The sequence below is a fragment of the Neltuma alba genome, unplaced genomic scaffold, assembly GCF_004799145.2.
Source record: "Neltuma alba isolate B1F8T4 unplaced genomic scaffold, ASM479914v2 tig00005401_pilon, whole genome shotgun sequence".
In the NCBI taxonomy this organism is placed as follows: Eukaryota; Viridiplantae; Streptophyta; class Magnoliopsida; order Fabales; family Fabaceae; genus Neltuma; species Neltuma alba.
The window spans coordinates 43,951-98,237 of NW_021634096.1; the positions used below are offsets into that span (position 1 = coordinate 43,951).

At 37.2% G+C, this 54,287-nt stretch overlaps 7 protein-coding genes and 3 pseudogenes across 7 annotated transcripts; 6 read left to right on the forward strand and 4 right to left on the reverse strand.

Annotated features, from left to right (window-relative positions):
* Nucleotides 1-2,179: 2,179 nt before the first annotated feature.
* On the reverse strand, nt 2,180-2,647 carry LOC114747677 (indole-3-acetic acid-induced protein ARG7-like). The gene has a single exon (XM_028936026.1). The coding sequence runs from the start codon at nt 2,645-2,647 to the stop codon at nt 2,180-2,182; it is 468 nt and encodes a 155-aa protein (XP_028791859.1).
* Nucleotides 2,648-7,986: 5,339 nt separating this feature from the next.
* Nucleotides 7,987-10,543, forward strand: LOC114747673 (sodium transporter HKT1-like; annotated as a pseudogene).
* An 8,019-nt stretch (nt 10,544-18,562) lies between these two features.
* Nucleotides 18,563-20,744, forward strand: LOC114747674 (sodium transporter HKT1-like; annotated as a pseudogene).
* A 1,227-nt stretch (nt 20,745-21,971) lies between these two features.
* LOC114747678 (phospholipase A2-alpha-like) lies at nt 21,972-22,496 on the forward strand. Its single transcript, XM_028936027.1, has 3 exons — nt 21,972-22,098; nt 22,224-22,266; nt 22,369-22,496. Exons 1-3 carry the CDS (start codon nt 21,985-21,987, stop codon nt 22,494-22,496), a joined length of 285 nt encoding a protein of 94 aa, XP_028791860.1. The 5' UTR covers nt 21,972-21,984.
* A 1,990-nt stretch (nt 22,497-24,486) lies between these two features.
* Nucleotides 24,487-26,600, forward strand: LOC114747675 (venom phosphodiesterase 2-like). Its single transcript, XM_028936024.1, has one exon. It carries the CDS (start codon nt 24,732-24,734, stop codon nt 26,220-26,222), a length of 1,491 nt encoding a protein of 496 aa, XP_028791857.1. The 5' UTR covers nt 24,487-24,731; the 3' UTR covers nt 26,223-26,600.
* Nucleotides 26,601-28,156: 1,556 nt separating this feature from the next.
* On the forward strand, nt 28,157-28,950 carry LOC114747668 (PRA1 family protein F2-like). Its single transcript, XM_028936018.1, has one exon. The coding sequence runs from the start codon at nt 28,368-28,370 to the stop codon at nt 28,938-28,940; it is 573 nt and encodes a 190-aa protein (XP_028791851.1). The 5' UTR covers nt 28,157-28,367; the 3' UTR covers nt 28,941-28,950.
* A 731-nt stretch (nt 28,951-29,681) lies between these two features.
* LOC114747682 (cytidine deaminase 1) lies at nt 29,682-34,742 on the reverse strand. Its single transcript, XM_028936029.1, has 2 exons — nt 34,726-34,742; nt 29,682-30,738 (listed from the first exon to the last, which is right to left on the reverse strand). Exon 2 carries the CDS (start codon nt 30,677-30,679, stop codon nt 29,801-29,803), a length of 879 nt encoding a protein of 292 aa, XP_028791862.1. The 5' UTR covers nt 30,680-30,738; nt 34,726-34,742; the 3' UTR covers nt 29,682-29,800.
* On the reverse strand, nt 33,485-35,652 carry LOC114747680 (tetraspanin-2-like). The gene is made up of 2 exons (XM_028936028.1): nt 34,865-35,652; nt 33,485-33,992 (listed from the first exon to the last, which is right to left on the reverse strand). The coding sequence occupies exons 1-2, from the start codon at nt 35,360-35,362 to the stop codon at nt 33,681-33,683; spliced, it is 810 nt and encodes a 269-aa protein (XP_028791861.1). The 5' UTR covers nt 35,363-35,652; the 3' UTR covers nt 33,485-33,680.
* A 5,845-nt stretch (nt 35,653-41,497) lies between these two features.
* LOC114747669 (cytochrome P450 CYP73A100-like) lies at nt 41,498-43,525 on the forward strand. Its single transcript, XM_028936019.1, is given in 4 exon segments — nt 41,498-42,374; nt 42,570-42,922; nt 42,925-42,960; nt 42,963-43,525. Coding segments are annotated over 4 exon segments (1,575 nt in total). The 5' UTR covers nt 41,498-41,526; the 3' UTR covers nt 43,301-43,525.
* Nucleotides 43,526-45,461: 1,936 nt separating this feature from the next.
* LOC114747679 (1-aminocyclopropane-1-carboxylate oxidase 1-like) lies at nt 45,462-46,923 on the reverse strand (annotated as a pseudogene).
* Between the last annotated feature and the right edge of the window lie 7,364 nt (nt 46,924-54,287).

Genomic DNA, 54,287 nt, shown 5'->3' on the forward strand with positions numbered 1-54,287 from the left:
CTTGACACAAAAAATTAAAATTAAGACAAATAAATGAAGAGGAAAAAAATACTAATTTTATAATGAATAAAGAGGGTATCATACTTAAATTAACATAACACATAAGTTAGTTAATTTATCATTCTTGGAAAAAAAATTTCTTTCCTATTTTCTTTATATTTTTAAGATTTAAAAATCACATTATTTATTGATATATTATTTTAAATTATATTTTTATCTTCACTTGTCATCTAAACTTCAAAATCTAAGAAAAGATTAAGCTATTAACTATATATTAAAATTAAAAAATAAATTAAAATAGCACATTAACAATAATAGTATTAATTAATTTTTTCATATATTATAATTATAAATTCCTAACAGGCCCAGGCCGGCCTAACAGGCTTAACAGGCTTTTTAAAAAGCCTAAGCCTGGCCTCTTTAACTAAACAGGCCTTCAAACAGGCCTGAGCCTGTCTTTTTTGGGAAACGAAATAGGCCAGGCCAGGCCAGGCCAAATGAAGGCCAGGCCATAGGCCCCTGACAGGCCACCTGGTCTGTTTCCACCCCTAATGTAGCTGACCCCACCTAGTGGGATAAGGCTTGTTGTTGTTGTATTAAAATTAGTCTTATATTAAAAATTGGAGATATTCAAATGTATTAAAAATAGCTTGTGCAATTTACGTTAACTTATTATTATTTTTTGTTTGCCACCGCAATTTACCCCAACTTGGTACCAAAGATATCCCAAATTTAAAATACTCGCCGATAAACAAGACATGGGAGGCAAACTCCATTCTACGGAATATGGCAGGATAAAAAAAGGATGCGATTATTTATATAGGATATAATTATTGAGTTGATTTTAATCTAATTTATCAATTTTTTTAAAATTATCTATATAGATTTCTTTCAACTATAATCAAGTAGAAGAAGAAGAGAAGATATTAAAAATGATTATGGTGTTTTAGAAAAAATATGTTATATTTTTTATAGTCAACTAATTTATCTAAATTTTTTAATCTAATCAAATTAATTAAGTAGATTTTATATTAAGAATTACAAGGGTATGGATTTTATGTGTGGAAATGAAAAAATAATAAAAACTGAAATACGGGGAACATCCATTCCGCCCTCGGAATGCACAACAGAAGCACGAGATTCCCTTTGCATCGAAAACATCAATTGACTCAACGGGCGCCTGTACATCGGTCAAAATCTTTTGAAGCCTTAACTGAATGCAGAGGACTCAGATTGCACCAGGGGTCTAATTTCTTTTCTTTTCTTTTCTGATTGGGTTCGGACATAAAAAATGATCTCCATTCTGCTAAACTGCGAATGTTTTAATAACATTGGCCCAGATGAGAAAACACAATAATTTGAATTGCCAATAGTACTACTCCTGAAAATTTTAAAGTCGCATTTAATTGTAAATATAAATTATTTGCCAGCTAATTTTAAATATCTAGTAATTACATTTTGAAAATACTGCTTCTTTTTAATTATACCCACACTTTATTGTGATCATGAATTTTACTAAAGAATAAAATTTAAAAAATCACACGTTTTTCTAGATAATATCAAGAATATACTACTTAGTTAAGTTTGCCAGAGGGCATAAGCATAAATTGAATGCCAAAAAATGCCATTTAAAAAGGAAAGAAAGAATACGCAAATCACGCCACAGCTTAATTAAGTAAATGATTTTTTTGGTCAAAAGAGGATAATTATAAGGCTGTTATTGAAATTATTTATGTAAATCCATATAAAACTTCCCTCATAAATTACAATTAAAAGGGTCATTTCAAACGTGTAAATAATAATAGCAAAATATAGTTCAAAAATTGCAGAAGACGATGGAGAAGTAATAACATACAAAAACGCAAGGGTTGGCCCAAAACTCAGATCTAAAATCAAGAAACGTCATTAAGCATTGATCACAAAAATTTGATCGTGGTCATCAAGACGTAGATTTGGTATAACCTTACCACATACAGATTATCCGAATCTGCAGAGGCGAAAGATAAGCTCAAAAACATCTCACTGAATCCAACTCACTCAAATTATGGAATGGATTCGAGGATGATTAGAACCAAAAACCCACGCTACAGGGAGAATAAGAGCAAAAAGGAATAGAAAAAGAAGCACAATCCTGGTGCTGGACGCTACATATCGCCGGCGAAGAAAAAGCAAGCGGAAATCAGGAGTCAAACCCGGGCTTTCTGGAGGAGAGGAGTGAAAGCAAGGGCACTTTCCTTGCAAGATCAGAAGCGACGTCGGAAACGAGCTTGAGAAAGTCGTCGAGAGAGAATTTTCCGTAGCGCTCTTCGTCAGCGTGGAGGTAATGGGTGATTTGGGTGAAGAAAGAGACATCGCAGGGGAGAACCAAACCGCCAGGGTTCTGAAATCCGAACTCGTCTTCGGCGCGCTTAAGGAGAGCAAGGAAGATGGGGAGGTTGAGGAAGCGAGTGGGGATGACGAAACGCTTGCTTTCGGGTCCAATGTAGACGGCAACAAAGCCAGAGGGAGTGCGACGAAGGGGACAAGAGTGAGATTCCGAGGAGAGGAGGGTACGGCGTCCGAGGTTGAGACGTCTCCAGCGCATCAACATCTGTTTGAGTCGGACAATCTGACGAATCTTATCCCCCTTCTTCATCGCACCCGCCATTGAAGTTGCAGAGCAATAGAGGGCAGAGGCAGGGCTGGCTTCCAGGCAGATGGAGTCAGTCAAGTGGTAAACCAACTTTAAGGGCGAGAGGTAAGGGCCCTGACTCTTCGCCTAAAATAACTCAACTGGGTTTCGCTCCCTAGCTTATTATTATTATTATTAGAATTAATTAATATGCAAGTTTTATAGTTTCAATTAATTTTGAATCAGGTTTTTATAATTTTTTTTATCAAATCCTTATACTTTTATCAGTTTTTAATTAGGTCCTTGTAATTATTTTTCTTTTTATCAAATCCTTATAATTTCACTAAATTTTTAATCAGGTCTATATAGTTTTAATCTTTATTTATTAATTAAATATAAACTTAATTAAATAGATTAATACTGAAATATAAAATATTGATAATGAAATTAAATTAACAAGCATATAATAAAAATAAGTAATATAATTAATTAATTTTTTTAGAGCAATTAATATTTTCTTGCTGGCAAAAGTTAAAATTATTATAATAATTCATTATTTTTAGAATATTATAGTTCATAAACTAATATTAAATAATATATATTATTTTATGTTTAATAGAATAGTATTATTAGAATTTATAAAATAAAGAATAAAAAGTTCAAGGATTTAATTAAAAATAAGGTGAATTTATAAGAACTTCATAAAAATAAAAATAAATATAAGGACTTAATTAAAAATAGGTGAAAGTATAATGGTATGATAAAAAAGAAAAAAACTATAAGGACCTAATTCAAAATTAGTTGAAACTATAAGGATTTACAAATTAATTATCCCTTATTATTATTATTATTTTGAAATATACTCCCCCCTGAACGGATTAAAATTTACTTTGCTCTTAAGAATAAGATTTCAATCCAATTTATTTTTTAAATTTATATTTTTTTTGAAAAAATTATTTGTATTGATTATTTTATTTAAATTGAAAGAAGATTCAATATAAATAATTAAGGAGAACATTTTAGAAAAATTAACACATGCGTTGCACCGGCAGTAAATGAAAGGGAATGTGATTTTAAATGTTTTTTGTGTATAAAGAAAATGTAATGAGAGGAAGTTTTACGAAAGTTGATCCGTCCGGCAAGTGCACGGAATCGTTAGCAGCAATAAAGAAAGAACCTGAAATACTGAGGAAGGGCTGGTCAAAAAAAGAACTCAAGAGGGAAGGTACATTTCGCTTTCAATTAAACTAAACAGTATTGCAATAAAGCAAGAATAGTATTGCAATTTCCCTTGAGCAAAAAGCAAGGTACTAATGGGGAGCTTCTTCTAATTAATGAAAGCATTAGGGTTGAGGATTATTCCCCTCATGGAATAAACTTGCACTCATCCAATTGATTCTGATCATGTCTAGGACTAAGTCTTCTCTTCATCTCTAAACCCACAAACAGATTGTAGGAAAATGAAATCAAATTGGAGGTTTAAACATGGAATAATTGAAAAATAAAGAAAGTAACATATGATAACAATGGTAGAATCCGTAAACATTTAAAAAAAAAAAGAAGAAAAAAAAGATGGGAGTGGAAGAACAATGAATAGCATCAATGATAAGTAGGCTCCTCTGTCAGAGTGGCGTGGTAAAGGTTATGAATCCATCTCACATTAATAACTCGACCCCTATCACCTATAAGTAGTTTTAGGCAAGTTTCCTTTGATGTGGATACTTGAATGCCAAGTATAGCTCGTAATAATCTATCTTCGGGGGCATACGAGGATTCTTTCGCCATTTGGTGGGTTCCCATTCGGTGCTCATTAGGACTCCTGTATATGGACTGTCATCACCCCACTTTCTATTTTGCTGCTGAATCACGTCTCTTGTTCGTTTGAAAAAAGTACTAGTAACATTTTGAGGTTTAAATTAAAGGTGCAGGTATATAGTCAATATCCGCGATTGATCGTGTTTCACCAACGTGTTACGGATATGTTGTTGGCTGTTGGTTGTTGTTTTGGGGTTGGTCGACTGGATTCTCGTGGTCTTGGGCCTAATTGGAGAGTTTCGGGCATTAGGGAATGAGTGATGAGTAAGGCCGCAGTGGGCAGATGCATGGCAGAAGGAGGATGCTGTTGATTCATTCACAAAGAATTGGAGGTAAAGGGACATTAGTGTGGAGTTGGGGTGAGCGTTTGGATTTGTTGGGGCTTGTGTGGCGAAATGAGAATAGTTTCAAATTTGCAATGGCTGGTGAGATGGGGGCAGGGCAGGCGTAGTCTGGAGTGAGGCGGTGGAGAGGCAGGTACGTACGTGAGGAATCCACGCAGCTTCGCCTACATATTGGTCTCTATGTACCTGCAGCCGCATCCAACACATCCTCTCCGATTCTCGTCATGAACTCGGCACTACAGACATTCACAAATTATTACAAAAATGCGGTTCCTATTGGTGTCTGTATCACTCAACAAATGCACAAGCCTGCCTTAATCACTCTGCCTCTTATATGTTTTTATATATATCGCTTCATATTCAGAATTAAATGAATTGTTTGGGGACGCCAGATAAAAAAAAAAAAAAGAAGCATTCTGTTATTAATATCCTGATTTTTTTTTTGGATTACTCCATCCGGTGTCCCAAGGAAATAGGCGTCTTTCAGCCGTGACAACGTCCCCAGACTAATCCGGATTCGGGGGCTTGCAAGGATCCATACGGACGGCGCCCCCTGACCCCTTGGAGTGCTGCGTTCCCACGTCTCGAACCCGAGATCCGTGGTTAAGCTAGGACGACCCCAGCCAGTCGACCTAACCCCGTGGGGTTTATTAATATCCTGATTTCCCTTGTGCTGTTGTGCATATAACTATACTCTAAAACTTCATCATCAAGAATAATAAGAGTAAAATGCATCGGCATTCTTTCTATTTTATCTTACTTTACACCTACAAACATCCCTTGGCTTCTGTTTTCAAAATCCATAAACCCCTTATGAAATCACAATTTATATACTCCTCTGATATTAAATATAAGACCCCTTTCATAGTGTAAATTACACTACAAAACGGGTCTTGTATTTAGGACAAGAATTTTACACTACGAAAGAGGTCTTATATTTAGGACCGGAAAAGTAATACATATCTTCTATCTATCTTTAAGATTTCATTTTCTACCTATCTACTTCACTATTAGTTGGCCGTTAACTTATATGCTTTCCACTAAAGTAAACTTTTTTAGCAACAAAAGTTATCTTTAAAATCATGCAGGTTAAAAAATAATTTTAATGAGCATATTTTAAACTTTATCATTTATCATTTTTTTTAAAAAAAATTTAGTTATGTAACCTTATGTAGTTTGTAATTTTTTAATGTTTGAATACATAAAATGGTTAAAATAATTAATGTTATTTCAAACATATGCGTGTAAATATGGCTTAGGAATTTAATATAATGAGAGATTAATTGATTGGTCGATATAATTTTTTAGACGAGATCACAATTCAAACATTGTTAATAAAAAAATAATATTAGAAAACTTTCCTTTAATTAATTTAAACGTAACGCAAGTTGAATTTAGATTTTTTGATAATACTAAATAGGGATATCGTTTATGAGAACAATAAAATTTTACGGAAAAAGGTTGAATGGAAGGAATACCAAACGGCAAACACGTTATCAGAGGCAGTCCACAGAGCAGATGAAAATAGACAGAAAGCCACAAAATCGGATGTAGAAAGTGGAAACATCACATGCGCAATGTTATCGATCATCTATGTGTGCGCGCGATCTAACCGTTTAATGATTAATTTATAGATTTATGATAATTATAGCTATTATGCCTCTGATCAATATCTACTAATAGTGTAAGAAAATCGCTTCATTTACGTTACTATTGTATGTTACCGTATCGTATACCTTTTTGACGTGGAGGGTTATATACAGAGGATGATAGCGAAATAAAAGGCAGAAGAGGGCAAGAGGCGGAAAGAGAAGCACGTGTGAAGTGGGGGATTGTGCCAATAATGATGATGGAGCATTTTTAAATCATAATTAAAATTCAATATGCATGTATCTATGTTGGAGAAGAAGATGTTAAAATTGGAATGACCATGACGATTTGAAATGAAATAAGTAACTAGCCTGGATACGTGATGGAGACAGGATTCATAAGTTCCAAATGTTTTTGATATTGGCTAGCTAGTGACCAAAAACACAAGACACCAGTGAGAGCGTCGGTCGGTTGCTGGCTTGGCTAGTGCTCCAAATAGGAGCGGGATAAGCAATCCCACATAGAAAAAGACAAAAGTAGAAAGCAAATGATGTAGAACAGACGGACACACACGACGATTGATTGAGGTGGAGGGATAAATGAGGAAGTGGGATTTTGGGAGGATTGATTAACAAATCATAATAGAGAAAGATAGATCAATACATACGGATCACACAAATCATGCTTTACTGGGATTGCATCAGTATAATGTCATCAACATAGAGGAAAGTAACAGTGGAAGATGGCAAAGAATGACGAACCTAAACAACCACTGAACACACATACGTATAATCACCCAGCGTAATATGGTAAATACAGAAAACAAAGAGTGCATCTAATGAGAACCATATATAAAAAGTGCATGATTATATTCGCCATCCATGCCAACCAATTCAATTGTATTGTCACAATAAACCTGCACGCGACATGGCACCGATTCGGGCTCAACAACATGACGGAATAAAGCATACATAGGTAGATCATTCCGTAGAAAGAAGTTGTATTCAGAGGAAATATAATTGTGGAATTGTTCGATCTCTCAAAGTCAAGGAAGAGATCGATATTCTTGCGAAAGTTGAGGCGGAGAATTACAAAACGCGTGAAAGAAGGCAGAAGTCAGCAGGCACAAAGCTAAGTCAGGAAGGGATGGATGAAAACCTGAGAGGAAAACGAAATCCCAGGGGGTGAAAGGAAAAGCTTAAGCTGATCATAGTGATGAGCTTAATAACCCTGGCTGCCCCATCCATGAGATGAGGATAGAGGATGCTTCCTCGTGGATGGTGCGGATTTGGCCGCCTCTAATAACAACCACATGTATTTGTAATCCGTTGTCCTACTCCATCAAATATCAGACATACCTCACGCTCCAGTCCCATCGTTACTTCACCCCCCACATCCCATGGGGCACGGTGTGATCAATATGCGAATTTAAAGCTGAACGCAACCGGGAAGAGGTCAAGCTTCCAACCATGCCCCACTCTGCCTTCTGTTGCATTCTCAATCATACGCACCCAATTCTCCTATTCATTCCCTTTCTCAATCCACCCGCTTTCGCTGCAACCTCCTACTGCTCTGCCTCCCCCCATCAATAACCCAGTTCCATTCCCTTCTATCTTAGCCTTCCACGCCCACCACCTTCTTCAGAAACATGAATCATCTTCTCCCTTGGTCTCCATTAAAAAACATGCGTCGTCTATCATCTCATCTGGCTGCTCTTGTTACTTTTAGTAACACCCGCCATCTTCTTCCACTTCTTCAAAAAGTGAATCATCTTCTTTGCTCTCCTCTCAAAAACTTGCATCTCTTTGCTCATCTCCGCGCTCTCATCACTTTCTGTAAATCCCTCTATAGTCTTCTAGCCTTCCACGTTAGCCCCTTTTCTTTCCAACTCTTGTACTTCATAATCCTGTCTCTTTTTGGTTTCCTTGGTCTCAAGGTCTCCAAGCCCAGAATCCCTGTTCCCCCCAGCGACTTGGATCTCTTCTTTACCTCTGTTTCCGCATCCACCGTCTCCAGCATGACCGTGGTGGAAATGGAGGCTTTCTCCGATTCCCAGCTCGTTGTCATCTTGTTCCTCATGTTCCTTGGCGGTGAGGTTTTCTCCTCTATGCTGGACCTTCTATATTCTTCCCTCATTCTCTTCAAGAAACAGAGCCTTAAAGACAGAGAAACCCCTCTTCCGCTCAAACAGCACCCTCCAATGTCAAGTGCCCATCAAATCGAGATTAGTTTAGTGTCTATGCAAAAACAGAATGAGGCCTGTACTGTAGATTGCAGTGATCCTAGTGTGGCTAAAAATGATAATATGGGCAGACTGAGGCAAAATTCCATTAGATGTCTTGCTTTTGTGATCTTGGGTTACCTTATGGTGCTTCACGTGGCGGGTTCTGGTTTGGTCTCATCCTACATGAGAATCATGCCAAGTGCAGGACAAGTACTAAGAAACAAAGGGATCGACATATACATGTTCTCTGTGTTCACCATAGTGTCCACTTTTGCCAGTTGCGGTTTTGTCCCCACAAACGAGAACATGATTGTGTTCAGGCAGAACCCAGGTCTGCTGTTACTCATTTTGCCATTTGTTTTTCTCGGGAACACCTTATACCCGCCATTCCTGAGGCTTGTGGTTTGGGCTCTGGAGAAAGTTACCAAAAGAGAAGAGTTCTCTTATATTCAGAACAATTACGAGGAGATGGGTTATGGCCACATGCTGTCTTTTGCACATTGCGTGTGCCTTGTGGCTACTGTTTTTGGGCTGAATCTGACCCAGTTGGTGCTGTTCTGCTGCATGGAGTGGAAGTCGGACAGCATGGAGGGCCTAAATAGCTATCAGAAATTAATTTCATCGCTGTTCCAAATTTCAAATGCCAGACATGCCGGTGAATCTGTTTTCGATCTTTCTACGCTCTCTTCGGCCACTTTGGTGCTCTTCGTCGTCATGATGTAAGCACCTCATTACTATCTCTCCCTCTCCCCCTGGCCCTCCTTGCTTTCATGGAGATAAAGTATAATGGCGCATAATTAGTCACAATTTTATAAGCTCTGAACTAGTAGTCCCTTTGTTTCCTAGTGAATTTTCCACGTTTGAAGATTTTTATTTGGGTTTTGGGAGCCTGTTCTGTGCATGTTCATCGGCGCTCATATTTGATCCATCTGTTTTTGTGTTCCAGGATGTTTGGTGTAACTTTTACGCAAGTTGCCTTCAAATCTCGAAAGAACCTACAAATGTTCCTTCTTTTCGGTTGAAAAATCAAATAAAGTTATAATGGTAACCATATGGCTCCTGTAGGACTTAGCACCATAGATTTTTAATTGTTTTTTAAAACTCTTTATGCTACCACGCAGAATCTCATAAAGAGGATTAACTGAAGGTGTTTTGCATCGAAGAATAAAATTTTGGTCCATAGAAAACGAATACTATAATTATGGTGCTTGTTGACTAAAATCATGCCAAATATATACACCAGTAAGAAAGAAGTTAGTGAAGTCGGAGAAGAAATATGATGGGACATAACGTAGATATGGGCCATTTTGTATGTGGAGAACAGGTACCTGCCACCATACACGACGTTTCTACCCAGCGCGAGGGACCGTGAAAACGAGGTGAGGAAAGAGAAAAGAAGTCTGAAGGAGTGTCTGCTGTTCTCTCAGCTGTGTTACCTGGTTATCTTCGTGATTCTGATATGCATCACGGACAGGCAAAGCCTGAGAGAAGATCCCCTCAACTTCAATGTGTTGAGCATCACCCTGGAGGTGGTAAGCGCCTATGGGAATGTGGGGTTCTCGATGGGATACAGCTGCCAACGGCGTTTGAGACAGGACGCGATGCGAATTGCAGAGACGAGTGGGTTGGATTTGCAGGAAGATGGACTAACAAAGGAAAGTCGATCCTCATAGTCATCATGATCCTGGGAAGGATCAAGAAGTTCAACATAAATGGCGGCAAGGCTTGGCTTCTCTCCTAGATGGCCCCCATGCATGCAACTTCCTTCCTTCCTTTCTTTTGTAGTAAATACGGATCCATGAACATATTTAAGCTCGGCAAGTTTACCAAGGCTTGTAATCGCAATTCGGAAGCTATGCATTTGTAATTTATATCCTCATCATAATTTTGACGAAAATCGTCTCCAAAATTGAAAGCCTTGTGGTCTCAATACAATAAGTGTCTTAGTTACTGTTAATATGCACACTGTTTCCCCCCCCCCCCTTCCTCAAAAAGAAGGATTTGAGATGATGTTAAAAAGGGAATGGCGTGCTAATGGGGGAGCCGTTTAGTTAGTTGAAGAAGTAACGACTTTGGAGAGGAGGAGGGAAAAGCAGCGCAGATATGGGGGATGGTGACGGAGGAAGACACGTGTCCTGACTTCCCGAAAGGGAAAGAGAGAGTTGAAATGACGGAGATGCCATTGGCAGCATCTCTAGGTAGTCATCCAAAAGAAACATAGGAAGCAAAGGGTGAGAGGGGCACGTATTTAAGAGAGAGATAAGTTCATATATAAACAGTATATAATCCAGAAGCTGCCATGCCAGCGTGTTCATGTTCTCTGCATCTTTCAAATACCCAGGCCACCATCATACACGCACTTCACCCCTTTCACATCCCGCTGCCGATTCCGAAATGAAGATGTTGTTGGTAAGTGATATATAAGTATATCTGTAAACACTCTTTGAATCTGGAGGCATATCGAAACCCAAATCACCTAAAATTTTTGTAAACAAATGAAAAACTAAAAAGTTTTGCCAACGTAAATGCAAACATTCTAATAGTGCAATATCTACTTTTTTTTGAAAAAAAAAGAAAGAAAATTACAATCATATACTTGACATATTCGCAAAAGATAAAAAAACACACTGGAAATAAAACCACTTTCATATCCATCCATTTAAAATTCAATATTGCGTTTACGTGACACTAATCACATGTGTACATATGGTCGGCTAGGCGCAAGCCACTATGGCCAAGACGCCAATCAAAGTATCAGACTTCAACCCAAAAACAGAAACAGAACAAAACGCGCATTTATTTTATTACACGCGCCTTCCACCCATATTCGTTGATTATAATCCCACAGCCCAATCATTGCCATACAAGCTAACACGATAGGTACATAGTGATACTCTTTTTTTTTTTTTTTTTTTAATGAAGGGTACATAGTGATATTGATACATATATTTTATACTGGTATTTCTGTAATTTAAACATATGCCTTCATTTTATTTTACATATATATTTTATTCGCCCAAATACTTCTTATTTATTACACCTGTCTATCATTATATATGTATATATGGAATATGCGTAGATACACACACATTAGAAACATTTTTTAGATATATAAAAACAATTTTCTATTCAATTAACCACCATATGATAATGTATTTAAAGCAATAGATTATACTAATGAGAAATTCAATTAAAAATAAATATCATGATACTAATGACTGACTGAAGCTTATATCGAATTCGGCCCTAATCTTGTAAAGCTTGGGCGATGCAGTGTATTTGGAGGGGGGAAAAAAAGGACATCCACAAAATTTAAAAGAATATGTATAATTCACTTAGAATAAAACCGATCGAATTTCCATTTAAAATAAAACCACTTGCACGTTAAGAAACAGTAAATAAAGCAAATGCGCCAATTAACTTGTGCTTATATTGAACCGCGCATCTGCTCTCAGAATTGCTATACCCAGCAATTTTTTTTGCTTGCCATTTAGATCTGCTACTGCATTTCGACCCATTCTCCACCTGCCCCATGCAGCTGCTTCTTCAACTTTGGGGGAGTATATATTATTACTTCATGCAATTAGTTCATACATACGAGGAACACAAGTCAACATTGTCATCAGAAACTGACCCCTTTGTTTTGGGACAGTGAACTGAGGATGGTGCATCTCACTGGCATATGTTATTATATATATAACCTTAGAGTAACCTGTTTTATTTTCAAATCATTATCATATACTCTCTTAAAATTATACGAGGGAAAACCTAAACAGAATTGGCTCAAGAAGCATGTCAAATGTTGGTTGGGTCCTGGCAGTGTAAGTCATAGTTAATTTCATCTCGCATGGTTGAGCAGGGCATGGGGTAGAATAATGATCGCTTGCTGGCTGCATGCATGTTGACAAATGGCATAGACGAACGATTTCTTATTTTGGATCCGGGAATACAATCTGGCCAGGCCTGCTATATGGAAATGGGTATATTTACGGGGAGCAGAATATATCATCAAGAGAATTTATTCGATCGGGCAATATATTGATTAAAAATAACGGAAAAAAGCAAAGAAAAGAAAAGAATTTATTCGGGCCGAGCATTTTGGCAGCTTCAATGTCTGTCTGTTTAGTGTTTTCAGCAACAGGTACCTGCCACCATACACAACATTTTTGCCCATAAGCATGAGGAAGCAAGAGAATGATAAGAAGAGAGACAAAAGGAGTCTAAAGGAGTGTCTTTTGTTCTCTCAGCTGACTTACTTGGGCATGTTCATTATTCTGATTTGCATGATAGAGGGCAAAAGCTGGAGAGAAGATCCCCTCAACTTTAATGTGTTTAGCATCACTCTTGAAGTCATCAGGCAAGTAATTGATACATAAAAGATGAAATTTGATCAGCATATGTGTACACACACAAATGAAATGAAGCAAGTTGAAATACTAAATAATGAAATATACATGATGAACAATAATAAAATGTAGTGCAAATGGAAATGTGGGGTTCTCAATGGGATATAGCTGCAAATGGCAGTTGAAAGCAGATGGAAGTGTGGGGATGAGCGGGTTGGAGTTGCAGGAAAGTGGACAAACAAAGGAAAGTTGATCCTCATCCTCGTCGTGTTCTTCGGAAGGGTCAAGAAATTCAACATGAGGGGCGGCAAAGCTTGGCTTCTCTCCTAATTAATTGCCTTTACTTCCACCTACATATAAATAATTATAAATGAAGCTTTGACCAAAATCCTTTTCTACATGGGTGCAGAGCTTTAATTGGTCGCTAGGCTGAATATGCCACTGAGCAGCAAGGTACAAATTAAATGAGCAAATTGAAATCCCCTGTTGCACCCATGAAACCATGAAATTTAAGCAAACTTGACGACGATCCCAAGACAGATAACATGTCTATAAAAAATTTGGGATTTTAGGTTATTGGATCCATTATAAATATATAATGTGACTAATCAATTCTCATATTTTTCTCCTAACTTTTTTGAGTTACAGAGTTATGGACCGAAGTTTTACATACTTCATTCTTAACCGATAAGCTAAATAATCCAATCTTATGATGAGTGAGAGTTGTGATTATCTCAGGAAAGATTCCTGTCGTTTAATAACAATGTCAAGAAAATAAAATGGAGAAAGAGAGACATACCGGATTCAGGTTCAGAGCAATATGCTTTAAACACGACAAATACGAGAGAGAAGAGAGAATTTCACCCACTATATATGTTTGTGAGTGTTGTTTATAAGGTGGATAGGCGATATGTTTATAAATTGTAATAAGAAATATTTCATATCTTATTGATCATCTTTTGAATAATGGACAAGTGGTTGCGATTGATATTGGAAATACTAGTTTAATATTATTTAATATAGCTTCATTAAATATTTTGGCCAATAGAGATCGGATATGCGAACAAATAACAGCATCAACAACAAGCACTTTACCACCTTCTTTGGATGGTGAGAATCTAATCTTATGATATCAAGATCAATGCCTTTATCTTGGAATATTAACTAACTTTTTATACTAACATTTCTCTCCATATTTTCATTTATGGAATATAATAGTTTTAATAATAACAAGAGATGTCATTGGGTGTAATGCGATAAAGACCCATAGCTTAAAGAATGATCAGCAGGTCGATAAAGTCTCATGGTGCACTCGCCCGCATTCAATTCATACACATTTTGTTTTGAAGGAATCATTAGTGGCTCCATTATATTATTGTTGAGAGAGCGCGTGCAGAAATAGTAAGATTGATCGGTCCATGAGTGAATGAGGAACGCTAGCTGAAGCCCAAAAGGGAAACAGTATATGAGCCCGCTTCCATGTTATTTACAAATAATGTTCCTTGCAGGCGTTATTAACCTTTCATTGTTTAATAGGAGTTGAAAAAATGTGAATAATAGTGTTGGGAGTCCAAAGTGCCAAGACCAGTCCTCTGTTGCAGTACGTACGTAGCTAGCCCCAAACTGGCATAAGCTTTGTTTTTTTTTTTTTTTGTTGATACACCAGAAAGAAAAGACAAGGAATTGAACAAGACAAAAATAGGCAGGGGCATTTGTTTCATGTAAATGTAATAGAACTGAGTTGAGGGACAGTGTGTGTTTGTGATTAGTATAAACCTAAGAGGAGAGTCCATCCCAAAAGACTAGCCTGTTGGGAGGAAGAGTCCTTGAACTTATAAACCTCACAATACTTGTAAAATTCCCTAATGTGAGACTCATAATAGAGCACTTCTCTTGAGAGCCGACATCCCCAACAACTTCACTCTACAACACTTCATTCGACCTTCTTACCAGTTAGAAGACTCCACGGGTAGCTCTTTCACTAATGTGATGAGTATAAGTCCAAAGGGAGAACCTATCCCAAAAGACTAGCCTATTGAGAGGGAGAGCCCCTTAAACTTATAAACTCCACAATACTTGTGAGATTTCCCAATATAGGAATCATAACATAACAGTGTTACAAAAGGAGTGCATTCTTAACGGTTTCAAAGTCTAGCTAGGGACTACCATCTCAACGCTTCATAATACTAATTAATTACGAATGCTTTACAATAAAAATCAACTGTACAGATACCACTTATGTAATTTGAAAATATTATTGCAACTGCATGATTAATAACTTTTGCAAAAAGTTATATAGTTGTGCTTTATCCCTCCAAAAAAAAGGTAGTAAAGTGGAGATGATCCGCTTGTAAGAGTGGTCATCCACTACACAGATAAAGACAGAAACCACAAGATGGGAATAGGGAATTATATGCAGGGCATATGTAATAATACCCGATTATGCTTTCATTATTTAATTATTATTGTTGCAATTATGTGATGAGAAGATTTTCAAAATTGACAACTTTCACGAATTATTTGGCACGACTCTCAAAGGGATTTTGTAGAAGATGACAAGGTTCATAAATTAAACATCACAAAGTTAAGAGTTGTGTTACTGTATTCTTGTAGATATTATTTTATTTTCATTGTTCATGAAAGGCTAATGTCTACCATTAACAAATAAACTCACTTGCCTTTAATTTTGATCACACAAAATATATACACAAAAGCAAACTACATAAATATACACACTCCTTTGTAAAAATTATTGTTGTCTTATTTTGAGTTTCACGAAAACAAATCATACTTAACAGTATCTTAATGATCCTATATATAATGACATACTCCTCCGATCCTTAATATATGACTCAATTTTTAAGTTGGTTTTGGTCCTAAATATAAGACCCATTTCTCATATTTATCAATTTTCTCTAAATTACCCCTATAGATACTCTTTCAACCATAATCAAGTAGAAGAGGGAGAAAAGGGTATTAAGAAAGATGATTATGGTATTTTAAGAAAAACATGTCACATTTCTTATAATTAACTAACTTATCTAATTTCCTTAATCTAATCAAATTAGTTAAATGGGTCTTATATTAAGGACTGGATGAGTATTATCTTTCATTTCAAAATTCTTCCTTGTTTTAGCATATACCTATGAAGACAAGAGTCTGGACTCAAAAAAGGATTAAATTAACTTTATTGATATTCTCTCAGTAATAATTAAGTAGGAGAATGATGGAAAAAATTAATAAAAATGATTAGGGCGTCTTAGAAAAAGCATACTCTTCTTATCCTATTTATAAGGTACTTCTAACATATTTCATATAGACCAAGAAAAACCTTAAAATGCATTAACTCTTCATTAAAATATTATAATTTTCAACTTTACCCCTATTTAATATATATCTTTCAAAAAAGATAACTATCTACACTATAATAAATGAAGAACAAAATAGTATACATTCATACTAAAAATTTAATCAAGTAGCTTATAAATAGGATAAAAAAACATTCTCTCTCTGTCCTATAAATAGAACCAAAGGAGTATCATATTAACTAATTTAATTAGTATATTTAATCTACTCAAATTAGTTAATTAGGTCATATATTAACGACTGAATAAGTATCTAGGCAGGGTTACTTTTAAATCTTCTCGTGTGAAATAAGGATTACTGATTGACTACAAGCCTACCTTTATTTGATTACTTCCTCTTTAACATACGGAAGCAGAAGTTTAAAAAACAAAGAAAGAAAGAAATGGGTAGACAGAGAGATATCATTCCCCATAAGGCAATTAAAGTTTTATAATGCACACAGCCACTAAATATTTCTAAAGTTTATCTTTATTAAAACAACCACTTACAGTTAAGGAGCAACCTTGTTGGTTTCTGACGACAAATTATGTGATCTTTAAATATTACTTTTCACTGATATGTGATCTTTGCAATTCGTATAATAATACAAGAAAGTAAACTAAATAGTCTTTAAAAGAAAAAGGGGAATGTATTGAGGAAGATGAGGAGTTATTTGGGAGTCGATCAAAAGAACAAGGTAGGGAAATAGAAGAAGCTAGAAAAGGGAGGAAGGAGAGGTGGGGGTAAATGTGGCCAAATAATGATAAAAGAAACGAGGGAATAAGTGGGGAATGTGCCAACTCTCATATCACAATGGACTATCAACCAACAAATTTGTGAGTGAGTGGGGCAGATTGCACCGACTTAGCATTTCCTTCCCATACTTTGCTACCCATTTAATATCATATCACTTTTAGTATTTCAAATATATATCACACACGATCCTAAGAAAGCGGGACGAAGAGAGCTTGGCGCAGATTGGCAGATTTATTAGACATAGCAGTAACTAATAAGACCATAAAAAGACACAATAATGGAAAGAAAATGAAACGTACATGTGTAGATAGCTAGACGAATGTTATAGGGAGGATATATGAACATAACATTAATGCAGAAATATATATATATATATAAATGATTACCGATACAAATAGTTAGATGGCCTGAAGTGCTTCCATACTACTTCATCTCCTAATTATAAAACCTCATTTATAATTCACAAACAGGTCTTATAATTAGTCTTAATTATAATTACAAGAGTCAAAGAAAAAGGAAGCCAAAGAACGGAGACAGATCTTATACTCGCACAGATTAAGAGAGGATACCACACATAAAGAGAAAGAGAATATGTTTGATTGGACAAATAATAAATTTGCAATTTTTGTGCTCTTTTTGTTCCCCGGCCCCCACTTGTTATTGACGTGGACGATGAGGTGGGAAACAATTTGCTGACTGAATCGATGAATTAAAATAGGAGTGACAAGGGTCACAGTGAACGTATATTCTTCATGTTTTCTGGAGACCCAAATGAGACTCCATTCTCCCTCTCCCTCTCTGTCCGTCACTATTGCCCGTACGCACCACAGATTTTTTTAATTCTTCCAACATCTTTGACATGTGGTCACACTTCATATCGACGCCCATTTCTAATATTTTATGATGTCTCTCACGCTTTCAGTACGATGTTCTGTAACACAACACTAATTCGCGATATCGTTGTGTATATACGAATGCGCCTCTCGCATTCTCGAGAGTGTGAAGGCTCCAACTTGTGTTTCAGAAAAGCTGTGTGAACGCTCCAACTTCTGTATCACAGCAAAAGCTGATGCTTTTCCCGGAATCCTACCTAAAGAGACTGCACGTGGGCGCTTAAATTTTCATTCTCTTCCCATCTATCATAACATCATTGGTCTTACCCCTTTTGAACCGTTTCATCTCATCACAGCTACGTCTCAACAGTCAACAGTGCATCTTTGGTAAAAGCAACCCTCGGAAATTATAGTCGATGGCATTATATTATTGGTATTAAATTTAAAAAGGAAGGGCTAAAACAACCACGTACCGGAATTAACTTGAGGCTTGGGCCTACGTTGCACCATGCATCACTCGCTTTCAGTCCCTCGACCTCACATGCGCTCACAGCCAAGCCCACCTTCACAGTGCTTTCTTATGCCTTTTTAATGCTAACCCCTTCCCTTCCCTTGCCTTCTCACTTGTTGACGCACCACACCCACCACCTTCTTCCATTTCTTACAAACATGAAGCATCTTCTTTCTTGCTCTCCTCTCAAAAACTTGCACCGTCGATCCTCTCCTCTGGTTGCTCCTATTACTCCTACTATGTCCCTCCATCGTCTTCTTTCCATTCACCATAGTCCCATTTTCCTCCAGCTCTTGTACTTCATAATCATGTCTCTATTGGGTTTCCTTGGTCTGAAGATCTCAAACCCCAGAATCCCTGTTCCCCACAACGCCTTTGATCTCTTTTTTACCTCTGTATCTGCATCCACCGTCTCCAGCTTGTCCGTCGTAGAAATGGAGGCTTTCTCCAATTCCCAGCTCATTCTCATCATCTTCCTCATGTTCCTTGGCGGTGAGGTTTTCATCTCCATGCTCGGCCTTCTATTTTCTTCCTTCATTCTCTCGGAAACAGAGCCTTAAGGACGGACCAAATCCTCTTCACCTCAAGCAGCGCCCTCCAATTCCGAGTGCCAATCAAATCGAGATTGGTTTAGTTTCTATGCACAAGCAGAATGATGTTAGTTCTGGTGATCACGGTGATGCTAATATTGTTCAAAATGATAAGATGAACAAGCTGAAGCATCACTCTATAAAGTGTCTTGGGTTCGTGATCTTGGGTTACCTTGCGGTACTTCACATGGTTGGTTCTGGTTTGGTCTTATCCTACATAAGTATCATCCCAAGTGCAAGAAAGGTGCTAAGAAACAAAGGGATCAACATACACACATTCTCTGTGTTCACCGTAGTGTCCACTTTTGCCAGTTGTGGCTTTGTGCCGACAAACGAAAACATGTTTGTGTTCAGGCATAACCCAGGTTTGCTGTTACTTATTTTGCCGTTTGTTTTCCTCGGGAGCACCTTATACCCACCATTCTTGAGGCTTGTGATTTGGATTCTGGAGAGAGTGACATAGAGAAGAGTTTTCTTACATTCAGAGGAATTATGAGGTGCTGGGCTATGACCACATGCTGTCCCGTGTTCATTGCTTGTGCCTCGCAGCTACGGTTTTGGGGCTGAATCTGACGCAATTCGTGTTGTTCTGCTACATGGAGTGGAAATCGGAGAACATGGAGGGCCTAAATACCATTCAGAAATTAATTTCGTCTTTGTTCCAGATTTCAAATGTCAGACATGCTGGTGAATCTGTTTTTGATCTTTCTACGCTCTCTTCGGCTACCCTGGTGCTATTCGTTGTCATGATGTAAGTATTTTTCTTTACTCTCTCTGCCTATTTCCATGGAGATAGAGTGAAACATATTGTAAGCCAACTCAATATTTGGTCTTCAAATTTCCCTATTAGGACGGTTTTTCTTTCTTCTGAAACAGTACAAGTCCACAATACAAGTTTTAGCCACCACTAGCGTTATTTTTCCTTCTTGTGGTGCTATTGAAGCTCCAAACTCGTAATCCTTTTTTTTTTGGTTGAATTTTGGCAGTGAAAACATTCTTTTTATGTTATATATATCGGCGCTCATAATTGACCTTTCTCTTGTTCCACGTCGTTTGGTGTGGCTCACAATTAATTGAAGAGGAATAATATTATTACATATGAATGGTGGACTATATATAGATGTACAGATATATACATGAAAGAAGATAATCTATTTGAAGAAAGAATATCAGAATTTGAGTTGCATAAATTTGTTCCTTTACAAATAACTACTGCAGGTATCTGCCACCATACACAACATTTCTGCCCATGAGGGATCCCGAAAATGATAGACAGAAAGAAAAAATAAGCCTAAGGGAGTGTCTTGTTTCCTCTCAACTATCTTATTTGGTGATGTTTATTATACTGATTTGCATCACGGAGAGCAGAAGCTTGAGAGAAGATCCCCTCAACTTTAATGTGTTCAACATCGCCCTTGAAGTAATGAGGTAAACGGGTTGATCAGCTTAATTTTATATATATATATATATATATATATATATATAAAATGAAGGAGCGGAATGCTAAAGAAATTACATTTAACAATATATGCAGCGCGTACGGCAACGTGGGGTTCTCAATGGGATATAGCTGCAAATTGAGATTGAAAGCAGACGGGAACTGTAGAGATAAGTGGTTTGGATTTGCAGGAAGATGGAGTAACAAAGGAAAGCTGATCCTTATAGTCGTCATGGTGTTTGGCAGGGTCAAGAAATTCAACATAAATGGTGGCAAAGCTTGGCTTCTGTCCTAGTTATTCAAAACTCACACAATATACAGAGAGATGCTAAGCTTTGCCACACCTCTCATATACGAATTACCCATAAGACGCCCTTGTATAACATGCAAGACACGCTTATAAATTGCGTCTGTCCTACGCATAGCAAACTGCTATATATATATATATATATATATATATATCACCACCTTTAAATTAAGCAAGTTTTGTGATGGCATCCAGGTTGTGATTTTATACAAACACAGTCACGCGGACAAAATTTATAGAAATTCATTATTTACAGGTCACAAATAACGCAGTTAATATTAATTTTTGTGCAAAGAATGATCACAAACCAATCTAAATATGTGTTTTAAGTACTAGTACTCTTAATGATGACATCCAGCTCCTAACTTGTAAGTTTAAAATCTAGTGGCCTGTAATTATAATATTCTAATTTTTATACATAAGAATCCTAAACTTTTTATAGAAATAGTATCGATGTTAACATTAGTTTGCTCAATGGATGAAATGGATTTTCGCGTCTTTGATCTTTTTGAGATGATCTTTCTTTCTTCTTCTTCTTTTTTTTTTTGGTCCGAAATATTTTTAGATGATCTCAGTATACATTATTTAAGATAATAAGATTTCGTGAGTGCTAACCTAGCTATAAATAATTGGAGCAGAGATCACACTTCCTTGAATGAACTAGTATAAAGGCCGATCCATTGAGTCAATATCAAAATTATCCAGAAACAGAAATAAATCTGGCCAATTTAACCAAAAAAAAAAACTAGCCATATGGAAAAAGTCATTAATTAGTGATTTATCCCAATAATTATGCTCAGCTCGAATGAAAAGTTTCAACAGATATTTATACATCTGTGGGTTTAATTCCCACACTTGGCCATTTTTAGTTCCTAAACTCTGAAGATGTTTTTAGGCAGTTTTTGTGACCGGAAGGTCACTAGTACGTAGATTACAACAATCTCGGGTTCCAGGTAGGTTACTTTGCGGGGATGCTATCGCTTTTGAATAATTAATCACGGTGATATATTTTAGACGTGAGACACACAGCACACATGTTTAATTTTACTGTGTTGTACAAAGACATACAATTGGATGATAACGAGAGAATGAGCATTTTATTCCACGAGAGAACTTTATTAAGAAAGATATATAATAAAGTCACGAGACGCTAGAAAACAAAAGGGAGGCGCATTGTTTTTGAACTGATGAGCCTGTGAATCAGAGCCTGCCAGAACTAAGCTTAAAATCAAAGCCCTGAAGACGAGGGAGATGAATGAAGTGTGTGTATAAGAATGGTAGGAGGGAGCAGGTATGGAGTTGCGTTATGCTTGGCCAGCGTCGCCCTGCTCAATAGCATCCATGCCCTCAACATAGGAGCTCAAGCCACTGGAGTTGCTGTCTCCCTGGTTTGTTTGTTTCTTAGTGGTATTATATAGCCATTTATTGTAACACGCACCCGCGGTTCGATCTGCTAATAACTCATGTGCAACTCTCTCTCTCTCTCTCTCTCTCTCTGTGTCTATGCATACAGGAGAAAAACTGCAGCAGAAGTTGCGAGTCAAGCTTCTGTTCAGGTAGGTGGGTGCGACCTTCGATGATTATATGTTGTGCAGTTTTGGATTGGATTGGATGGATGGTATTGTTGATGATGAATATAATATAATGTGGAATCAAAGTCGCTCCATTTCTGAGATATGGCAAGTACTGCGGCCTCCTCTACAGCGGGTGCCCCGGAGAAAGGCCCTGCGACGGCCTGGACGCTTGTTGTATGAAGCATGACCAATGCGTAGGACACAGAGAGTAATACAATTATTAAGTTATTAACTTTCATTTTGGTAGGAATATAATGCAGCACTCACTTTGATATTCGACGGACGATGAATTTAACTAACTTGGAATAAATGATACACACACACACACACAGAAGGGTACTTGAGCCAAGAATGCAGCAAGAGGTTGATAAAGTGTATGAAGAAATACAGCAAGAGGGGAAGCAGAAGCGGGACTTTCCAGGGAAACACGTGCCAAGTGGAGGAGGTCGTTCATGTAATCCTCTGTGTCATGAAGGCAGCCCTCTTCGCCGGAAGAGTTCTTCGCAGGCCCTAACTAGCTTCCTCGCTTCCACTTCATTCTTCATACTCCTCATCTCTTCTTTTATTTGTCTAATCTCTTCATCTCTTTCATTGCTGCAACTTCATTAAATTAAATCAGTCAATTTAGTCTTAGCTTTTGTCTCAATAATTCACGTTGTTTGTTCAGAATTACACTTCACAGTTATTGCAGCCCCGCCCTCTTCATCTCTTTTCACCTAATTCATCATTCTACCTCCGCTTTTGATTTGACAACCTTGTGCAGAAATATAAATGTGGAGCAGTTATACACATTTTGTCAAACTTACATTAATAATTCATGCAATTCAGATCAGGACTTACATTAATAATTCATGCAATTAAGATCAGGAAAACTATTCCAAAACAAACGTCCCACAAAATTTACACCATTTCCCATTTCCTACGATGCAAAGAAAAATTAATATTTTGTTTGATTTAAGGAAGGGGCATGAGATCAGTAGGAGAGGAAATGGGGAATGGGAGAAGTGATATTTTGGAGAGTTCAATTCTTTCTTTTTCTTCTTCTTCTTCTTCTTCTTCTTCTTTTTTTTTAATTACAAGTGCCTTTTCATTCCACTGGAATTGTATATATATATATATATATATATATAGAAAAATATGTAAATTGATATTTTTTTGGAGATAATTTTACTAAAATTAGTAATTATAAATTAATTACAGCTGTCCTAGTTTAATTTTTTTTACCTTCTATATGTTAAATAAAAAATAATTAACTTGTTTTATTTAAAAATTATTTTATTCCGTAGATATTAAAAATATAAGCAACCAATTTTTTTATTTATTATTTGTTACTATGTGTAAATTGAAGTTACAAACAACCAGGATTATTCATAGTTGCACAACGGCCCTAAATTAAATTTATAAATTATAGATTTGACCCTCATTTTTTAGGGAATTAATTGCGAGATTAAAATTGCATTATTTTTAAGAATAAAAGGGTAAAGTTGCTACTGAACAAATATTTTAAAGTCAAAATTTTATAAAAAAAATTAATTTGATAAATATTATTTTTCTTGCCAACTAATCTAAAAAAATAAGAAGATATTTTATGATCGTACCTTAGCCGGATTAAAAAAAATAGAAAAATTGTAATAAAGTCTTATCTAAGAAAATTAAATACAAAAATATTTATTAAAATTATCAAATTATTTTGAAGTTTTAAAGGACCTCATTATAATAAATTTTATTTGTTTAATTAACAAATTACTCTTTTTTTTTTAAATATGCATTAACAACTAAACAAATAGTGGTTAACAATTTAAAGTGTAACGATTAACAACTATCGCGATAGGTATTAATAACATATTTTCTCATCTCATTACAAAAATATAATGCATGAATTATCAATTTATACCGTAATAGTTATTAATCATTACACCTTAGGTTATTAGTAACTGCTCTTTTAGTTGTCAATATATATTTTAAAAAAAAGAACAATTTGATAATTAAACAAATAATTTTTGTAATAAGATCCCTTAAAATTTTAGAATAATTTGATAATTTTAAAAAAAAAATTTTATTTAATTCTCTTGCATACGATCTTATTACACTTTTACCCAAAAAAATTAGTCCCTCTTGAAATTATAGGTGGGGAATTTTTTTGGCCAAAAGAATGTGGGACAAAGCTCTAATCCCATTGGTCAGCTTCCCTTTGACGGTCCAATTGTAATGCGACACGCGGTGGCTCCTCGTCGGGATATCCCTTTGAAGCACCGTTGTCTTCAACCTCCATCGGTTCACCCACCCTGCGCTCTGCTTCTGATAGCGATCCTCCACCTACCCGGACGCCCTCCAACCTTCAGTCTCACTCCATCCGCCTCTTTACTTTCCTCCCATCCCATCTATCGACAACAACACTGAGCCAAGACGGCATCTTCTTCAGCACCATTGCAGACTCGCTTCCCAATATGGGTTCTGATCTTTCGCCCGACGTCCTGAATTCTACCAAGCCCGTTCCTTTACCTACCGAAGAGGAAACCCCTCCTTCCACTGCTCTCCTCTCCTTCAACACCGATTCTTCTTCTTCCTCCGCCTTCAATTCTCACAAACTCTCCTATTCCGTCATCTTCATCTCTCTCACCCTCATTTCCTGCATTGCTTTCTCCGCCGCCGCCGCCTTCGCCTTCCTTTTCTTCTCCGCCGCTTCCTCCTCCTCAACCTTCACCAACCACTCCACTTCTTCCTTTGCTTCCCCGAAAGCTCGTCCCCTCCAGAAGCTCAATCACTCCGTGGTTCTCTTGATTTCTTCCGATGGTTTTCGATTCGGCTACCAATTCAAGACTTCTACGCCCAATATTCACCGTCTGATTGCCAACGGAACTGAAGCCGAAACCGGCTTGATCCCGGTGTTTCCCTCTCTAACTTTCCCCAATCACTACTCCATCGTGACGGGTCTCTACCCTGCCTATCATGGCATCATCAACAACTACTTTTTGGATCCTCAAACTGGTGAACTTTTCACCATGGCTAGCCACGAACCCAAGTGGTGGCTGGGCGAGCCCTTGTGGGAGACCGTGGTCAACAACGGGTTAAAAGCTGCAACATATTTCTGGCCTGGCGCTGAGGTAAATAAAGGTTCTTGGACTTGTCCTGCCAAATATTGCAGGCATTATAATGGTTCTGTTCCATTTGAGGAAAGAGTGGATGCAATATTGAAGTATTTTGATTTGCCTAGCGCTGAGATTCCTTCATTTATGACGCTGTACTTTGAGGACCCTGATCATCAGGGTCACAAGGTTGGTCCCGATGATCCAGAGATCACTGAAGCTGTTGCTGGGATCGATAGGATGATAGGGAGGTTAATTAGAGGGTTGGAACAAAGGGGTATTTTTGAAGATGTTCATATTATTATGGTGGGGGATCATGGGATGGTTGGTACATGTGACAGGAAGCTAATTTTCTTAGATGATTTGGCTCCCTGGATTGAGATTCCGAAGAGTTGGGTCCATTCGTACACTCCATTGCTCGCAATTCGTCCACCTCCTGGCAATGACCCGTCAGATGTTGTATCTAAGATGAATGAAGGATTGAAATCTGGGAAAGTTGAAAACGGGAAGTACTTGAAAGTGTATCTCAAGGAGGACCTGCCTGGCCGGCTTCATTATGCGGCGAGCGATAGGATTCCACCAATAATTGGTTTGATTGAAGAAAGTTTCAAGGTTGAGCAGACAAGAACAAAGCGCAAAGAGTGTGGTGGTTCACATGGCTACGACAACTCAATTTTCTCAATGAGGAGCATTTTTATTGGGCATGGTCCTCAATTTGCAAGAGGGAGGAAAATCCCATCGTTTGAGAATGTTGAGATTTATAATTTGATCACTTCTATTCTCAAGATTAAGGGTGCATCCACTAATGGTTCTGCCTCATTCGCAGAGTCAGTTCTTTTACCTGGTGCGTAAACATATACAAGTTAGCAAAAATATATGATTGAGAAGCCAAGATGCATGATTAAGTGTTTTCTTGGATGGATGGATGCTCAGAATCAGAGGTCAGAATTATAAACATGATGCGGCGTTTCCAAGGGAAGAGACATCGTATTCCTGGGCTTGAGATCCCTGAAAGAGTCTTGTACGTAGAATTTCATCAGTTCTGAGCTGCTCAAGTAGTCGCCAAGCTTGCCTATCTTCAATGCTTATGAGTATGTAACTATGCAAGTAATATGCTCACCCAAAATTTTGATTTTATTGAGACAGAATGAGATTACCACTTGGATGTCAAACTCTCTCCTCCTCCGTTGTATATGATTTTTCTTCTGTCAAAGCCCTTGTTAAATTGCATATTATGTTTTTGCCGGGCCCTGACTTTTCCAATGGTTTTTTTTTAGCGTCGATCAATCTTATCTGTTAGATGATCTTCTGTTTAAAAACTTCACCTTTACATCACTGCCGTTTTCTAAATTTAGTAAATCCTGGCTGCACAATTTTCATGTTTAATATTCTATAGAAAACGCGCCTAAGACTTGAACCCTTGGACTGATCCCAAAGGGGAAGGGGGAAAAAAAAGAAGCATAGAGGAGGCGTTATATGTAAACTTGAGATCTGGAGAAAGGAAAACTTGCTGTTATAGCTAGCGTTTTTTATCATTGACAAGACTTTATTAGGAGAAGTTGAGTTTCTTCATTTATAAAGCCTTTCTTTCTATTCTGATTTCACATAACATATAATGATCATATGAAATAATAAATGTATGCACAAGGCCCAGCGGCTAGTTCCTTATTTATTGAACCAAACGGACTGTTTTAACTCAGTGGAAAAGTAACACCATGATGAGGCGGAAGTCATCATCTGTTCAGATCCGGAGAAGAGCTTTTTCCCCTTTTCATAAAACGCCAGTATATTTGTAATTGAAAGAAAACTAATTTTTTGGTGTTTTGGATGTCAAAAGGTTTAAAAAGAAGAGTTTTAATAAGAGCAAACCCTGGGAGAAGTTAACACCTCTAACATCATCTGCAAAGACGGTAATAAGCCCGGGACAGGAAAGTCACGTGCGACAATCCCAATATGTAAAGGTTCAAGTCTTAAAACATCTCAAATTTATAGAACCAACCAGGTGGGAGGATTTTAAGCTGTGCCGTGAAGCAAGAACGCTTCAAAACGCGAATGAATCCTGGCGACGTGTAGAAATGAAATTGGTTACTTTTGTGTCTTCCGGAATCAAGAAACAGAGGATGTTATTGGGACCCGTAAGGCCGTGACACAGCTCATGCAGCCCTGTTCTGCCTAACGAATCGGTGATTTGACTTTTGGACTCAATCTTCAGCGTTGTATTTTATCCGCTCACCAGAACACCAATCAGAAAACTTCTATTTTTCGTTGTTTTTGCTTACACGGCTTGATTTGTGACCTATAGAGATGACAGCTGCTCTGAAGTATGAAATTATAAGATTTCGAAATTGTATTTATCCGCAGCTTTTCTTTACACTTAACGTCAGAAATGAAAGCTGCCTTCAATATTTTATATTACAGGGGATCTGCAGCGCCGTGATTTTGCACTTTCTGGCTGATTTAAGATGAAGTGAGGATTTATTCTATTCTATTCTATCGTGATCGCTGACTGTGCTCTTGTCTGATCTTGATTCATAGAAAAAGAGTGAGGCGAATAATTCCCTTTTTAGCGGTGCTCCATGGATGATACATCATCAAGTTGTCCTCCTGTCCTCTCACTCTTCCGGCTCCGGTTCAGATCGCATCATAAATTTTTGGCACTTATAATGATGAAGTTACAAAATTGACAAAAAAATAAAGGCCGGATTAAAATCGAGGGCGAAAACTATAATTTTGCTGAAGTCACATGATTACTAGTCAATGCCTCGTGCAACTCTGAATTCTAAAATTTAGGAGATGCTCCCTTCCAATCCCCTGCCTCTGAAAAAGTGAAGAGATCCGCAATAGTCGCCCATGTTGGTTTATTGACATGTTAGGGAGTTATGAATGGGATGACCCGAAGGAAGATGTTAGGGTTTTGAAACAGAAGATGTCAAGCACGTCATACCTCGAGATCCCATCAGGGCGCCCTTTACGTCATTGCTCTGAAGAGGAATCAAAATGAGCTCATCTGGATACGGAACGATCTCAGAAGAGGAGCCGGAAGAAGCGTCGTCGTCAAACAAAGAGTTCCTGCAGCGGGCAAAAGAGCAGCTCCAAACAATTGTGGGCACAGCAAAACCATGGAAGGACATGATGCATCCTTCTCGCCTCGCACGGCCATTCTCCTTCTTCAACTCCGTCCAGAGAATGAAGAGGAATGCGCGTGTTTTCCGCACGAACTACGTGGTGGTGATATTGTTCATGGTGTTGCTCACTTTGCTGTGGCACCCCCTCTGCGTCATCATATACTGCGCATTGATGGCGGCATGGATGGTGCTGTATTTGGTGCGAGATAACCCCCCGAGGGCTTGTGGGTATGAGATTGACGAGAGATTGGTGGCGGTGTTGCTGCTAATTGTGACAGTGGGATTGGTATGTCTGAGCAACGTGACAGATAACATATTAGTGGGAGTGGGCGTCGGGGTGTTGATTGTGTTAGTTCATGCTGTTCTGAGAGAGACAGAGGAGGATGAAGAAGATGAAGCAGGCATTCGTCTGAGACACGCTGCTTCCTCTTCTTTCACTACCTAATTGAACTCTATTTCCCTCCTCCTTCATACTAAGAGCGTGTTTGGATAGAAGCTAAACTATGGTTTCAGAAGTGCTTTTACGGATTACGAAGTAAATATGTGGAGGAGGTTACCTCGTTTTGCGGAAAAGTGATTTTGAAACTGTGGTTTTGGTTTTACCAAACACCCTCTAATTCTCATAACTAGCTAATCATTAATCCCAACCGTCTCAATTTTATATCTTCTTCCACTTCCCCATCATTCATGAAATAATCCTCCGTTACATGACATAATATCCAAATATTCAAATTGTTTTAGCCCTTTTTTAGTGATATCTGAATATTAAATGTTTTTTTATCAATTTTGTCCTAATTAATTTTATATTCTCTTTTCTCATTCTTTCTCATATTATATTCTCTTTTATATTTTTATCTTATTACTAATATTTTTCTATTTGTTTCCTCCTTATTAAATAAGGAATACTATAGAAAAATTCAATTTTTAAATATTTATTATTTTCTTAAATCACTTAATTCGGTTAAAAAAAACTTATAAACTGCACAAGAGCGGAGGGGCCCCGGCCAGGTCCTCATTCTGTTCTACTTCCAATCAAGCCACTATTTTGTTTTATTTTGCCTCGTCATGCATTAAACTATGCATATAATCCGAGTATTGTTTTTGTTTCAAAATTATACGCTAATTATAAGTTAATTCTTTTGACATCTAAAACTACCATTTTGGCCAACTTCTTATTCATTTCATGTGCCAGTACAATTAAATTTTTAGGTATAATATTGGATTTGTATTATAAACATAATAACTACTGAAATAGTGCAATGATTTTTTTTTTTTAATTAAGGGTGGATAAATAGTACAATAAAATCAGGTTGGGGTGTTGCTGCAAAGCAGCACCTTGAACTGGCACTTTGGCGCGATGGACTGAATCAGCAGCCTCCCTGTTCCCTCCTGCTTCACCGTCGCTCCCACCTTCTCCACCAACACCGCCGCCACGATTTCCTCGTATTTCCCTCCTCCACCTGCCACGAACGCCACCAACGCCGCCTGCACCGGCCCCATGCTCGGGTTAAAAGCCGCCGACTCCATGTATGACCCTTTGTATATCTTGCCGCCGCCGTCCATCAGAGCCGCCCCCGAGGGACACCCACTGTACGGTGCGTGAGACTTGTTAGCAGCTTCTAAAGCCGCTATCTTCAGTTCCTCATTCACTATGTACCCATTCGCTAAGTCATGGCTTTCCTCCGAGATGGAGAGCCCGTTGTGGCGCGGTTCTAAAAGCAGAGGAGCGTCCTCGGGGAGAAGGTCGTGGGGTCCAAATCTGTGGGATAGGAATTTCGACAAAGGGGTAAAATCTCGGGTTTCATCGGAGGCGATGAGGAGCTTGATGTTCGGGGCATCGCGAATTTCTTGGAGGAATTGGCGGCAATGGCCGCACGGGGCTGCGGAAACGACGAAGCAGTCGAGACGGGGCTCCGCATTGAGGGAGAGGTTCGTGAGGAGGAATTGCTCGGCGTGAACGGTCTGGTGGAGGGGGAGACCGGGGAACTCGAGGTTGACGCCGATGAATATGCGGCCGGAAGGGCCGAGACCGACGGCGGCGACGGGGAAGTTGGAAATGGGGTGGCGAGCGAGGGACTGAGCGGAGGAGACGAGGGAGAGGAGGAAGTGGGGGAGAGGGAGGGCGGAGGATTCCGCCAAGGATCTGGCTTCCGGTGCTTGGATGAGGAATCTGGGCGGATCCATTGGCGGATGACTTTGACCGGACGTGGCAGATGTGGCAGTCGTGAATATGGACGGGTCGTCAACAGAGAGAGCAGAAATGAATCGAGGAGGAAGCGGAAGGAAATTGAATTGATTTAAATACGCTCGCTGACCCCCTCTCGTTTCAATCTGCAGACGAAAGATCTTATTGATTAATCAATAATTAATTTGGAGATAAAACGAACCCTAAACCATATATTTAGAATTAGCTGCATGATGATTAACGTGCGTTATTAATGATACAGTGGTGTTAACGTCTTGAGGCATATAGAAGAGGACAAGGCTTGGGTGGGATGGGAACAGTGAAAGACGGACACATACTTGGGAGCCCCAGTATAACATACGTATCCGATAATGGATTGGTAAGCTCGCAAGGGTCACTTTCTGCATTACTTGCGTCTCAGCGGCACCAGACAAAAAAGATATGTGGGTGTGGGGCACAGAGAGAGAGATATATATAAACTCATCATATCACAACAAAGAGTACTATACGTGATATTATCGAAAAGACTAATTAACTAAACATGTTCAGTCACCATGCAATAATGTACATATATCATATTGTCATAGGAGGGAAGTGGTATTAAACAAAACAATTAAATGATATCGTTGGCCAAAAAAAAAAAATGATATCACATGGTTGCTGGAAATACAAAGGCGTGTGACAATTATATGTGACGGTATCATATACATACATGCGTCTGGTTGAATCCATGTGTGTGTTGGGTTCAAAATCTTAGAAGAGTTATTTGCGTTTTCAATAAGAGAAGGCTGATCTATTTGTTACCAATAATTGAGATGACGTGGCGGGGTGCTTTCCATTTCCACGGGACACATAAAAATGGATTGTAGTTGATACGAGTAGTATCCAACTTTTAATAGTGACCTCAAGCTTGCACGCACATGCATTCATTCTAATCTATGACATCAACATATATATTGTCAGTTTTCTCCGTATTTTGTCATCTAAATTGAAAATTCAAACTTCCTCGTCCACTCATCTCCATCTCATTCAGAGTAGGCCCCTCCTTACCTAATCAATCGAAATTACTCCATATTTGGTCCCACAACCTCATTTACAACTCCTTCCTCTAAAACCAAGGGCATCTGTTTATATTCATATAATAATAGTGGACCAGTACTATATTAGTTCATATTCATTTAACGGCTTTCCATACGTTATACTCCACAGCATGTTTATATATGATTTAATTATTGAGTTGATTTTGATTCTAAATATAAGATTTATTCTTTATATTTATTAATTTTTTTTTAAATTATTCTTATTGATACTCTCCTAACCATTATCAAGTAAGAGAATGGATATTGAGGAATATGATTATGGTGTTTTAGAAAAAAGCATGTTCTATTTTTTATAACTAACTAACTTATTTAACTTTTTTAATTTAATCAAATTAGTTGAATAGATTTTATATTAAGGACCATAGGAGTATTTTTAGAAAGCTCATCATCATATAGTAGTGTCGTTTGGCATAAATATCTCAGACATGGATACCTGAAAAGAAAATAATCGTAATGGAGAAAAGAGAAGATGAACATGTGCATTGCGGAATTGAAGGGAAATAAATGAAAGTTGTGTTTGGCAGAGAGAGTAGTGTTGAATTGATCATAGAGCTTTTGATTTTATGAGCTGAAGTCAAGAGCATGAGTGGCTACATATTTTTTTGGGGGTATAATTTAGGACATTCTAAAGTTATTCTAAACTTGAGAATAATTCTGATCGGATCATGAGTGTTTAAGATTAAAACTCTCTCAGTAAATATATTTTTCAGAATTTGAATTTATATTCTCTTCCTTAATCACTTATTACCTCAGCTAACAGCTAACCATTTGTGGGTGTATAAGTGGGTATTTGGTGGTGTATAATATCGGGGTGTGCAGACAAAGCTGGAACCGGAGCGGGATGGGTTCGTAAGATGGGCGGGGTCCCAGCAAGGAATGGAAAGGTCACTTCACAAACAAAAGGCGAAGAGCTGGCATTACACACGCTGACAGCGGCCTTCAGATATGGCCAACTCCCCAAAATCCGAATGGTTGTGGTTTTAGGGTTTAGTAAGGCGGCGCCATTCCAATCGGGGGCGCCGTCCCACTCAAGCGAAGTGATCAGCTGGGCCCGGGAATTACATGGCCCAGCGTTGTTAGTTTGGTGTTGGGCTTGAGGCCTGTAGGAGTAAATCCATTAAGCAGGGAAATGGCTCCATTCAAGTTGATGCTTGAGATTCTGAGTCCAAAGCCGCCACCTATTTTATTTTTATCCTTCTCCCACACATTCCCACGCGTCTCCATTCTCCCAACATCATAACACTGCTTAACATGAGTCCATACCATCCATTTGGAATACAGATAATTGATAATTAAAAATTTGAATTTTACAGCGTTCAAGCGAGAACTCATCGTCTTTGGTTCACAGTAACATGTGATGATGCAAATCAAGCGAGTGGGAAGTGCCATTAGACATGGATCAGCGCAAGCAATCCCCTCACACGAGGCTAATGCAAGTGATGGGACGTTGAAGAGTTGTACTGGATAAGATGTGAGGGAGGCACAAACATCAAATAAAAGGCATAGCTTCAATCTGATAGGGGTCGGTGCTCAGTTGCTCCCCCACCTGCCTCCCCTTCCATGTGCCCCTCCCTCCATTAATTACTTGATCATCTCCTCCTTTGTCTCCATCCCACTATTTTCCATACCTCCCTCTCTTACTGTTCATTACATACATGTCTTTCTTTCTTTCATTCATTCATTTTGTTTAGCTGATGTAATTCCTGGCCATAAGCGAGCTCGTGTGCATTAAAAATCAATAATCAATAAATGGTACAATATTTGTGAGCCGGGAATCGACAGAGTACACCTTGGTAGTAAAGTGGGAAACTTAACTACAGCAAGTGTTATTGGGAACACATTGACATGCGGATGGAAAAGAAAACATGTGAGGATGTACATGAGGGGGTGTTTGGGACAGTTAAACCCAACCCCGCTTGTAGCGGTCGAAGAGCTCCTCCGTTTGGGCGTTCTTGAAGGCGCTGCAGGCTATCACGTACACAAATATGAGCACCACCACCGCCACTATCAGTATCACGTTCGCCTTCCTCCACTCTTTCCGGAGGTTGCCCAGCAGCCCTGCCTTGCACGCGTTGCAGTTGTAACACAGCTGGTTCTGATCGTTGCTCCACATGTAGCAGTCCGGGTCCGCCGTGGGATTCGCCGGGTTCACCCACATTATGGGGCTCACGTAGCTGTACCCACATACCGATGGAGGCTTGCAACACCCTGACTGCATTATCACCAACCAACCAAGCACTCTTTAATTAGCTGGCACTAACAATTGGCCGGCTTTCTTTTATCATTTGCAATAATAACGACAAAAATATTCACTTTAACCTATTGTCAGCTAGCGTGTCTATTTTAAATCTGCATGATTTCTTTTCTGGCTAGAATCCTGTTCCGAGGAAGGGATGTCCCTAATTAATGTCGTCTTCCCATGATTCCCATTTGAGCCATCATAATCTTTTGAAAATTATCTTCTTCTGCTAGTGGAAGGTCACATTATAGCGTGTCCCGCGTCCTAAGCTCTCCATTTAACGCTAATAATAATTAAGCCCACTCTAGTTCTGGGTGTGTGGTGTGGATTGAGTTAAGACAGAAAACTAGGCCCCACTGAAACCCATCACGGGCACTAACTCAAGTGACACTCACTCACTGGGCTCTGTTGTTACGGATCAACATCCTTCCCTGCCTTTACCAAAAAAACAAAAACATCCTTGCCTGCCAATTCCATTATACTGCTTAATGTTCTTTGTCTGAGCCATATGCCAGATTCAAAATACATCACATAAATCCCAGTAAATAATATTGCAGTGCAAAAGATCGGGCTCATGTCGGCCATGATTAAGGTAGAGCCCTGTTTTAAAATTCTTCATGCTACCAAACAGATCCTGACAGGATGCAGTGTTCAGAAAAGTCAACGAAGAAACTCCTAGGCATCACCGTTTCAAAAAAAAAAAAAAGCAGAGAGAGAGAGAGAGAGAGAGAGAGAGCAAAGGACATCACTAATTCTCCTTTTCGTCAAGCCAAGCACAGAGATTCAGAGAAGAAAACAGAGTAGAAGAGAACAAGAGACGAGTGTTAATTGTGATGCGTACGGACCTGTAAAGGAGAGAGATGAGAATTGAAGAACTGGTCGGCAGTGATATATTCCTGGGCGAGCTTAATGCATGTATCCGAATCAGCCAAACAAGATCTGATCTTGGCCCAACTCCCAGAACTGGTGATATGGTCCCTCAGCCAGGCGGAGAAGCCGTCGAGCCTGGATTCTTCGTAGGCTCTGCCGGGAACGTGGTAGGTGCCGTCGGGTCGAGTGACGACGAAGGCGAAAATGAGGAGGATGAGGAGGATGACGATGAGGAGGGCCATGGAGAATAGGTATAGAGCGAGGAGGCCCTGCTTGTTCCAGTAGGCACCGACGAAGCCGGCGAGGGAAACGAGGAGGACGAGGATGCCGAGGATGACGAGGGGCCAACGGAAGTTACGGATGCACTCGTTGTCGGGGTTCTGGGCGAGCCAAATGCCGGCGGCGATGATGGGGATGGAGGCGAGGAAGGCGATGAAGTTGAGGACGGCGGTGATGTTGTTGCTCACTCCCATTTTACTTGTTTTGGAGTTTGGAGGCGGCGAATTGAGTTGGATTTGGAGCCCTTTGGGTGATATGCAGATGCAGTGGGGATGAGCGTTTCACTCCGTGTGGTTCTGTGGATGAAATAGATAGAGAGATGTGAACGGAATCTTGACTCGCTGGATGACACTGTTATTGTGTATTATTACTCGTATTTACGGGCTCCTCCCTTTCCCGTCCAGGATCTGTTTCATTATTCATTAAATGTACTTAACGCCTATCTCTTCTGATGTTCTCTTTATCATGACCATTTTGATTTTTTGGACCCACTTTTAATATCCTAGTTGAATAGCTTGAAATTCAAAGAAATTTTCCCTCATTTATTTTTACCCATTTGTACGTACAGTAGTATCATAAAGGCCAATCAAATATTTCCTTGCTGCAACTTATGGAACAAAAATACATATAATCTACGCACTTCACGATTTACTGAACTTCTTCAAGCGGCTAAATTCGTTTGATGCCCTTCGTCAAACTAATATAACTGTCTCCTCCCGGAACAGTGATATTATACTCCCTGATTTTTAATATAAAAACTAATTGACTAATTTGAGTAGATTAAAAAAGATTGTTGAGTTAGTCATTTGTAATAATTAGGTGTTGTATTCTCTAATATATCCTTATTAATCATGTATTAGTTAAAACTATCATTTGATTGAACTTTTAATATATGCAACTACTACAAGGACTATTTTGAAAAAAGTGAATAAATATGAGAAACAAAATAAATTGTTGTTAAAGGTAAAAATAGGCCAAGGCAGGCCTTACTCTTAACAGGCCAGGCCTATTTTGTAGTATATCAGCCTGAGCCTGACCTGTGGCCTGTTACAGGCTTATTCTTTAGACTGAACCTGACTTATATAAAGGCTTGGCCTAAAACCTGTTAAAAAACTTGTCTTTTGAAAAAAAAAATTCAAATTACATGGTGATACAAAAGAAGCCTACATAATACTTATATTTTTAGTCCTGCCTTTTATTTAATTATTAGTGTCACATTTTAAATCTTAATTACAATTAACAAGGATATTATTGAAAGCTAGTTGCAATTGTCTATTAAAATTGGGACAAGATTGTGTTTAAATACAAAATTAAAATTAAAATCAAGACAAATAAATAGGAAGAAAAAATGATTAATTTTACAATGAATAAAGAGGGTATCATAATTTGATTACCATAATATATATCTGTTAATTAATTTATCACTCTTGGAATAAAAATTTTCTTTCCTATTTTATCTATATTATGAAAATTTAAAGATCACATTATTTATTGATATTATTATTTTAAATTATATCGTTATTTTCACTTGTCAATTAAACTTCAAAACCCAAAAAAATATTAAGTCATTAACTATGTATTAAAATTAAAAAATAAATTAAAAGAGCATATTAACAATAATAGCATTAATTAAGTTTTTCATATATTATAATTGTAAATTGGGCCTAATAGGCTTTTCAGAGAGCCTAAACCTAATCTATTAAGCTAAAAGGGCTTTCAAAAAGGGCTAGGCCTGTTTTTTTTTAGAAACAGATTAGGCCAGGTCAAATGCAGGTCAAGCCATAGGCTTCTAACAGGCCGCTGGTCTGTTTCCACCCCTAATTGTGGTATTACATTTGGTCATAAATATAAGAGTTTGTTGACTAATTTGAATAAATTAAAGAAGTAAGCTAAATTAGTTATTTGTAATAAATAGGTGTTATCTTTTCTAAAATATCCTTGCCAATCAAGTATATTAGATAGAACTACTATTATTAGAAGGACTGCCTTAGGAAAAAATGGATAAATATGAAAGACAAAGAAGATGAAGGTCTTATATTTAGGACCAAAATAAAAGTTAAATGAGCTCTTATATTAAAAACCAGAGGTAGTATTATATTTAAGACTAAATTAAAAATCAAACTAATTCTTATATTAAAAACTAGAAGTAGTAACATCTTATCAACTTGATAACTTCGTATAGGATGATGCTACACGCAACAGTGCCATTTTGCCAAATGGACATTCTACTCTTACATATCCACAAATTATGAATTTATGAGACACAATACTATTCATGACCTGTTGTTCATCAATCATGGAGTTTGCTTGTTGAATAATTGCAGTGTAGAACTTGCTCAATCAAACCTTGTGAAACAGAGACACGAAATTCGGTACATCCTAATCCATGCCAAATGAATGGGTCATGTCACTTGTTTCATACGCGGAACGGAGAAGGATCCAGAAGATAGTAGAATGAAAAGGTGACTTTTACATGAAAATAAATTGACCTATACACGCCTAAATACAAAATAATTAAAAAAACATTCGCGTTTAGAAAATTTGGTAAAAAATTTCAGTTTGAAAATTTAATTCGCTAAAAAAATCTAAATTTAAACGATTACAATTATGATATATAAATATAACATATCTTTTGTTATGTACAACATATCATCAATTATGTGTGACAATCATTAATACGGAAGTCATTTACATACAGCGGAAGATATATTACGTACAGCGGAAGATATGCTGCACTTATATTAAACTTTTAAATAGGGATTTTTTAAAACCAATTTTCCCTTCATTCTCACATTGCTGAATAATGAACAGAGACAAAATAAATATGGTATGTCTGGTCCTTTGTGCAATAAATTTTTTTTCTCATTTTTTCCACCACCTTGCCGAACTGAACGGGGCTCAAATAAAAGTTGAACAAGAACACTGAATACAATGTAGATATACCTTCCAAGAATACAGAAGAAATTACAATTAAGCTGGAACCCGAATTGCTAATATCAGTGATGATAATTTTCATAGCAAGATGAGTAGAAATGACACCAGTAAAATAACGAAACAGAGTCTTTGGATGGATGGTGCAGAGGGATGGAATGTTGAAATGGAAGGATGATGATTGATGAGGATGGAAGATTGAAGAAGACCTGATGTGAGAAGGCGTAATATCTTTTGTTTTTCCAGATTTTCCCAATCTCAATTCTCTATCAATGATGCTCCCTTTGAGCCACAGTCATATTGGAATGCTTCTTTCGTCCTTCTCCATCTGAACGCGAAAGCATACAATCAGACATCAGTACGGTCTGCAGCAAAACACGTAGCCCATCACTCATAAACTGAAACATAGACCATATTTTGTTTATCCTGAATGTTGTTACTCCAAAAACCATTTTTTCCCCAAAAAAAAAAGTCACTCAAAATACACTTGCGTGGAAGGCACAGAAAGGAAAAGATGTAACAATAGGATAGGATATTAAGCATAGAGCAAGGATATAGACGACGATAGGATAGAATCTTCAGTAACTCATCCTGTTTCTATTTCAATACCCAGTTTTTACTCCAATTGAGTTTGCGAAAAAGAAATTTAATCCCTCCACCTGAAATCTGTGAGGAAGAAGAAAGATATTACCAAATTTGTCATGGATAATAGGAGGCGTTGAGTTGTGTGTGTGTGACCGTCAGTTCCCAACTGATGACATGGCAGGATGTTGTACGGAATTGCTGACGTGTCTAACCTGACCCTTGAGAGTGAAGTTGGAGACTTTGCGTGATTTGAATGGGTGGAGATGACAGAGTCCTATTTATCCGTGATTCCCAATACGAAGAAGGCCAAGTCGGTTAAGAAGGCGGAGGCAGCTTTGATGGGAGTCGAAGTAAAGAGTGTTTCGGGAGCAAGTTACGGCGATGGGCAAGGCTAAGAGAATGTTTGGATAAACTTATTTTATCTCGGGAAGCACAAAGGAGGTTCTTTTCAGGAGGAATTACAATCAAGTCTATAAAAAAGAAATAATTATAAAAATCTAAATACCAATCTCAACAGCTTATAATGACAAGTCTTATAGTGAGAATGACAACCTCCTAAAACTTGTGTTTTAATTATCTTCTTTATTTGGGAACTCATTGTAATTCTTTCTTCTTTTTAAATGATTATGGGCTTGACAAACAAGAATATGGTTACTTTTTTTTCCCACTCTGTCACATGGTTGGGAATATGTTGTTCACTTTTTCACCGGTCTATATTCTGAACATTGACGTGAAACACACCAGTCTCATTTTCTCATGAGATGGGAAAGTCGGGCACACAAAATGTAAAATTGGTAAGCAAGAGGAAAGCAGGAAGAGGGAGGGAGAGATGTACAACTCTCTAACGCCATGAAACTGGCAAAATTGCACCTTTTAATTTCAAGTGGCACTTCAGGTTTAGTTGCAAGTGATAAGGCAGCACATTTGGACAAAAAAGAGTTGAATCTATTGTGAGCTTTAGTTTTCTTCATTATTTACTACAACAACTTGTTATATACACGCAATTTTAAAGGTAATTTTGGCGTCAATAACTCAACTTATCACACGAGGGGAAGATAAAAGTTGAAGCTAGCGAGTTTTGAATAACTGGAATACCACTAAATTAAGCAACTTGTACCCATTCATCCAACGCGTGTAATTGTTGTGCTTCAAGAAAATCTTTGGCGAAACTGTAATTCTTGTTGAGCAAACCATTGACATAATCCTCAAACTCGCTCATTTGTTTGCTACAACTGATATTATTATATCCAACTTCTTGATGTTATAGCTTAAGACACTACCGACCCGCTTTTCCTCTGTTTTTCTTCTACAAACCATAGTGAATTACCTCTAGTCACAAGGGGAGAGCAAACGAAAGGGAACATGAAGATTTGTATGGAAAGAAAAGAAAAACAAAAACAAATTAATGTAGGCCCTTGCTTAAAAGAAGAAAGACGCTTGTGAAAAGTATTAAGATTTCCAACTATCAATCACAATTATGAACATATCTCGGAAAAGTTACATGGCTTTTCCCCCTTATTATAACGCCATTAAACTCAGCTCTTTCAAAATGTGTTGTGCCCACCATCTCGTTTCACTGAGGGCTTAGGGGACCCAGAAATTACTACATGCTTTTCTGGGGCCAAATCATTTGTAGTCCCCATATAATATGGAGAGAAAATGCAAAAGAAAAAAAACACATGCGAAGAGAATATAAGCACGTAGGTAGAAACAGTTATTATATTGTAATTAATTAGAGTATAAATGACATGATAAACTATGAGCACTTCATGATTAATTTTTCTTTTTTTTAGTCTCATATATTTTATATTGATCAAGCCACCACTATTCCTAATTGTCTTGCTGCGCGGGTGTGCTAATTGGCTTGCAAAATAGCTGGTCAAAAAAAAAAAAAGGCTTTCAAAATGAACTATATATCGATCTTTGGTTGAATGATTTATATTTGATGATTGGTTCATGAGTTCGCTAGAGGCGTCCCGCGCAAGTCTTGTGCGGATAAAGTCATAAACCTAAAAATATTCTAAAGAAGCACAAATTTTTAAAAAAATACTTCTTCCGATCTTTAATATAAAAACTAATTTAATTTTTAATTTGATTCTAAATATAATACCATAATTTACTTTATTTTTCAGATTTGTCTATTTTTTAAAATAATTCTTATAGTAATTGCACATATTAAATGTTTCATCAAATAATATTTGATTAGTTAGGGTATTTTTAAAAAAATATCTGTTTATTACAAATAACTAATTTAACTAATTATTTTAATTTATTTAAATTAATTAATTAGCTTTATATTAAGTATCGGAGCTAGAATAGATATACCCATATATAGTGTAGAAGAGCGGAGGCTTTAGCGTATATGCAGAAAGAGAGAGAGTAGAGAGAGATTTCTCATGGACAGATTATTTGCGTCAAAGTAAGGATTGACCTTTTTATTAGCTGTCTAATATCAATAGGTTATAATTTTTTTGGAAAAAACAAAGAGTAGGGATTTTAAGAAGGCTGACCGAGTGTGTGGACTGAATAAGATGAGATCATTGGGTTTATATGAGTTGGTGAGAATTACAAATATAATAAAAGCGGGGTTGGCTTGACCAGGCAGGCGAAATGGTGCAATTTGGCCTTCACCTACCAAGGAGCTCAACATTGGACTACTCCACCAGCCTTTACTCTAACCAATCCCCCTTGCCATCTCTCCTACCTTGATTTCGAATTAGAGCCCTGGATTCCTCTCAAACCATGGGCCTCCAAACCCCCCTTCCCCTCCTCATATATAACCAGTTACTCAGCGCCATCTCTCTTCATCTCCTTCCTAGTTTCCCTCCCTCCCTCCAAAAACATGGGTCATCTTCTCATCAACAAGTCATTCTCTTTCACTCTCATCACGCTGGCTCTCATCGCCATCCTCATTAAGTTCTCTCCATCTTTCCTCTCTCTCGCTGCTTTCATCTTTCCTCTCGTCCTGTTCCTCAGGCAGTCCAAAAGGCAGCCCTCCAATGTCCCTCCGGGCCCTCTCTCTGTCCCCGTCTTTGGCAATTGGCTTCAAGTTGGCAATGACCTCAACCACCGTCTTCTGGCTTCCATGTCCCAGACCTATGGCTCCGTATTCCTTCTCAAACTTGGTTCCAAGAACCTCGTGGTGGTCTCTGATCCTGAGCTGGCCACCCACGTCCTTCACTCCCAAGGTGTTGAGTTTGGTTCTCGCCCTCGAAACGTCGTGTTCGATATCTTCACGGGGAATGGCCAAGACATGGTCTTCACCGTGTATGGCGATCACTGGCGCAAAATGCGTAGGGTCATGACAGTCCCATTTTTCACCAACAAGGTTGTCCACCAATACAGTGACATGTGGGAACAAGAGATGGACTTGGTTGTGAGGGACCTCAAAACGAACGAGGCCGTGAGAAGCCGAGGGATAGTGATCAGAAAGCGTCTGCAATTGATGCTGTATAATATCATGTACAGGATGATGTTTGACGCCAAGTTTGAGTCTCAAGAGGACCCCTTGTTCATTGAGGCCACCAGATTCAACTCTGAAAGAAGCCGTTTGGCCCAGAGTTTTGAGTATAATTATGGAGACTTCATCCCTCTGCTCAGACCTTTCTTGAAGGGCTACCTCAATAAGTGCAGGGACTTGCAGACCAGGAGGCTCGCATTTTTCAACAATCACTATGTTCAGCAAAGAAGGTAACTCGCATGGAATTTACTATGTTACATATGAAATATAACATTTTTCATTATCATATACGTCTATGGAGTACAGACGCTCGACAAAATAGTCATGTCAAACAGGTCTAATAATATTCATACGTGACCAATGGAATTATTTATCCTTGTCATTTCTTATTATATGCAATGCATCTGTTGTATCCACTTTGACAGAAAAATAATGGCTGCCAATGGGGCAAAGCACAAGATAAGCTGCGCAATAGACCACATCATAGATGCACAGATGAAGGGAGAGATTAGTGAAGAAAATGTGCTATACATTGTGGAGAACATCAACGTTGCAGCAATAGAGACGACCTTATGGTCCATGGAGTGGGCAATTGCAGAGCTGGTGAACCATCCAAGGGTTCAAAGCAAGATACGTGAAGAGATCTCAAGAGTTCTTAAAGGAGAGCCAGTGACAGAGTCAAACCTGCAATTACTACCATATTTACAAGCAGTGGTGAAAGAGACACTAAGGCTGCACACCCCAATTCCTCTGTTGGTGCCACACATGAACCTCGAAGAAGCAAACTAGGAGGGTATAACATACCAAAAGAGTCGAAGTGGTGGTGAATGCTTGGTGGCTGGCAAACAACCCAGCATGGTGGGACAAGCCAGAGGAGTTCAGGCCAGAGAGGTTCATGGAAGAGGAAAGTGGGACTGATGCAGTGGCTGCAGGGAAGGTTGATTTCAGGTACTTACCATTTGGGGTGGGAAGGAGGAGTTGTCCTGGCATCATACTGGCATTGCCAATACTGGGCCTAGTAGTTGCAAAATTGGTGTCCAATTTTGAGATGGAATCTCCGCAAGGGACAAAGATAGATGTCTCTGAAAAAGGAGGACAGTTCAGTTTGCACATTGCCAACCACTCAACTGTCGTCTTCCATCCAATGAAGGCCTGATGATCATTTGCTTCAAGTTAGCCAGTGTAAACTTCAGACTCTCCCGTCCAACAGCTTTAGTCTCCTAGATGGGGTCTTTGAATCCTTCTTGTGTGCACTTCACTGTTTTGTTAATTTTTACTATTCTTGTTTTCCTTATATCTTTGTAAGAAGTTAATCACACGGCCTGCATACACAACACGCTTTAGGCACACCGTCGAACTTGAATGTGTGCCTTGTATTGAGCTAATAATCATTTGATGGAATATGGACCCTTCAAATAAATAAAGGGAACCTCACTTTTGGATTTTTTTTTTTTACAAGTATGGGCTGTTCCATTTGTTGTGGAGGTTCAATTAGTTAGAATTGGGCTCAATAGTGGCAGCCTAGCAGGCAGAGTTCTATGCCAAAACTCTTTTCCTCACCCCAAAAGGAAAAAGGTCGATGCCAAATAAGCAACACTCCTTAACAAAAATGGCTTTTAAATTACACTACCTTTGATTTTTAATATAAAATTTAGTTAACTAATTTAAAAAGATTAAAAAAATTAAGTAGTTATTTGTAATAAATAAGTTGTTTTTCTTAATTACTAATTATGTATATTAGCTAGAACTATCATTTGATGGAATCTTTAACATGTGTATTACTACAAAGGCTACTTTGTAAAAAATGGATAATATGAAAGAAAAAGTTGATTAGGGTCTTATACTTAGAATCAAATTGAAAGTAAAAAAAACTCTTATATTAAGGATGGAAAGTAGTATTATTCATAAAGGCCTGCGTTGTCCCCCCCCCCCCCCATGATTATTGTTTGACAGGAACTGACTGTAATTTGAAAAAGCTAAGGAAAGAGAAGACCAAAGAATGTTTTGGGTATCCCTATGTTTAGTTTCTTCCTCACAGGCTGCCGAAAGAGAACCCAAAAAACCTTAACATGCAAGATTGAGAGGTCAGAAGTGTTGAAACGGAGGGGAGGTGGAAGAAGGGTGGAAGATGGAGATGATGAAGCGTTGAAAGGTGGGTCAAATGTGAAAATTGGAAAATAATGAAAGTAATTAAAAGAAGAGATCACAGATAAGCAACTGAAATCTGAAAAAGATTCAGACGTAGGGAAAGGGAATGACGCGTAATTTCGGTTCGTTAGTTGAGCACATAAACATCTGTTTTTCGTTTCTAATGATCTAATCACCGCATGAGCCCTCAATAGTAATAATGAATGGGGAATATTCTCAGAGAATGGGGAATATTCTAAGCAAATAAGGATATGAGACTATTGATTAAGGAAAGCATTTGCAGCAATAATTCTTTGGACGCATTGCAGGGGTCTGGATGGTAACTCATACGCCACCTTTCAAATAGAGGATGTCGTTGGATCAAACATACTCTCCTATGGAAAAGTGTTAGGATTGGATTGACAAAAAAAAAAAAACAAAAACACAAAACAGAGGTTAGATTTAGACGGGAATTAAATAATATATAAGAAAAAAATTTCAATAATAATATACTAATCAATAATATTTATTATATTCAAGTTTGTTTTTATTCTAGAAGAATATACAAAATATTCCAATAAATTGAAAGATGAAATAGAAATATATTAAATATACTATTAAAATCAGAATATACTAATATTTATAATTTTTACATCATAATATTCAAAAGATTTTACAATATTTTATTTTTCTTTCTTTTTTTATAAATATTTTCTTTTACTTTTTTGTAGCCACTAGTGAGAATTTAGTTAGCTGCTTCGAGTTGCTTAACATAGATGATCGGGAGACGGCCGGTAAGGATTACTGGATTAGGTCAAATAAAATTAAGAGCATGCAAAAAGTGACTTATATTGATTCTTTTTTTTTTTTTTCAAGTTGTATAATTTAAAGATGTTCAGTCCCAAAATTTTTTTTTAAAGATGGTAAAGTTTAGGACAACTGATATGTGAAATAGACAAAAGTAGTTGGCTGGCGACGCTATTGATGAGAATGATGGTATATTTTTCATTCAAAAGACCAAAGTTCAGTGCGTGGATATTTTTATTCGTAGCTTATTCAGCGCTGCACGTAAATATGAAGTGTCGTCTTTACTGATTAGATTATTAGTTCTGGAAACTTTTAGAATTGTTTGTTGCCGCAAGTCTCGAAATCTTCCCTTTTGTGATTGATGACATCATTCGAGTAGGCAGTTCAAGAAATTGACTTCTTATCCCTCCATATTACTGGTATCTTACTAGCACCACGCATTCAATCAAACAACGAAGAAAGATTTTTTTTTTTGGGGGGGGGGTGTGTGGGGATATATATGTATGTGTAACAGTACATAAAATTTCTCGTTATTCATGCCAAAACGAAAGAAACAGAAAAGAAAGAAAACATGTCCTGATCCTGCAAGACATTTTTCCTTTTTCTGTTTTTTGTGGCAATATGAAACATATGATTAGTGAAACTGAATTGACAGATATAATATGATAGTATAATACTGCTTTTCTGAGGCCAGAAGGTCTTAGTGGCCGTTGGGTGTATTCTTCATGGATTCGAACCTGGGAGCCTTCTCACCAAACTTGGTGCTTCCATAGAGCTTGAGATAGTCTCCGAAAGTGTAGCCACTTGGATATAGCAGCTTGGGAGCAGGAGATATAATGGCCTCCCCAGCAGGGTTATAGAAGGTGGCAATCGACAGTCTGCTTCCATTCTTCTCGGCCATGACTCTGTGCAGCACACTCTTGTAAATCCCATTGCTCAAAACTTCCACCTGGTCTCCAATGTTCACAAATATGGCATTGTTCTTGGACGGAGGAATCTCCACCCATTTCCCATCTCTGAAGAACTCAAGACCCGGCACCTGATCATCCTGCAGCAGCAGGATTATCCCTCCTGCATCTGTGTGCTCTCTCAGTCCTCTCACTGCTTCTGGTTTTGGACATTGCGGGTACATTGCCACCTTTGTCCCCACTACGGCACCTTTACTACTTCCCGAGAATGCCTTCTTTATGTGATCCTTCTCCAGTCCCAGATTCTCGCTCATCAGTTCAGATAATGCCTCCGCCACCTTAATTAGCTGCGCTATGTACTCATCCACTGCTTTGCTGCACAATTCCATCGCATTTACATCTGATCAGCTTGTGTTTGAGTGTGAGACATGTGTATACCATATATGCAAGTGATGAACGTTGACCAGACTTACCAGAGCTCCTCAGAGACGTTCGGGATTCCTTGATGTTGGAGGTTGGACGATGCCAGATGAAGAAGGTGGTTTCCCAATCTGTATCAGGGAGAGAGACTGACTTGTCCAAGCTCTTGGCCAGCTCAGACTGGTAGAAGCTTTCTTTCAGGTACTCATCGTAGTATGTATTCACCAGCTGCTTCACCTTCTCCATCAACTCGGCGTCAATGCCATGGTTCTCAATCTGCATAGATATACGAGCAATGTTTTGAGGCTACATGTATATGTTGACAAAGAAGATGCAAAACAGGAGATCTTTCATAGAGTTGTTGTAAACTTTACCACAAAGAAGCCTCGTTTCTCACAAGCTTCGTGCAACAAAGCCATGGCTTCGCCGCGCTGCTCACCACAGAACTTACTGAAATCTATCACAGGGACTTCCATGATCTCTCCTATATTTCTCAAGAGAACAAATGATATTTGGTTGTAGCGGATATGTGGCAGGATCCGGGGTATATATAGGGGAAGGCAGGGGTCGTCAGTTTAATTAATTTTAAAAATATGAATGGAGAGAGAGAGGAAGAGAAGTGGTGGAGATTGACATTGCTTGTGGTGTTGTGCTGGGGGCGCGGAGCCAAAAGGTCTAAGTTCAATTCACTGTTGAGCATGTGGTTAGTTGCAATTTTTATTTGACGCATGGAAAAGGGTCAAAGAGATTTTTCCCTTGGAAAGCAAGTATGGGTGATTCCAATGGTCAAGTGAAAACTTAAACTCCACCCCACGTAAACTAAAGTCTAACTAGGACTCGCCTTCTGAAACTGTGTTGAAACAGAGAGGGAGAGAAAGAGATGGAAGTGGGCAGAGGTAGCTTTTATTTAGAAGGAAAAGGCAAAGGGAGGGAGTTTAGAAGAATGAAAACTAGGGGCAGATGGAGAGAGCAGATAGCGACGGCAGAAGTGGGACAGAGATCAACCAGTGGGCGGTGGTTTAGCTGCATGCTCTTCCCAACACCATCATGATCTCACACCCAACCCCCTTTTTTTTATTGGACCTTATGATTGCAACTAAACCCATCCTCATTATGATTCCTTTTTTGTTTCTCTATTATGTTACTGCAGCTTATAACTATGTGAACACTGAACAGACCTTACTCTCATTTCCTTTTAAATAATGGGAACAGAGATGTATTGTCAAGTTGACTCCATTTAGGATTAAATCTCAATGTGGGGGCATCGCGCACATAGAATGGCCTGGTTTGAGAACCAGGTTTTGGAGGATTCTATGGTTTTTATTTAAAATTATATCAACATATAAATTCAGTTTTTTTTTTTGGTTAGCCTGCTACTTATGGATTTTAATTCCCCACGCATATTTTTTCTTTCAGCAAATTGGTTTTTTTTTTTGCTTAATAAATATTTTCAGATGTGCTGTATACATTTTTTTAATATAATTACTTTAAATCATTTTCGACTTGAGATTAATATCTGTCAGATCGAAAGTATTAAAGTCTAAACAAATTGTGTTACAATTTAGCACCTAATACAACTTCCAGTCCAAAATATAAGAGTTACTTAATTCATTTGTATAGATTAAAGAAGTTAGTTAAGTTATTAATTTATAATAAATGAGTATTATTTTTTTTAAAATACACTTATTAATCATATGTATTAAAATGAAAACCATTTAACGTATACAATAATCATGAGGGGTACTTTAAAAAATTAATAAATATAAAAAAATAGATTGAGATATTATATTTATGGTGAAATTAAATTTTTAACTAATTTTTATATTAAGCATTCAACATAATACTCTTCTGATCCTAAATATAAGACCCTCACAGAAGAGTATATATTTTAATGTTATCTTTTCCAAAAATCAATGTTATGTCACCATTGAGTCAAAAGGTTTTTCAGCCCATGCTCATGATTGACTTATTGCCGATTAAAAAACAATAACATTGTATTCATTCAATCCTTATATAAGCATTTGATAATAATTTTATAAAAATTAATACAATTAGTTACTTCTTATGAAATATTAAAATTATTTCCAAACAAAATTACTAACTAAAGGAGTTTGAATAATTAGATAAAAAATTTATAATTAGTTAAGGATTCTAGATGAAAAATACTAATATTTTAAACAAAATATGATATATTATGAAATATGTTGGAAGTGCTTGCAATAAAAATTAGAAGCAGCATTAGTTTTAAAAATTTATATGCTAAATTATTCCAAAATTTGCTAAGACATAACTCATTTAGAAATAATTGTCGGACAACAATGCGCTTTAATCCTATATATTAGTAATTTAGGTATGAAACATATCATATAGTGGTTTTGCCAAAAAATCATAATTTTTAATATGCTAAAAGTAATCGAACTGTATTTTATTGGTTACATCTGACTCAATTGATGTGGCACTTGGTTATTCAACGAAGCATTGAGTGTAAGCTTTCTGATTGGGAAATATTGTTTTAGAGAGCATTTTATATTCGATATGATTTGATGTCCAGCTCAACATTTATATAAATACTACCTCCACTTCTTAACATAAAACCTTGTTTGACTTTTATTTTAGTCATAAATATACAATGGCAATCTACTTTATTCTTTATATTTATGCATTTTTTTTCTAAAGTAGTCCTTCTAATAATAGTAGTTCTAGCAATACATTTAATTAACAAGGATATTTTAGGAAAGACAACCTATTTATTACAAATAACTAACTTAACTTATTTCATTGATCTCTTCAAATTACTCAACTAATTCTTATAATTGGGACTGAAGGTAGTATTAGTTAAGATTTAATACTCTTCCGCGTTTATAGTATAATTTATATTACAAAATGAGTCATATATTTAGTATAATAAGAGTATCACTTATTTTAAGAACTTTTATGACATAGTACTTCCGGTCTTATTTATAAAATCTTATTTATAAATTATAAATAAGCTTTTATAATTAAAACACGAGGAAGCGCATTATAGTATGAGACGGCTTACAACCCTTCCATCTGAAACATTTTCAAAACTGACTGTTATATACGAGGATATGAATTTTTTACATCATCGTTGTAGGTACATAACATCAAATGCGTGTTCAGTTCGTACTTTGCTTCCTTACAAGTCAGTGAAGGGGTAAACGCGGTATTCAAAGATGAAGAAACGGGAAAAAATATAAACAAGGGAAAAGACCCGGGCGCATAAATGCCACTCCATCCTGTGGCTAATATAGCATCTATTTAGAGGTTGGATTGGATTCTAAATAAGATTTATCAATTTATTTTATTTTTTATATTTATTATTTTTTTCTAAATTAACGTATTTAATTTATAAATTAATATATAATTTAATATCTTTTTTCCTATAATAGTGAACACCAAGAACAGGGAAACTAAGAAAGGCAAAAAAAAAAATTAACTAATCAAATGTCACAAATTGATATTTTAAAAAAATCAAATTGTATTTATTATAATTAACTAATTTATTCCAACTAAATCTGAAATCTGAAATTTCTTAAATTTATTCTACTTAAGTAATTTTTAGGTGAATCTCCAAGAAAAATAAAATTACCAAATCCCAAATAAAAAGGTTGTGAGGGATTATTAAATGGAGCAGAAATTATTGAAAATTAAACACAATTTCAACTAAATTTAGAAAATTTTTAATATTTTTAATTTGTATTGTTCAATTTATTTATTAAATTATATTGTTAAAAAAAACTAAATGATTAAGCTCCTTTTTGCGACAGAGCATCAAGGGATATGCTATGCAGTGGCTAACAATGTGTAGATACACATAAGAAAATCAAAAATACAAATAACTTTGTAAACTTTTATTATCATTTTTCTTTTCGCATAAAAAAACTTGCTAGTAACTTTGGATTTCTGAAGAAAACAATGATAAAAATAAAAATAATGCATAAAACTAAAAAGTCACGTGCAATTACATATTCTGGGGGTGGGTTATAACTTATAAGTAGATCAAGGAACGGAATCGGAATTGGATTGGAAGAAAGAAGCAAGTGGTGATCTGACGTGTCTTGTCAACGGTCAACGGTCGCATGAAGACCCACCACATGCTGCTGTCCCGTCATCCACCTGACGTTTCCCTCTTGAAGATTCACATAATCGTCAACATCTAAGAATAACTAAGAATTGAACTTTTCCAAACTTCACGAATAATATCAAGGAAAGAAAATATTAGCAGGAAAGAAGAAACAAAATGCGAGAGAAAGTGGAGAGGGGATTAGCTAGTATGATACGGAATCGGTTTCAGTACTCATCATTCTGACAAGCATCCTAAACTCATTAAATCTAAATTGCATATATCTCATTTGAATGATTTGGATTTGGTTTTTTTTAATTTTTATTTATTTAAAATAATTATTTTAATATGTATAGAATCTAAAATAGAGCTAATTTCTTAATTATCATTCTTTCAAAAAATAATTTTTTCCATTTAAATATAGTTAATTAAATATTGTAAATTTAGACTATTCAAATCAAATATAAAAAGTTTAGACCTGATAAATTTTCGATGCTCATCAAAGTGATGAGTATCGAAATTTAGGGCCGAGCAATTGGCAGGGTGGGCTAACCCCATAGCCCGCCCATTTATTCATAAATGGGCATGGGCTAACCCATAATCCAATAGTAGCTCATTTAGCCTGTATTAAATGGATTACACGGCAGCCCGTTTGGACTGGCCGGGTTACGGGGTAACCCATTTATTTTTTTTATAAATTTTTTTCAGTATAGTTATTTTATATATGTAATCCTATGAAGCTGTCAATAAATTTTACATGCCAAATAGCAAATCAAATATGAAATAACATCAACCATATTCAATCACACAACCTCACTTAAATTCGCAAACAATTAAAGTATGATAAAATCATAAAAGTAGTCACCGATCATAAAGTCTCATAAACTTTGAAAGTTTCAACTTTTACCTAAAAAATAAAATAAAAGCTTAGACAAGCATGAAGGTTTGATAACAGATGAATGAGAAACAATATCATCAATTAAATGAAGAATAAAAATATTTTTAAAAAATTAAAACTTAAACGGGCAGGTATGAATAGCCAAACACCTTACCCATAGCCCAACCCGTTTAATGGGCTACCCCGCCTATTAAACCAGTCCGTTTATAATCTCTTATTTTGGACTAATTGGGCGGGTTTAAATGGGCAAAAATTTCATGGGTGATGGGCGGGTTAGCGGGTAATGGATTTGTTGCTCACCCTTATCAAAACTGGTTCGTATAATACGTATTAGTTGTTTTGTGTTAAATAAAATTGATTGCTTACATTATACGTATTTCAGGGGCGGCCTTTTCATTTCTGCATGCCAAGCGAAGCAAAGCAGAAAGGCCTTTGAGTCCAAAATCCAAATAGGTGCCTCTTTTTCTGGATTGTGCTTTGCACATTGTGAGAATGTCAGCGCGCGACCTTGAATAGTAATTCCCGAGAAAGAAAAGGTTTGGCCACCATTACAATCCATGTCTTTTGACATCATCACTGATGTCTATCTTCAACTCTTCGGCTCGAACCATGCCACGTTCAAGTTGCATTCGCATTTAGCAGTGCCAATTACCAAAAACATCCTCTCATTTTTCTCTGTCTCTCTCTGTTTTTTTTCAATTTTATCTTCACTTTTAGATAAAACAATAAATAGTTTATACTATATCTAGTATTTTATAAAAGTATTATTATAACATTTTCTAAATTATTTTTATTTTTTCTGTGCTGCAATTATCACCCAAATCAAATGTTAGCAGTTTAAATTTAGTTATTTATGCTTGTCATAATAATTTTATTTTTAAAATTTAAGGGTGGATATAACATCTTGAGAAGAATAAGAGAAAGAAGAAAAGGAGAGAAGCTGGACGTGGCAAGTACATAAGTCCTTCTTTTTTTTTCTCCTCAAAATTAAATATATTGCTCATACAAATTTTTAAAAATAAATGAAAGTCTTATGACCTATGATTACTTTCACTAATAGGCCAATATAATCAATATTTCTTATAAAAATGATGAAAAATAATACTCTTCTGGTTCTAAATATAAGACTAATTTTATAATGTAAATTACACTGTAAAATGGATCTTATATTTAGAATATAACCCATATCAAATGGGGCGGTGCTAATTTGGATTATGACATATGGGGTACGGTGTCTCATATCTGAGCCCAATGGGCCAGCAGGAGGGATCATGTTGGTCCGAGGTATTATTACTCCTGCGGGCTTCTGAATCTTTTATAGTGCGCTCAAGGTTAAGATACAAAATATATGTACATAAACCAATAAGAGTTAGTCTAGTTAGTAAGAAGTCAACTCATAACTCATGGAGTTATGAGTTGAAATCCAGCTGTGTGAGGACCTTGTTGGTGGAAAACCCAACTTACCTAAATTTTTTCGAACCAAAAAAACATATATGTACTAAAAAAAAGGTTAGGAAACAAAATAGGAGGTTTGTCTGTCCCTAGAAAGAAAAAAAACAGAGAAAATAGGAGGTTCGTGCAAACAACTAGTCATTTTTATTTTATCTTGGCGTCAATTAAAACGTTTCCAGGAGTTCTTTGACATTTGGTGGCGGCCATATTTCAAAAGAGAAAAATACAAGTTCAAATATGAACGTATTCGAAGCAAATTAATCTCAAGTTGAAAGTGAGTTGGGGATTTGTTAATCCACACGTAAATCCAAGCTGTGACGACGGAATTCAATGCCGTAAAAGCATGCTAGTTGCTATACCAAATTGTGCTTGAAAGCAGTGATGGTAGTTCTTCTGGCCCATAAAAGAGCCATCCAATATCATATGCCATATAATACAAGTCAACAGTTAACACTGTTAGACCGTGCGCGCTCAACATCACGGTGCTGCTACCTTTGCTTGCAGATGAGGCTGCCATCGCCTCCCATTCTCTCTTTCACTGCCCTTACTTCCTTCGTTAGCTTCCTTCTTTCTCAGGCTACAATGTATGGTGGAGGGAACAGACTATCAATCTCTTATGATCTTTCTCCTGATATGTTTACTGTATCAGACTGTTTTGGAAACTGTTGCAAGAGTTACGCCCAAGAAAAATCAGAACAAAGAGGAAAAGTTTGCCCTTCTAGATTGCAGAGTGAATTCCATTTTTTATACTTTTTGTTGTTCGAACTGCTCCTTTCATTTTAATGCAATTATGCAATGATAAATTGAAAGTTGAGTGCCTTGTGACATATGCTTAGTTGTTCATCAGGGCATTTCAGTTCCATGATGTTTTCAATTTGAATAATGAGAATCAAGCAGAAGATATGCCAGCATCAATTGATCGAAAAACACATCTCCATGCTATTGAATTTTAGTTTGTTCAAATTTTGGAGTACATGGCAGTCCCTTAATACCATTACTGCATCATAAAGCATCATCATAAATTTTGTTAAAATTGGATTTGATTCTTAATCATGCCAGATCTTTTCATGTTCAAGGCAATGTCCTCATAATATCCAATCCCAAAGTCAAAGTATCCTGTTCTTCAATTAGACTTGAGCTATACTTCTTTTACTTTCGTTTCTTTTTAATATTTTCAAACAGCATCAGTCCTTACATCTGCGAGTGGCTGTGGCTAATTAAGCTGCTTATCCTGCTTGTTTGATATGCCATTGTTGCATGTTGATATCAGACCTCGGGGTTGTCATTGTCTCTGCAGCCTATGTGGTGGCATTGCATCGGCTTTTGCTGGACAACCGGTTTGATCATAAACCTTGTGTAAATTTTAATGCTTTCTGCTAAATTTCTACCTTCTCCGTTCCTTCTTAGAGGGTGGATTCATCTACATATGTTAATTTTCAGGTTATTG

Bases quoted from the DNA above. Each gene is read 5' to 3' on its own strand.
- LOC114747677 (XM_028936026.1), bottom strand. From the start codon at position 2,647: ATGGCGGGTGCGATGAAGAAGGGGGATAAGATTCGTCAGATTGTCCGA.
- LOC114747678 (XM_028936027.1), top strand. From the start codon at position 21,985: ATGGTAGGAGGGAGCAGGTATGGAGTTGCGTTATGCTTGGCCAGCGTC. The intron at 22,099-22,223 runs GTTTGTTTGTTT...CTATGCATACAG, and splicing joins CTGGAGTTGCTGTCTCCCTG to GAGAAAAACTGCAGCAGAAG. The intron at 22,267-22,368 runs GTAGGTGGGTGC...GTGGAATCAAAG, and splicing joins CGAGTCAAGCTTCTGTTCAG to TCGCTCCATTTCTGAGATAT.
- LOC114747675 (XM_028936024.1), top strand. From the start codon at position 24,732: ATGGGTTCTGATCTTTCGCCCGACGTCCTGAATTCTACCAAGCCCGTT.
- LOC114747668 (XM_028936018.1), top strand. From the start codon at position 28,368: ATGAGCTCATCTGGATACGGAACGATCTCAGAAGAGGAGCCGGAAGAA.
- LOC114747682 (XM_028936029.1), bottom strand. From the start codon at position 30,679: ATGGATCCGCCCAGATTCCTCATCCAAGCACCGGAAGCCAGATCCTTG.
- LOC114747680 (XM_028936028.1), bottom strand. From the start codon at position 35,362: ATGGGAGTGAGCAACAACATCACCGCCGTCCTCAACTTCATCGCCTTC. The intron at 33,993-34,864 runs GTCCGTACGCAT...GTGATAATGCAG, and splicing joins CTCATCTCTCTCCTTTACAG to TCAGGGTGTTGCAAGCCTCC.